We start from the raw sequence: 72,089 nt of genomic DNA on the forward strand, positions 1-72,089 counted from the left end.
ATTTAATTAGATAAAATATATTATGAATATAATTAAATTTTGATTACGATTATTGATTAATAGAAAGGAATTTCAAATTATCCTTTTATTTACTTTTCATAAATACACATATATAAAGATAGTAAGTACTACAAAATTCTATCTCAGGATTTAGTGTGATCGAACTCAATTGTTAAGTTGTTGATGTTTTGTGAGATATCGTAATGATTTTCTTTTGTAAGAATATGTATTATAGTATAAAGTACTTGATGGTTAGAGAAAAAAATTAAAAAATAATTAATATTAATTAATAATTTAAATTTTATTATATTGATTGCTAATAGTGTTTGAAAAAATATATTCTTATAATTGGATTTGTAAGCGATCCATAAAAAAAAAAAAAAAAAAAAAAGATGATGCATATTTGAGTTCAGTAACTTTGGCTACTTAAAGTTATTACGTTGCAGTGATGAATTGTCATGTCGATGGCCCAACTTCCACCGAAACAATGAGACCAGCAGTTCTCTCGGCCTGAGACCGAAGAGCTCGGGGACGATGGACACAGCAATGGTGTGGCTTGTGATAGTCGATGAGCAGAGAAGGACAGTTTTGAGGAACGGGGAGTTGAAAAGAATCGAGAGGTGAAGTCACACGGAGGAGGAAATAAGGCACAGAAGTGCAAATCTGCAATCTAGAGTCTCATTTTTACGAACCATCATATTGTATGGACACATTCAATATGAAATGTTTCTTCCATGCATCGGAGAACACAAAAATACACCACGAATTTGAGAATCATTACCAGTTTTTGGTTGTTCAGATATTTACAGTCTTATCTGATTCTTCTGGTTACCAAGGAGCTTTGTGATGTTACAAGATTCAGCATGCACAGAACATATACTTACAGAGCTTGAACCGTAGCTTCATTTCTTGAAGAAATAAACTCCAGCATGGAAGAAATAAACCATGTCAGATGTCTCCCCTTTTTGTACCACAAGGAGAAACGCTGGCTGCTGATGGAGTTCCAAAGGTCAAGGAAGCCTGTCATGACATGACGGAGTGAAAGATCGAGTTTGGCTTGCCATACTATTAAGCGCTTCAAACAGAATCCACATTTTGATTAGCACTATTTGGACATTGAAGAATAAATTTCTACAGAACCCAGATCTGATAAATTGAGAACTAGAATTATGTATTCAAAAGCTGAGTTAACAAATAAGATGATGCAGCTCCCAAATTGAAGATTGGAGATCAAAATTACAAAACCAAGATGTGGTTTCATGTTTCCTCTTAAGGCCAAGGAGCAGAAGACGCAAAGAGTCACCTGCTGGAAAAGAGGATGATGTTGGCATTCAAGTTGAGTAATGGATCAAAATGACAGCATATAATTGAGAGACATCATTATATGATAAAACAAAAACAATAGCGACTAAAAGCATGAAAATATCTTACAGCAGTTAATGTACCTCATGCATGGATCACTTCCATATACATTGTTGAGAACGTAGCTTTCCATCCGACAGAAGATCTGCAATAATCTTTGCAAGCCGTGCTGCCCCAGGTCCAGGAATCAGAACATCAGGATTACCCCAAACAGCACATGGGTCCCCACGGCTTCCACCTAAACACCAGCCTCCAGGGACTATCCTACCAGGACCCCGGCTCAAAGTTTCCTTATCAATGTGGTCAAGAACAGGATCGTTCTTAGAGAACCTTGTCCCAAATGCTGCTCCAGTTATAGTCATGTTTTTAAGGTCATCCATAGTCAGCAGACGGGGTTCCTTCTTTGGAGATGCATCCCAGATCATATAGTGTAGGTGATGGTTGACAATAGTCCTATTGAATCCAGGAGAGTTACAAAGGACAGTTTGGAAATAGTTTGTGTGTGATGACAGCGTATTTGCATAGTACATCATAAGAGTTCTTGGCAAATTGTCAGTACCCAATATGCAGTACTCTATAAACTTCCGACTGAGGATAACAGAAGCAGAACCTGCACCAGAATGCATAGTAACTTTTCTTGCATCTCCTTCTCTCTTAAATTAATTGGAAGAGAAAAGCAATAAAATTGCATAATACAAACTGCATGATGAACATGTCATGACCTTGTTTATCTCAAACAAAATTCTCTTCAGAACATTATTCAGATATTTTCTGAAATTGTCTGAAAAAAGCAAACTTTAGCAAATGAAAGTGGATTATGGAAACAAAATATCCAGACTTCGGAGATGACAGTAGTCAGAGGACCATTACCACAAAGAACCAGTGCCTATAAAGTGATTTTACATACAAAGTAATCCAAATATAAGAAGAAACATAACAACAGAATAAGCAATTTACTTGTTGCACATCAGTCCTTAATGTATCAAGAATTTCCGCTTGATTGTGATTCACAAGAATCTTGTGTCAGATTGCTAGGTTTACTGAAAGGTAGACTAGACCTCTGGAAAGACTCAAAAACCTGGATAAACAGTCACCAGCTGCATTGACTTCCTTATATATTTGGACTCAAATATAGAGTCAAGAGATCTATCTAATCAATATATATTTTATGAAAGATTCACATGTATCTAACATACACATGGATCCTAAGTACTATAGTCCAAATCATGATAAAAAAATTGTATTGCCATACCCTAACAACCTAATCAACCTAAAATGCTATTAGAGTCTTTTCTATGAAGCTCTACAGCAACCAAATCAACCCATTAGCACAAAATCCCATGCAAAATCATCCTTGCAGTGTGACCAAGAAGCTTAAAGCCAAATTATTGACAATTCACCTTTCAAGTTTTGTATACAAATACATTATTTCTTTCCCAGTGCAAGACAACTCATTTTTACATGACGAAGTCATGCACAGAACCATTCCAACAAAATGCAACCAATATTCCATGTATTCCTACAACTCTCATCAATTCAAGTGCAAGCACTTGGATGGCCAATTTATGAAGCATGGACCGGAATACGACTAGATAAGGATACATTGACAGGTCAAAATTTAGAAAAGTTGGAAACGACATGGTATTGACATAAGTCACATGACAGTTAATAAATGTATATTACTGTCATTTTATACATTCAACTTAGGATCTAAGATAATCATGTGTTTGGTAAAAAGTATAACAATCATTTATATTAGTAGCAAAGACTACCCCAAACATCAGGATTAGATTATTATCATGGAATTGACATGAGTCACGTGACAGTTAATAATTCTATGATTAGATCACTATCACGATTAGGTTACATTGTACAACTTAGAAATAAGATCATCATTCATGTATTTTGTAAAAAGTATAACAATCATTTATAAGAGTAGCAAAGATTCACCAAAATACTCCAAATACATATATAAGAAGTCAAATGTAAAAAAAAACATAAAGTTGTCGATATTAAACACATTATGAGAGTCATATAAAATATATGTCCTATATGTACAATATATTAACATAAATAAGTGTAAACAGTCTGAAAAGCGTAATATGCTCTGTACCAAGACGTGGGTAGTTTTTTAACAGTGTCGGTGTTTGACACCAACAAAAAATGAAGACATCAATGTTTTCAGTGTCAATATCCGTATAGGTCAACCTGGCCATGAATGTTGACCTCACTCAAAAGAATTGATAGAGTAATTTCTTACCATTTGTAATAATCAAAATAACCTACAAGTTATATGATTTACATGGAGCGGGGCTTGTGACATGGTACAAAATAAATCTGAGGGCTAGTGGCTTTAAGTTTCATATACAGCATCATCCTTTCTGTTTTTTCAGATATGAGACTGCTGGGAGATCACAAGCTCAATGCTTGTGGAGTATATTTGTACAGAAGAATAGTTGGGGTGCAGTTTCTATATAATCATGACAAAGGAAATAATGTTCCTAGCATTGTCAGCTTCATTAACAGGAAAAAGTTTTGACCCACCAATTACATTGTTCTTCTTCAGTATTTTCAGATTCATCCTACAAGTTGGAAGGCATGCACTACATACACGAAGTCTATGTACAAACACTAGAGCCCATGTGCAGATTAAGCTTTGATTTAAATAAGTCACACTGTGAAGTTGATTTGAGTAATTTGACATAAGAAGAGGGGTTCTCATTTGAACAGTTATACTTCCTCTTTCAAAGAGTTGACTAGATATGATTGTGTAGGATTCCATACTTGTTGAGTTATTTCCTCATTTGAAGCAAGTCATTTCAAGCCAGTGCCCTTGAAATAGAATGTTAGGTTAATCCATATCTTAGACTATATGCTAATTGAGTTACTTTTGGGCACTTCTCTTTCCTCGATATCCCTCTCCCTTTTGCTTGCCTTATCTATAGTCTTTCATCTTAAATGCTATTCAAACCCAGATGCAGGAGCAATTTAGTTCATATGTTATTTGAATACTTTTTATTAGTTTAGAGATATTTTGTAAAAAAATAAATATAAAAAAGAAGAAATCAGATTAATTCTTAATTGAAGATTGAAAATGTTGACCGAAGATTCATCTCTTCGTGGATGGAAATTTATAAATCACGAATATCATTAGAGGAAGATTGTTCCTCAAATCAAGTCAAAATTATTACCTTCTTCAAAGAGAACATATTATATATTTGATTTAATACGATTGTAGTCTTTTTTTTCTGTATTTTTCTTTTTATTCTTATACTTGAGCCTAAAAAAAAGGAATATAACATTGTAATATATAAAAATCGAAAGATAATCAATGAATTGAGTAGGTTCTCACCTTGTGTGTGAGTGGTGTGAGGTCACAAATATATTTCCAATGATATGATTCCATCGTTTGAGACGTGCCGTGGTATGAGACCTTCATCCTGAGAACATTCTCCTTGAGCCGGAGCGAGTCTGGTAGTTATCTTTTATTTTCTTATCATCTCTTTATTATTTTCTTTCTTTTCTCTTTTTCTATTCCTCTATTACTAGGAAAAAATTTTGTCACTACTCATTCTACATCAACTACTCTAGTTAAACCATGGCAATTACTCTCTGCAGTTACTTCCTTTTCCTCTTGTTCCACATCTGTTTTTTTGTCATTGCCTCATTAAACAACTTTTACTAGTCTACGAATTTATTATCATAGAAATAGGAATATGTTTTCCACTAAAGCTGAGAAGCTATTGGCGATAGGTTTGCTAATTCTCTGGTTTATTCTCAGTAAAGCAGGTGTTTTCTTTGTCTCTGCTATTTATTGCACATGTGAAGATCTTGCTGCATCTAACCTTTAGTAGTCTTCTTGCTAATTCCATTGACAATAAAAGTGAAAATCTGATTTTCAGGGAATAGTAATCTTTTCTGCAATTTGGACAACAAATAAATTCTAAATTTTAATTGCGTTAGTTGTGGTCCATTCATGCATCAGAAGTTAGCATATAACTTGTCTTGCAACAATTTTCTTTCATGATTGACCCAAAGTTTTGTTGAGTTTTTAGAGGTTATTCTCCTCTTTTTCTCTCTGCTTTACTACTTTCTCCTCCCGCATCCCGCATCTTTCAGTCTCTCATGATTTAGAAAGAACATCGTCTTTCTGAAGAGGAGATTTTTACATAGCTAGCTAGGAAAATATCCTTCTATTTAGCAGCCTAAGTAATAACTCATTGTGCTGCTTTCTAATTCTCGTCAACAGATTTTTACATCAAAATCTGCAAGATCATAGGATGGGCTCCATACAACAAAATCTGGGTTAACTATAATGAGGATGGGAATTTTAGGAAGATGCTTAATTATCATCATCAGGGATTGGATTGAAGATTTAAGATTATGGATGTAGTCTTATCAGTTGACTAATAAATGAAATGAAATTACTGAAATCTTATAGTACCTCTTACTCATGAATTTAGGTGTCGAAGAAAGACAATTAGACACCAAACAATGAACAGAAAAGGTGGGTACAATGACATGCTCAAAACATGTAAAGGTGGGATCGGATTTGATCCGATCAAGCCGAGTTTGAGTCAAACTCCAATTCAGTTCAATCAGAGTTCGAGTTGAACTCCAAGTTGATCCCAATCCAACTGAACAAAGCTTGAATCTGAGCTCAAGGAATAGATCCAACACAGCTCAAGTCTCACTCAAGTTCAGCTCAACTCAAGTTCGAGTCGAACTTCAATTCAACTCAACCAGACTTCGACTCGAACTCCGATTCAATCCAAATCTGGTTGAACCCAACTTGAGCTCAATCCCAAACCCAAAAGTCAGATTCAACCAGCTCCAACATCAGCTCCAACCTGCAGACGACTCAATCCAAACGTCACTTGGATTGGGAGAAGGGCATGAGGTTAGCCTAAAGAATCAGCTCCTTCAATCCGAGCCCTACTCAGACTGGAGGGGACTTGCTCACCAACCAGACGGCACTAAGGGGCTGGCCCTAGCCAAAGAAGGGAGTCCTAACGTGGTTAGAGCTCTACCCTCAATCTATATATTGAAGAGTCATCAGCCTCCTAATGCATAAAGTCACAACCACAAAGTTCTAGCCTTCGGCAGCCCCTTGTAGAAACTCTTCATCGAAAGCAGCAGCCCTTCTCAGCCTGCCCTAGCAAAAGCCCTTCAGCCAAGTGTAGGAAAGGGAGAGATCAGAAGAAGGTGATCTGCCTCAAGTCCTCCTCGGCAGCAGGACTTGTGAGAGAACAGCCACCGGTCTTGTTGCTGCTGCGCCTTCCTCGACTTCCAGCAGCAACCCAGTGGCATCGAGTCTTTCTTCCGTTTCAAGCAGATATCTTCTGCAAGCTCCAACCGGTTTAGAATCAGGTTCTGGACGAAAGAGAGAGAGGGAGAAGAAACAAAGATAACCGAAATTAACAGCAAGCTTTCTGCCATGAGCAACCTGCACGTTGAGTGCAAGAAGTCCGAGCACCTGTGTTCCCGAAGTCTTTGCTTAGTTCCTTGTTTAAGGTACTTTGATCCCAAGCAATAAGGGTTGTTTTCTTTTTGGTTTTATAACTTTCTATAGTAAAAGACACAACTCCTATGTGAAGTCATAAATCTACTCGGAGTAAGGTTCAATGTCGTCGAGTCCTTCCCCCATACAGATCAGGACTTGTCAGGCTGCCCTATATCTTAATGAATCAACGTAACACTATCAGAGGAGGATGAGGATGATGGAGAACATGATGACAATATCAAATAGGAGAAAGGAGAACAGAAATGTTAATTTGGAAAGGGAGGAAATGGAGAATTTTTTCAATCTCTAGAGGTGGAAGTAGCTGGAGGTTGACAAGGAAAGGTATTACACTAACCAAATCACAAGGCACAAACATGGTTGTTGAGTTGTGTTATTTCTTGTCCAAAAATGAAAATTATATTACATGACACGTGTGAACATGCAAGCACCGAAGAACAGTACACATCAATTTTACAAAAGCACTGCATGGTATTTTTGAGATAAACATACTACTCCAAGTTACATACTTTGATGGAACTTGATCGATACCAACCTGTGAACAACTTATATGCATTTGGCAACTCACGCTTCTGAGTAGCATAAAAAATATCTGTCCTGGAAGAGAGGTAAAGTCCAGGGTCAACAATAATGGGTCTCAGTTGCCGCGACCTGACACAATAATCTCATTTAGAATTTATATCATGAGAAAAAAAAAAAAAACTTAACACATCAGACAAATACAGAAGGGGAAAATTAAATATAATAAATAGGAGGTGAAGCTTCCGTACTCTCTCCATCCAATATAACTGGAATGCTGAACAAAGTTGAGATCCCTCGGTAGGAAAGAGAATACATGAAGAAGATCTGAGAAATAACAAAAGCAAAGTCAAATAGCAAGTATTGCACCTAAAAATATGCTTAGGGCAAACTTTACCCATTGCGAATCTTTATGTCAATAAATGGAAGAGCTTCTAAGAGAAAAAGAGAGTGACGAAATGTCAGATTATTTATGGTTTGGAGTTGCAACTCCAATTACATAGAAGCACATTCTAGCAGATTGCAGCACCTCCGCTTAAATTTGCCTAGAAAGGCACCATTTCTTGCTTGCTATAAGACTAACAGCCAGTTTTTAACACAGATCTAATAAAAAGAAATGCGATTTACAATTCTATTATGTTTATTTCCTGGTAAAAGTGGATACAGTTGCATGGTGAAATATCAAGATTTTCAAGCCAAACGAAATGTTAGTCAGACCTCATGTCATAAAAGAGGAAATTTATCATCAACTACAACCTTCGAAGTCATGTTGTGTTGAAAGATTACTGACGCAAGCAAGGTTTGGTTCTTGAATGTCCTGAGCAGTAGTAGTAGTAGGAAGAAAAGATAAGGACACGGACGCACCCCCACACAGAGAAAACCCAGAAAGGAGAGAGTGTTAAACATGGCATCAGGTGCAAAAATCCAAAATTTTCACGAGAAAACTGAATCTTTGAGGCAGGAATAGGAGCTATTCATACCATCTTGGGTCACTATAGGGTATTCGGACGCATCAAGGTTGACGAACCAATCCCAATTCGCTCCAATCCGGAGCAAGATCGCGGCGCCGTGGAGGGTGGCGGAAAGCGCAGAGGAGCCGCGAGGGTTAGCGAAATCCGGCTTCCCCACGACGTGCACGTTCCGGGCGGATCGGAAGGCCGGGACGTTCCAGGCGGCGAGGGCGAGGCGCTCGCGCTCGTCCTTCGGGGCAGCGCCGTCGAGGTGGAGGAGGTAGAGGTTCCTGGGGTGGTAGACGGCGTGGAGGAGGCGGAGGAGCCGGTCGCCGTCGCCGGCAGAGCCGGTGAGGAGGTAAGCGAGCGAGGGGGGCGGCGGGGAGGAGGATAGGAGGGCGGTGGCGGTAGCGGAGGCAGATCGGACGTGGGAGGCGGCAGAGGAGGAGGGCGAGGAGGCGGAGGGGGAGGAGAAGGAGAGGATCAAGAAGAGGGAGACGAGGGAGGTGACCAGAACGCAGTAGAGGTTACGGGATTCCTTGGGGAAGCTGGGGAATGACGGAGGAGGAGGAGGAGGAGGAGAAGCAGCAGCAGGAGATGCTGAAGAAGAAGAAGAAGACTGCATTCTTTCCTTTGAATTCCTTCTCTCTGTCTTGTTGGTTTATTCCCCTTCTTGTAACTCTTTCTTTCTACCTATTTTGAAGCCCGTGGCTGTCAATTTGACATCATCGTGGCCTCTCCTCTCTCTTTCTCTCTCCCATCTCCCTGGGAATTTAGTAGGTGATGCGAGGTAGGAAGTAGCAATTCCAAAAGGCAGTTAATTTCTTATATCATTATAAGAATAAGTCTTTATCATCATAAATTAATCTACTTTGTCAAGTAACATTACAAAACAGAGAGAGATAATTGGATGCATGTTATGGGCAAACGCCAAGGGTTTCGATTGAATGCTTAAGGTATGCAATCAAATTTATGCTTGTGTGGGTTTGTTTCTATTAATCCAGACAAAAAGAAAATAAAAGTAATGACCAACTCTTTCAATTCCCACCTTTCCTTAGAACTTGTCCTATGGGTGCAAAGAGATGTACCAAAAGAATCAATGAACCCTGAATAGTATGGACATATAATATTATACTACTATGAATTAAACTCCTATATAACAAAAGAAAACCTCTCTTAGGGTTTATAAAAAATCATGTGGCCGGTGGGACCCATTAAGCTTGACAGCTCTTAAATATCAATCAAGTTTAAAATAATAACTGTAGTTAGTATTACTAATGATTGATTTTTTAGATGAAATCAAGAAAACTAATTAATAACTATAGTTAGGATTGCTGATGATTGATTTAGATGATATATTTGTATTGCCGACGGATTGACAGTGATTTAAGTTTAAATTAGTAATAATACACCGATCAGACCTAAATCAATCTATATATTTTTGTCTTCTTCCGATGAAACGAGGTGTCGCATGAGATCCCTGCGTAGCGTTGGTTCCGAAGGGAGGGAGAGGCAGGCTTTTGGGCTTCAACCAGACGGTCTGGAACTCAACTTGGGCTCACTCACCGGCACCTCGTCCATCTCCGGCACCGTTCTCAAGAACAGTGTGACAGCTTTTACCATCACTGTTCTTCTCAGGGCGGTGCCATGCCGACCCTCCGTGGGAGGACGAGACGACCCTACCAAAGGTTAAACAGTCCTCCGGTCGAACCATATGATTGATGCGGGTCCCCATATCTGGCCACTTCATGTTTTGGCGTGTCCATCGGTGCTCTCTGAACAGGAAAAGGGAGAAAGGAAGTCAGGTTTCTTCTTCCTCGATACCCAGTTTTACCGTCTCTCTCTTTCTCTTGCTTTGGTTGGTCCCATCACAGTTTATTGATCCTACCAGTTATTAGCTGCAGCATAATCTCTTGTACGGGGGCCAAAGGGGGAAAGAGAGGTGGAGGAGAGCATAACTTTTATCTACAGGAGCTTTGAACTTTCCACTCTCTTTCTTTTTCTTTCCGTCTCTCCTTTGGATCGCTTTTGTTCTCTTCTTGAGGTCATCCCTTCCTTCGATTCCCCTCTCCTTTTCTCTCCCTCTCTCTATTTATATCTCTGGTTCCATGTACAAATGCACATACAAGATGGATATTTTCTTGGAATGAGAAGGCCCAATAGCATGCACTTGTCTGCTCTGTATTGCTGGGATCAGATCGCTTTGCTGTTCCATCTGTCGATGTTGTTGCGTCTCTCCAAATTTGAGCTGAAAAAAATCCAATTTTTTTTAAAGATCGATTTCTCGTATCTGCTTTCTTGATAGTTGAACAGTTTGAGGTGAAACCCTGAAGGAGAAAGAGGAGGAATTCGAATGGCAGGGATGGATCCGTCCAAGTACGCGCACAGCCCAGCCCACAAGGCTGTGCTCGCGCGCGATTACGCCGGCCTCAAGCGCGTGCTCGCGGCGCTGCCCCGCCTCGCCGACCCCTCCTCCATCCGCACCGAGGCGGCGTCGTTCGCGGAGGAGGAGAAGGCCGAGGCTATCTCCGCCGTTGTCGACCGCCGCGATGTCCCCAACCGGGAGACGCCGCTCCACCTCGCCGTCCGCCTCGGCGACGCTGCCGCCGTCGAGATGCTAATGGCCGCTGGCGCGGACTATAGCCTCCAGAACGAGCAGGGGTGGAGCGCGCTCCAGGAGGCCATCTGTGCCCGCGAGGAGAACCTCGCCAAGATCATCATCCGCCATTACCAACTGCTCGCCTGGGCCAAGTGGTGCCGCCGGCTGCCGCGAGTGGTCGCCACCATGCGCCGGATGCGGGACTTCTACATGGAGATCACCTTCCACTTCGAGAGCTCCGTGATCCCCTTCATCTCCAGGATCGCCCCCTCCGACACCTACAAGATATGGAAGCGGGGCTCGAACCTGCGGGCCGACATGACGCTGGCCGGATTTGACGGCTTCCGGATTCAGCGCTCCGACCAGAGCATCCTCTTCCTCGGGGACGGATCGGAGGACGGGAAGGTGCCGCCGGGGTCCCTGTGCGTGATCTCTCACAAGGACAAGGTGGTGATGAGCGCTTTGAACGGAGCGGGCACGCCCCCCACGGAGGCGGAGGTCCAGCAAGAAGTCGCTGCGATGTCCCAGACGAACATTTTCCGGCCGGGGATCGACGTGACGCAGGCCGTGCTACTTCCGCAGCTGACGTGGAGGAGGCAGGAGAGGTCGGAAATGGTCGGGCCGTGGAAAGCGAAGGTGTACGAAATGCATCACGTGATGGTGAGCATGAAGTCCCGGCAGGTGCCGGGAGCCATGACGGACGAGGAGTTCTTCTCGGCATGTGATGACAACGATACCGAGAGCGAAGAGTTCGAGGACGTCTTGACGGAGGAGGAGCGGAAGCAGCTGGAGAGTGCGCTCAAAGTAAAATCCCCGGACATGCTCGACCAAGTCCACTCAGATGCCTATGTTGCTCGCCGTCATAGTTGCAACGAGCCGAGGGAGATGGCCGTCGAGGATGCTTGTAGTAGTAGCAGCAGTAGAAATAGTGAGAATAGACAAGACAGGAGAAGCTGGTTTGGTAACTGGGGAAAGAGGGGCAGCAATCACAACCAAGATGGGCAGAGGAAGGCTGTGCCTCCAAGCGTTATCCTCGTCGATTCTCCACCTGGGCATCAGAGTAGGCCCGAAAGGCGTTCGATAGAAGTCGTGAAAAGGCCTGCAACGAGCAAAGAGAGCGAGTACAGAAAAGGCTTGAGGCCTATTCTGTGGCTTTCTCCTGATTTCCCACTGCAGACGGAAGAGCTATTGCCTCTTCTCGACATTCTAGCGAACAAGGTCAAGGCGATTCGTCGACTGAGGGATCTTCTTACGACGAAGCTCCCTCCTGGAACATTTCCGGTGAAGGTATGGGTTTCTCCTACCATACATTCTTCTCATTCCATGAGTCGCTTGTGCATTATGTGAGGGTAGTCTATGAATGCATGCAGGTTGCAATTCCAGTTGTGCCTACCATCCGTGTCCTGGTTACCTTCAGCAAGTTTGAGGAGCTACAGCCATTGGAAGAGTTCTGGACACCTCCCTCAAGCCCTGAGAGCAAGACCCCAGAAACACAGGCATCAAGCTCCTGGATTCAATGGATAAAGGCGCCCTATCGTCAAGCTTATGCCAATTCACCAGGGCCAGGTAGCCGTGTGGAGGACGTACAAGATCCGTTTGGGATTCCACCTGATTACACTTGGACTACTGCTGAAGCCAGAAGGAAGAAGACGCAGGAGGGTACGAGCAAATCGAAGCAGGTGAAGGGCCGGAATCGGTGAATGGTCGACGATCCATTCCACAAGGTGGCCTGTCCATGCGCTAAGATTTGTTGGAATATTCTTTTGCAAGTCGAACTCTATTTCTTGGGCAGGCAGTGATCTAAAGATGTTGAAAATTTTTAGGTTCATAGTCATGTCATGCTAATGAGGAATTCTCCTCTGTTACTTCTTACTTGTTGCCTCAACTCTGAAGAAGCTGGCTTAATCTCCACCATTGTCACAGAGGCACTGCAAGAATGTCATTCCTTGAAAGTAAACCCACAGGTGGGGCTCTTATATTTCTCATGGTCGTAGGGTTGGTTATCTTTTACTTTCCATGAAGTTACTAAGATCCAACAACCTAATGTCCAAAAGATTTTTCTCCACTCATCTTCCATATTGAAAGTGAGTACTGACATCAACTGCTTCACAGCTCAAATCTTGATGACCCATTAAAGCTAAAGACAGCAAGATGGAACAGCTAATGTGATCTATCGATCCGAACAATGATACAAGATACCCATGAACCAGGATCTTCAAAATTACTTTGCTCCTTCCTAAACAAAACAGAGAGCTCGTATGTTTGTGCCATTGGACAAATCATTAGTATGCTTATAGAACAGAAACATGATGGTCCAAAGAGTTCCAATGGATACCTGCAGTTCATCACCTTGTAGGAATGTTGAACACGATCGTACAATGCCCAAATCTAAATCTTGTGGCTGCCTCATTGATGTGCATCTTCTCAAGCGTTACAAAATGATTGCAGACTTTTGTTGTAATCCAAGCCATCGTGGAAAGACCTACCAGAGTGGAAATGACAGAGCAACATCACCTGCTCGTTTTATGAGAACAATAGATCTCTTGGAGGCTTTTTGACATCATACATAATAATAACAATAATAATAATTTGAGATCAACTTTTGTAGTTATTAAGATATATAAAAAAGTATATATTTAATTAAGTTTAAAATACTTAAGTATTTATTTATGATTCCTATTAATATATTTTTAGATTTTTTTTATTTCTTTTCATCCTAATAATATTAATTATCTCATTTTTTTTCTATCGGAGATCTCGTAAGTATATACTTATTTCATTTAAATAATTTTCTCTCATCTTATCCTCTATCAAAATGATATCTAACTGTTCATGAATAAAAATATATTTTTTTATTTTTCCTAGTAACTCCACACATTCGTCTCATCTTAACAACATAAATCTTTTATATATATTATTTTTTAATTATTCAACAAACTTTTTGACATTATATGTTGCATAGCAAAAATTTGTTTTTCTTGTAAGAATTACACCATATATTTACTAGGAAAGAGACACTAACAAAGAATCATAAACTTGAACTTTCAATGACAAATTCTAACTTTTAATTGTAAATCTTGGTATCTTCGATCACAACAAACAATATATTCCATCTCATGTACGGAGTATCAATTTATATTAGAGTGTATTAGTTAGTGCTTATAGCAAACAATAATATATGATGATTAGTCAGAAAGAATAATACCCTTTGCAGCATACCTCTGTCGTAGACAGGATAAATGCACCTAGAACATGATCCATTTTGCTAGATTTCCTGCAGAGAATTACTGAAAGAAGGTTTGTGGCAAGGATTTATTAATGTCTCATAGCAATTCAGTAACAAAATACCTTGCCTATAACAATTCATATAAAATATTCTTTCAAAAAGGGTGGGCAAACATATTAACATCCATGACAAGAAAGGTAAGATTTTGGCAGTTTTTGGTGTATCTCTATAGAGAGATTGCATCTCCTCATGCATAAATATTGCAGCACTTGGCAATGAACATTGTCAGAATCTTGTAAGTCTTCCATCTTTACTTCTATGAGTATGATAGCTATATATCATCATGCTTAAAAAACGTTTTGAACAGTTACCACAGTTAATAAGCAAGCCCAACGCTTAATAGTCCAAATCATATTGAGTTGAGTTTTGCCATTAAAATACATTGACAAAATAAAATCTTTAAACCTTGTGCAAGACCAGATATGCTTGTAAGTTCAAGAAATGAAGAAAAGCAGAGAGGCATAAAGAATGCCAATACCCTACTTCTTGATCTGCTTAAAACAAACAAAGAACATGACAGACAGAAAGTGTAAGAAACCAAGAGAACTGAAGGTTTCCTGGTTAGCTTTGGTTGATAAAGATATCTTTCTCTTGCATTCAAATCTCAACATCAATTACCTAGAACGAAACAGAAAAATAAGTAGTTTATATATTACCAAGTCCTTAGTCTCCTTTTCAAAGATCCTTGTTCAAATTGTACCTCCACCCGAGGACCATATCACCATTTCGAAGCTATAGAAGGTATAAGAAACTAGGAAGAATTAGATGACAAGCAAGTGATTAAACAAAGAGCTTCTTACATAATGCCCATAAGGAAAATATGTTTTTGAAAATTGAGCCAACTAAAGTTTTAAATACTGATCTAATACCAATTTTGATAATTAGTCAGAGCAATGTGAAATAAAACCAAGCAATATACCCACCTGGAACATCCAGTATCGCTGAAAATATAATAAAAATGTAGTATGCCAAGTGGTACCACGTTCTATGGCCCATTACTCGTACCTTGTCAGACCATTAAATCATGATCCATATGTACCAGTCCAATCATATTTAAATTCACAGATTCAGCTTTAGCCCAGTATACCTAAATAATATTTATTTAGATCATTTAAAATTCAATGTAAATGAATAATGCATCCCCAAGGCATATTCGTCATGTCAGCAGCTGTAAGTGTATATGTATGTCAAATGATGTCATAGATTAGCCCCTTACACTGGTAGATTAGTCCCAATGAAAAATCTAGAGAAGGTGAATGATCAGAGTTCCACTGGTAGGTTATAATTTATTGTAGAGCATGATAAAGTAAAGAGTTATTGGAGAATTAACAAGATGAGAATTCAAGACCTGAACATTTCATTATGTACTTTTCTCTTTACAAAAAAAATAATGTAATAATTAAAAAATGCACTAGAAAGAGCTTCCTACTATGTTAACATGTGGAATTAAATAAACATATATTAGCATGGTTGAAAAGATCCATGCAGGCAACCTCGTATAATTGGGGTTTACATGTCCAATAAAACAATATAGAGAAGGTGAATGATCAGAATTCCACTGGTAAGTCATAATTCATTGTGAAGCATGATAAAGTAAATTAAAAAGCTGAGAATTCAAGACCTGAACTTTTCATTATGCACTTTTCTCTTTACAAAGAAAAGTCATTTAACCAATTCAAATAAGTTTCTATCTAAGAGGAAAAATGCACTCGAAAGAGTTTCCTACTTTGTTAACATGTTGAAATTGAAAAAAAATATATTAGCATAGTTGAAAAGATCCATGCAGGCAACCTCATAAAAATGGGGCATCATGGCTTCTTCTTATTGATGTTGTTGGGGATAAAAAAAAGTTCAATTCTATACACACATGAAGAACATGATAAGTCAAAACTTTTTGTCAGCTAATATCCAAAGAGCATCATAGGTTTGCCATCTGCATGTTTTAATTATGAATTCTAGATATGCATGAGAAAGAAACAGCTATATAAGCATACCAATTGAAGAACTTCTAAAATTAAGGGATAGGCTTACATCACCACAACAATTAATATAGACACTAGAGTAGATAATTCCGTGCATATCCTCAAACTTGATAATTAACTAGTCAATTTGCCAGGAAATTAATAAGGTAAGAGAAAAGATTCTCCAATATGTAACACAAGATTGAGAAAAATTACCAGCGAACAATTTGGTCATTCCTTGGAAATTGGTGACACGCTCTCAGAAAGAGCATTTGTGACTTCAAAAATTTATCACCTTCTAAACAATAATTGGCTACATTGTTAACTTCCCCATAGGTTCATCTCCAATCCCATAATCAACACTCAGTTCCCTTAATGGAGGTATGTTCTCCATGGCGAAGATCATAACATGCGGATATAATACATTATTGTGATCAAATAGCACATATTGCACAAACACATTTGGGCTACAACTATGGCTCAGATAACAAGCTACATTCCTTGATCGTGAAACATCTATTGAGAAGTTCAGGCCTGGCAAGCATGGAAAGTTTGGTGACACATAATTGGGTAAGACATCAGAGATGTCTCCCCATTCCACCCATCTTCCTGGAAACTGGGCAGGATGCACCAAACAGTGGCCTTTTGTGGATAGGATTTCAGTTTGCTGCCTAGTTAGCACAATGCCACTAAATTCACAAACAAATTCCCCAGCCTGAATCAAATCCAATGATCTCACTCCCCACCCTGTCTCTTTTGATCGGAACACCTCCAACTGATGCCTCACACCTTTCTGGCTCACCCGGTTGGGACAATTCGGTGGGCACTGGCACAAGGTGCCACACTCATAAATTAATGGCTTCCCCCTCGATAGAATCCCATGTCCACCATATGCAAATTCTCCACCATTTTTCTGGGCACAGTAGCAGTTGGCTGAGCAATTGGAGATGCATTCACACCCATTTCCTGCATCAGCATTTGCCTTCCCTTGAAAAGCTTCGACAGGAAACACTGGACTAGTGAGATACTCAAAGAGCAATGGTTCTCGGTCATCATCAATATCATTAAACAAAGAAACAGGAAATTTCTCCTTCCCCATCGAGATATCGAGACTCAAGTAACCAGCTGGCCTCATACTCAATGGATTCACTTTTAAATCCTCAGCAAGCTTGAGAATCCCACTGCCCATCTCTTCCTGGCCTTCAATTCTCAAAAGCTTGTACTTGTATATGCCGAACCCTGATTTGCCTACATCCATCCAGCAATTGACAATCTTGTAAAGCCCATCGTAGACATAAATCTTTCCGATGGGGCTGCGATTGGACTTTATACCACGAATGACTCGAATTTCAATACCATACTTCATGCTCCGTTCCAGTGCAAGATTTCCCCCTTCCAGCTTCTGGTCAGTGCAATGCTTAAACATGCTGGGACCGCGGCCTGTTAGCATAAAATCTGTAATCATGCTATCTATAATGCGGAAAAACTTTTATACCAAGATTGAAATCAAATAAATTGAATCTAACAATAATACGATGCATACCTTTGTTGTTGTTCAGAAGAAATAAACCTTATCTGATCTACAAGTGCTCCATCGTCGGATCTGAAATATCAATCTGCAAGGATCTGCAAAAAAGAACTAGATCCTTCTCCTCTCTTCCTATCTTTTCACAGGACCACCTAGATTGATGGATTAGGGGATTAAGGGAGAGGAAGATTGAGAGAAAAACTTAATCTCTCACTTGACTCAAATTGAGAGAAAAACCTTAATCTCTCAATTGACTCAAATACTACTCAGATGCGCACTTGACCCCTAGAGGTCCGATAGATACGCACAGATGATCTCTGATGATATATTTAGCCCCTAGAGGTCCTGTCTATTTATAGGCGAGAGCAGAGGGTCTAGGATAAGTTATTAGGAGAGTTCCTTCCATCAAGGTTATCTCCTAAAGAATCCTACTTTAATATGGACTTCTTTTCTATTGGCCAATAACTATAATCAGAATCCAATAATATCTATAATATATCTTACCTAATTAAATAGGGCCACATAATCTAACATTCTCCCACTTGGCCCAATAATTGGTAAGATACAAAAAGACTTAAAAATTAAAAATAAATAAACAAAATTTATTTAAAAACAATTTGACTCAATTAGATTCTGAAATTTTTGAAAAACTATATACACGCGCGTGAATTTTAGAAAATAGGCCAATAAGTCCAATAATAATAATAATACTACATTAAGTTTGACTAACAATATGAGTCATAGCGGTTGTATGCCATCAGTGTCACACTTCCTTCTATGTACCACAATACTATTAGTCTTTCCTAATGCAGTCCAAAATGACCCCTATAATTTGTCTTGTCAAGACAATCCTGTCATCACATTCAACCATAATATGTACATACATAATTGTGAACAGGATAGCAGAAACAAATAACTTTAAGTACGTAAGTAAGAATGTCAATTATAGTGTCCACTCAAACATGCATCACCATATCCTTTATGGGTTGCTCACAAACCCAATCATAAGAACATGTTCTTTCAAAATACGTTAGACTGTAAGTCCTAAGTGAATGGATCAGCAATCAATACAGTGGAACTCAAGTAATTAATTGACATTAGATGTTTCTGGACTCATCTTCTCTAACCATCAAGTACTTTATACCATAATGCATATAGATGCAATAGTACTTGTCATTCTTAGAGAAGAAAACTACTGCAATGTCATAAAATATCTTCAACGACTTGGTAATTGAGTCTGACTACACCAAGCCCTGAGATAAAAATTTTGCAGTCACAAATTTGATTAGTGGCCTCAAAGCATGCCACAAAATCAACTTTTATTATTAATAATAATAAATTACCTCTCTAATTACATAGATATTAACCGTAAGGTGGACTTCCTATTATCGAGGTAATTTATACAATCAGCATCTGAAAAATACCATTATTTCAAGCTGATATAATTTCATACATGTGAGCATATAATCATTTGTCCCTTCCTGATATCTTATTACTTTCTCTGTAGTCCTTTAATGTTTTTACTTCTGGGTAACTCCAATATATACCCAACATTTTAACTGTAAAAACTGATATCTTTTCTAACAGAGACTTGAGCATAGACTTCCAACTGCGCATATACAAAGAATATCTTATTTATCTGATTCTTTTCAAGTCATTTTCAAGCATTTACTATTGACTAAAATTTTGCTTTTATGATTTACTGAACAAAGCTGTATATTAAAATCATTTCAAGACTCGGTTGATATATCCTTTCTAAGACAATCTTCATAATCATTGAGGTCTATCATTGAATTACTCAATGTTAATAATATAAGATGTCTCATTTATATCAACCATATTAAAACTCTCAGTGACAAATTCTTGATTTAGTATAATAAATCAAGATCACTATTGATAAGGCAAAATATTATCCATATATAAGACCAATATAATAAACTTGCTCCCACTGATATAAATACTAATTAATAGTATTTACCTTAAATCTGAAATAATGATATCAAGAACCTTTATATATCATTACCTTGAAGCTTGTTTAAGGTCATAAATGGATTCCTGAATTTGCATACCAAACTTTATATTTCTTTCATTTTCTTTTAGAGTAAATCATGTAGAGTAACCCATATAAAGCTAGATCTTTTAAAAAAATATTTTCATATCATTATGATATAACTTAAGCTCATAATGAATCATTAATGTCATGATGATTCTTAACGAGTTCATTAAAAAATCTCGTTATGGTCGATACATTCGTTACGAGTAAAACTTTTAACCACAAGTCTGACCATTATATCGATATTGTCCTTTGAGCCACATTTATATAATAGACTCTTTTACAATTATTGGACAATTCGATAAATTTATCAGACACCATTCTGGTTATTAATTTTAACTCTTCTTTTATTGCATCATATTACTTTTCAGAATCATTACTTTTCATGACCCATGACAACAATAAAAGATCCATTCTGATTCCTATATCATAATATAATTCTTGTAGATATGCAACATAATAACCATAAATGACATGATTCCTTCCCCTTTGAGATATTCTCAAAGTTATCAATTATGGTTGTTCTACAAGACCATTAATAATAAAATCAATATAATGTGAGAGTTTAGTAATGTTATTTTGTTGTTTACTTTTATCAAATCATTTAATGATTTGAGTAACAACAATCTCTCGAATAATAAAGGAGTATTAACTTGCATCTCCTTTATATCAAAATTAAATTTCGAGATTTTCACTCCCACTGATTTGCTATTTTATAGGAATCTTATGTTACCAGATTTAATTGTCCTCGTACTATGATTAGAGCAATAAAATATGTACCCCTTTCAAACTTTTCTGAATAGATAATAAAATATTTAGAAATAATTATTAAATCTAATTTTCTTTTATGTGAGTTGAGGATCCTTTATCTCCATAAGACAATCTCAAATATGTAAATATCTTAAATCAGGTTTCCTATCATTTCATAACTTAAAAAGTCATGTAATTTACTTACTAGGAACACCATTCAAGATATACATAGTTGTCCTTGGAGCTTCTTCTCACATTGATTTGGGTACAAAAGAATAATCTATCATGCTCCTAACCATATCTATAAGGTACGATGATATCTTTCAGCAATCATATTATGTTGTAACACATCTGGTAAATCATATACCTTATTTTTTTTCAAGAATCTAGCAAAAGAATTATAACTGGGTTCATCATAAATACCATAAAATTTATCATCCTTTTCAGATATGATGATATTGACCTTTCTATCTAATTGTCTATCAACTTCATTTATATACACTTCAAGAGTGTAAATGGTCATAGACTTTACATGAATTAGATATATATAATCATATCTCAACAGATTATTTATATGGTGATAAAATGTCTCTCTTTAATGAGACAAAAGCATATAGTGATAAACATAACCTCAAGGAGTTTATAAAACTAAAATTTACTTCAATATTTAATTATATGATCATTGTAAACTTATGATTCATATTAATTCTGCATAGACTATTATACAGAATTCAAAGGATAATTTTATTGAATCACAGTAAGTTTACAACCACCAAAAGAGAAATAATATTATAACAATTCTAGGTAAAGAACTTAAATTCCCAGAATTATAAGAACATAATATGGATTCTTCAAGATTTATCAAATTGAATCATCTTTGGATATAAGCGATAAATACAAACTAATATCGCTTTCACTTTAAGATGATTCCCTACATTGATAAATATCTCATTCTCTTTTGGTTTTATCCCAATATCTATTATTGGTAACATATGATGAAGCATCAAATTAATCCATCAATAATATCCGTAATATTTGATTTGAACCATACAAAGGTTATAATTATACCTTTTTTTTTATTTCAAATCAAATCATATAGTATATTTCTTCTTCACATAATTTTATTTGCTACAAAAGTAACACTTTATTGTGAAGATATTCTTTTATGAGTTTATATAATAATTATAAACTCAGATGGAATTACGCTTCATCCTTATTTTAGTGTTACCTACTCCTTGAATAGTACTCAAAATATTATGAGTCTTGAACTTACAGCTTTATCATTTATTTTGAGGATATAATCTTAAATTCCTCAAATATTATCATTTTAAGATTTCAACTAATGACTTATCAGATAATTTAAATTGATCCTTAGATATTCTTATGCGCAAGTTGTAAACTGTACTGAAGTCTAAATATCATAAAATTGAGTATTTCATGCCTTTCTTGATCAGTCACCTCAATTATTTATTTCACAGAACATTCAGTAATTATGTTCTATTCAATTAATCTGAGATCTCACTTACTCAATACAACTTGTATATGCTCAAGTCATTTGTTTCAGAAAGTATAGGGACACAATAAAGAAAGTGCCACAATAATAATATAACATTAATGCTTTGAGTTTTTCAAAATATGATGAACTATTGATATCATCTATATTTCACCTTTGGGTGAAATATTGACATATCTAGTGTTCACTCAAAATCACTTATGGAGGACTGATACCATTCTTGTGGAATAGTGTTGTTACCTTTGGGTATACAACCCTAAACTGCAAGAATATCCAAAACAGTATCATCCTACCCCATCACATAATTATTTGAAATAGATTCTCCTTTGGGATTATCTAAATCTCATAATTATATGTGCCATCGTGAATATTATTTTATGTCATTTTAGGATGAATTCCATAATGTATTTTATAGATTATTAGTCCAAGTCACTTTGGTGGCTACAGGACCAATACAAAAATATAAAATACAATCTAAAATATCCCATGAATGACATGAACTTTATTGTAATTCATATCCCATAAGCCTATCATCCCAGGCTACTTTGGTAACTACCGGTCAGATAAAACTTAGGAAGATAAATTACAAATAATATTCACTAAATTCCTTTATCCTGAATCATGCTGTCATTATGAATATTATTTTATTTAATATCATTTAAGACTAAATTCATAATGTATTTTATAAATTATTAGTCCAGGTCACTTTGGTGACTACAGGACCAATACAAAAATATAAAATACAATCCAAAATGTCCTATAAATGATAAAACCTTTATTGTAATTCATATCACAAAAGTTTATCATCCAAGGCCACTTTGGCAGCTACAAGTCAGATAAAACTTAAGGAGATGAATTACAGATAATATTCATTAAATTTCTTTAATTTATGCTAAGCAGTTCAATAATAAAATTACCATAATAATTATTGAACATTAATACTAAGCAGTTCAATAATAGAATAACCATAATAATTATTGAACATTAATGCCAAGTAGTTCAATAATAGAATAACCATAATCATTATTAAACATTAATGCTAAGCAGTTCAATAATAAAATAATCATAATAATTATTGAACTTTAATTAACAAAAGAAAACTCATATGATAATCATGATAATATATAAATCATGTGTTAATTGCCTTCATGTGAAAGATAAATATTATTTCACAATTTCAAATATATACATGTGAATAACTAAATAAATATCCAAGAACAATAATTGGACTTTATTTACCACATGTATAATCAATAATTCATATGAGAAAACTATAAAGTAACCATAATTTATAGTTTTTTTTTTTTTTTTTTTAATCAAAAATTAAATCCAATCAAATAACCAAAATATAATCATGATTAAATTCAATCATAATTATAATAAATCATATTTATCAATTTTATAATTGAGAATATAACTTAAAATTCTCAATTTGAATAAAATTGTAAATATATGATAGGATATAAACTGAAATTAAGAAATTCACGAAAGGCAGAACTGTAATTTGGCAAAATTAGACCCGAGGGTAAAACTGTAAATATGTTGACAGAACATATACTGGAATTACGAAATTTGCAAAGGGCAGAATTGTAATTTTGCAAAACCCTAACCTCGAGGTCAAAACCGTAATTATGCCAAACCCTAATCTGCCATGCTGCCGCCTGGGCGTGCCGCGCGGCCGTTGCGACGTGGGGCGCTGACGCCGCTTGCGCGCGGCCGTTTCGACGTGCGGCGCTGACGCCGCTTGCGCGCGGCCGTTGCGACGTGCGGCGCTGCCGTCGCTTGCGCGCGGCCGTTGCGACGTGCGACGCTGCCGCCGCTCGCGCACGGCCGTTGCGACGCTGCCGCTGCTCGCTGCTCGCGCACGGCCGCTGCGACCTTTCCTGCCTGCGGACGGCGCGCACGGCTGGCCGCGGCTGTTGCCAGCGCGCGGCCGCTGCCGCCGCGGGGGGCTGCCTCTGCCCACGAACGGCCGCTGCGGCGGTTCCTGCCCGCGCGTGGCCGCCGCCTGTGCACGGCCTACCCACGCGCGGCCGCCGCCGGTGCGCGGTAGCCATGCCGCGGCGCTGCCTGTGCCCACGCGCGATCGCTGCCACTACCTGCGCGCGGCTGCCGCGGTTCCTGCCCACGCTTGGCCGCCGCCTTGGCGTGGCCGCTGCCGCTGCCGCTGCCCGCTTTCCACGGGGGCAGCGTTTGCCGCCATCTGCGGCCACCGCCCTTCCGGCATCTTCTGCGGGCGCCACCATTATGCGTGAGGGCAGCCGCCGCCTTCCGCAATCACCGCGTTCACATGCGGTGCGGGATGTCCGTGATGCCGCCACTGTTCGCAAGCGAACCTCTGCCTGCGCACGACCGTGATGCGCGACTGCGGGGTAGTACACGGTCCTTTCTCGACAACGATCAACAGAGATGATCATCTCAATAACATCGATGATAATAAACAGTATATTCATCGATCAAACATAAAATTATACATTGCTCATAATCAATAATAGAGCAAATCATATAGAAAGAAAACAGATCAATAATATCCGACGAATCATTCAAGCATCGTAAAGAACAATAATAGATCTAATATATTTGATCTCAAGAACCTGGCTCTGATACCAATTGTTAGCATAAAATCTGTAATCATGCTATCTATAATGCGGAAAAACTTTTATACCAAGATTGAAATCAAATAAATTGAATCTAACAATAATACGATGCATACCTTTGTTGTTGTTCAGAAGAAATAAACCTTATCTGATCTACAAGTGCTCCATCGTCGGATCTGAAATATCAATCTGCAAGGATCTGCAAAAAAGAACTAGATCCTTCTCCTCTCTTCCTATCTTTTCACAGGACCACCTAGATTGATGGATTAGGGGATTAAGGGAGAGGAAGATTGAGAGAAAAACTTAATCTCTCACTTGACTCAAATTGAGAGAAAAACCTTAATCTCTCAATTGACTCAAATACTACTCAGATGCGCACTTGACCCCTAGAGGTCCGATAGATACGCACAGATGATCTCTGATGATATATTTAGCCCCTAGAGGTCCTGTCTATTTATAGGCGAGAGCAGAGGGTCTAGGATAAGTTATTAGGAGAGTTCCTTCCATCAAGGTTATCTCCTAAAGAATCCTACTTTAATATGGACTTCTTTTCTATTGGCCAATAACTATAATCAGAATCCAATAATATCTATAATATATCTTACCTAATTAAATAGGGCCACATAATCTAACACGGCCACCATGGCCAGTGTAGACCAGCACAAGCCCACTGTCCTCGTCATCCTCGTAGCCACCAGATACAATAATGCTGGTGGCTATCGGCTCGCCGGTAGAGCTCCGGCTAGCTGGAACATAGTCAATCCCAGCCTGGCTCTGGCCATGCAAGCCGAGCACGCATAGCTCCATGCGAAAGAAGAAGACATCGCCGATGGTGATCCCGGGGATCGCGCCGATGATCCTCCTGTCTCGGTTAAGCCAGAGGTCGCGGTCGCCCATCAGGGTGGCGGCCTTGAGGTCGGCGCGGCTCCTCTTGCCCCAGATCACCTCGAAGGCGTCGCCTTTGTTCTCGTCCCGGAGGAGGAGGGAGCGGAGAGAGTCGAACGTGGTGCGGGTCCGGCGGACAACGTCGCGGAAGTAGAGCCGGTCGCGGAGGCCGAGGGTGGAGGCGCGGACCATATCCGCCGACCGGATCTTCCGCTTCTTGCGGGCGACGACGGCGGAAGAGTTGGCGGCCCGCGTCGGCGCGAGCGTGGGGGCGGTGACGAGGGAGAGGTGGTGGTGGTCATCGCCGGAGGCAGCGGCGGCGGCAAAGAGGCGGGCGAGGCGGAGGTACTCGGCGAAGAGGGCCGCTCTCTCATCGTCGACGGCGTCGTGGTTGGGGCTAGGGCTCGGACCGGATGTGGGGTGAAGGGGGTCGAGTAGACCGATCGGGCCGGGCAAAGCCGGGTGGTGATCGGGCGGCTCGGGTTTGGGCTCGACCTTGGGGAACGGCGCGAGGTTGAGGTTGAGGTCCGGGAACGGGGCGGGAGGCGGCGGCGAGGGGGTCATCGCAGGAATGCAGCAAATCTCAGGGACCTCAACTTAATTTCGTCGAACAGGAGTGGGGAGGAGGAGAAGGAGCAGACAAGTGGACGGCCATGGCGAGGGGCAAAACGGGAAGAAAGTGCAGGGCGAAGGACAAATGGCGAAGGGAAGGTTTTTACGTAATTTCGGTCATGATCGACGTCCGACGAGTGTGGGACGGCACTAGTGCGGCCGTCGAATATCTGTCTCGGACCAATCAGCGAACACAATAACTCGAAACGTGTCTTACGCCATCGGCTTATCCTTGTGGATCCCGCAGCTTTCTCGTCGAGTGGGACTCGCCACAGCTTTCTTGTGAAACGTGGGATCCTCAGGCTCATACATGCTCACTGCTGCTGATGGGGTCACCGCTTAAGTTACAACGATTTACGACTGCCGGACCCCACGCGAAATGCGGGAGAGCCGCCCTTCCATTGGTTCGGACATGTAGGCCACGTGCTTCTCCGAACAACGACTTCAGTCATGACATGGAACATGAGCATATAAATCAGCTGATGAAATGGATAGGTTATATCTCGATGCTCAAGTCAAATCACGTATTTGTTTCTGTAGAATGCAGCAAAATACTATGTTGTATCACATAACAAACTTGATTGTGTGACAATATGCAGAAGCGGATGCAGACATTGTCACCTTATCCATTCACATACTACGGGATATGCCAATGCATTATCCATCTATATTTGATCCAAATTAGTCAGCTAACATTTATTAGCACGCTTCACTTCCTAATGCATGCATTAACTAATCCACTACAGCAATCAATGTTGTTCGTTTTATCATACATTCACTTAATTAACTTTATGTTAATCGGTGTCATAACCTCTTCGTCTTTTCGTCTTTCTTGTAAATTAAACAAAACCTTCTTGACATTTAATCTAATATCATAAGTGAAAGAAATATTTTCTAGTGAAGATGTAAGGCAATTTAACTTGTAAACACTTTGATTGTTGAATTAAGATTTTGATATTAAATCTTATCTTTATCATTTTGAAAATAAAAATCTTCCATATTACCTACCCTTCACTTTTAAGCCTAATAGTAAAAAGGATTGGTTAGATCAAAATCCTCTGCTCGATTGGATTAGGTGCTGATTTCATATGCGAGTCTACAAATGGTGCAGTCTATGGTCGTCAGCCATAAAACTGGCTGACCGTTTATCTTAATGGCCAAAGGCATTGATGCAACTTGGGCTTAAAATTACAATTTAGATTTTGGTTCGAGATTATGATCATTTCCGTTTAATGAGTGAATTAAACAATCAATCGATTTGAGTGAATTAAACACAATGGGTCATCTTAAATGGGCCGGATTTTGGTTAGATCGGACCGGTTCTGTGAGTTTGGATCAAGACGGAGGAAGCTCAATCAAGCAACATTATGAACGACATAAATAACTACCTCACGGGCAGCAAAATCATGGCAAGAAAGATAAAACGTAGAAGTCCTAGGAGGTAAAGAACTATTTATATATATATATATATATATATATGAGTATTTGATTTTAAATATTTTTTTTATGAGTTTGTATAGTCTTTATAAACTCAACTAATTTATTTGGTAAATTATATTTTAACTTTCTTTTATTATTATCTACTCCTCTAGTATCTTAATTGTTTGTAAGTACACAAACTAGTAAACTTATTTTATTTTTACTTATCTTTTATTTGTATTGTAATATAGTTTAAAAGAGTTAAGAAGAAAGAGAATTAAGAATGAATTGTATGGGAAGAGCTCACTATGTTTAATATTTTTTAATATTTGTAACCTTATCAATCATAATAAGGATATATTTTAGAATTTCTCGAATAATGTAATATCAAGTTATAGTCAATTCTTTCATTAAGGTGTCAACCAATGACTTGTTAATAAAATTTAATATAAATATTATATTTTATAATAAAATCTAAATATTATTAGTAATTATCAAAAAAACCAAACCTATCTTTTTTAATTATTTGTTCCATAAAATTTTTAGTAGTTAAGTTTGTGATCCTTCCAACAAATCTGGATAAGGTCTAACATACTTAATGTAAATTACATATGTTGAAGTCATTTATAATAATTTAATTAAAAATATATATAGATACTAGAAGCATAATAATATAATAAAAATTACCATAATAATAATAAAAATAAATATAATATTAAATATTTAATTTTTTTTAATAAATGTTGAACTACTAATATTTTCTCCATTTCACCTTTGGGTGAAATATTGATATATATATATTATTCATACAAGATTCTACAATTATAAAAGACTAATATCATTCTTGTGAAATAGTATTGCTATATTTAGGTATACAACCCTAAATTATAAGGATATCCAAAATAGTATCGTACTATTATATCATATAATTATTTGAAGTATATATTTTTTTTAGAATTATCTAAATCTCTTAATTATGTGTGTCATTATGAATATTATTTTTATTAATATCATTTAAGATTAATTCTATAATATAATTTTATAAATTTATTAGTCCAAGCTACTTTGGTGGTTATAAGACTAATATAATAATATAAAATATATTTTAAATATCCTATAAATAGTAAAATATATATTATAATTTACACCCAATAAGCCTATTATCTTAGACCACTTTGGCATCTACAAATCAAATAAAACTTATGAATATAAATTATAAATAATATTTATTTTTTTAAATATAATTTATAAAAATAGTTCAATAATAATAAGATAATAATCATAATAATTATTAAGCATTAATCACCGTAAAAGAAAACTTATATGATGACTATAATCATGATAAAATAAAAATCATACCTTTATGTGAAAATAAAATATTATTTTATATTTTTAATATGCATATAAATAACTACAAAATAGCCAAAAGTAATAATTGAAATTTAAGTACCACAAGCAAATAAAAAAATTATCAATATTTCATGTGAGAAAAATATAAAAGTAATTCATAATTTATATTTTTTTAAAATTCTATATAGGACCCCAAATTAGACCAATTAACTCTATTTAATTGGGCTATTCAAATTAGGTTTATAAATTTGGGATAAACATCAATTCAATTAGGTCAATTAAAATTAGAGTTGACTAAGATCAAAATTAAGGTTCAATCAAATGAATATTGACTGAGGTCAAAATCAATAAAAAAACTTAAATTCTGATTAAATTAGGTTTAAATTAGGCTATGGTCAAAATCAAATCAAACTATTATCGAAATCAAATTCAATCAACAATTGAGAATTGACCAAAATTGATGCTAAAATTGAGGCTTTATCAAAATTAAAATTTTGATAAAGTATTTGATTTTAAAATAGGTTTTGATGTCAACTATAAGCATAAAAAAATAGTTATGCAATTATACAAAATATATTTAATGTTAGAATTTGAAATTAAATAACAATAGGTTAAATCTATGATATATATTGTCATTCAGAATACCTTGCTTGTAATATGCTAATGCAATGTCATTCGATCCAAATTAAGCAACGATATCGATATGTAAGGAGAACTAGACTCGACTTCTCATCTCTTCCTATTCGTCTTAGGACTATTATAAGCGATAGAATAAAAACTAAGGAGAAATGAGAGTTGATTTGTGATCTCTCTTCTATATATAGTTGCTAAGAAGTCTTATCTATTTATAAGCGAGAATAGAGAGTCGATAAATAATTAGGATAGTTCTTTCTATTAAGATCATCCCAATAAAGAATCCTATCAAAATTAAAAAAAAAAAAATCTACCGATCGATAACCCAAATTAAAATCTAATCAAAATTATAATGTATCTTATATAATTAAATAAGATGATATAATCTGACGTCAAGATGAGTTTAGGTTTTAGAGGGTGGACTTAGCAGGAGTGCTCTTGCTTAGGGATCCTAGTGAAAGTGTTGCTAAGACATGATGATGTGATAGTAGTAGGGTGGTGGAGAGAAGTCTTTAGTGAAGATAGGGTGTCATAATCGCAATCTAGCTTATTGAGATAGGAGTTTAAATCTTTAATTTGTTGTGGAAAGAGGGAGGGTTCTCTTATAAAGTAAGGTGATAGTGATCTACCATTATTGGATGAGTATCATGCCAATCATATAAGCTTTAATTAATCCCTTTTTTTAGTATCAATTATTCTCTACTTTTGATCTCCGATCATATAAAAGAAGAAAAGATTAGGCTTATTTGATGGTACTTGTCCTTCGTGATGTTACATGCATACTTCTTTTCCTTTTCTGATAAGGACAAAAGTGCTCATTATTCATCCACGACTTACACGTGAATGCCGACATATCACATAATATCAAAGGGAATGAGTGGAACTCTCGCAAACATCCAAAGAAAATAATTGAATGTGATCTACCATATTAGCCTCAGGTGAAACTCTTGCTCTCATTCACCTTATCCCCTTCATCTCAAGACTATTTAGATATCAAAGGGACCGAGCTGTCTTTCTTACAAGGAGGTTCATGCAAGTTCAACTCCTCTTCTAAGTCCCATTTGCACTTGTCTCCCGAATCCACATCGAGGGCGAGTTTGACTCTGCATTCATCTTGACCCAATATTAAGTCGGATCATCTTTATAGTTTAGTAAGAGATCAACATTATGGAAAGAAAAAAAATAAATTTTTATGCATAAAAAAATAATACAATCTCAGAAACCATCCGTAGTGTCGTCTTCTTTCTTGAACGGGCCATTTCAAAGGAGGAAAGAAAAAGCTTTTGTGACTGTACATTATAAATAAAGTCGACCTTATCAGCTTCAATAATTAATGGCTTCTTTAAAGAATCCGAGTCACATGAAAAGAAGAGAGAGACCTGCGTGATGGTACTCCTCCAATGATATTGTAACGCTTTTTTGTTTCCAAAGAAAGTGGGAAGAATTTGTGTAACTTGAGGAGTACTTGAACGTCAAACGGTGCTGATAGTTAAGTCTCTAGATTTCTTAGTAGAATGTGATAATGATACAGCTCATTGCATGCACACTCTTTTGGTCCTCCAATGGTTCCATGTGTTGTCGCTTTCAGCATGAAAACCATCTGCGTGACCCTTTGTTCGTAAGAATGATATTTTCTGTGGTGTTAAAGATCTTCGCATAAGCTAAGTTAAGATTTGCGTCTCTTTTATGATCGTTCAAGCCTTGGATAAATCACCCTCTTCTCCGGTATATTTTTCAATCCTTCGATAAGTCACTTTCGTTACGACATCTGTTTTTTCAATGTGATATTCAATTATTATATGATTGGATATATTAATTTTTGATCAAGTATTTTTTGTATTATTTATCTTAATAATATATTAATTTTTCAAATTTATTATTAAATTTTATTATCAAAATATGTGATTCAATATATATTATTTATGCTTTTTTAGTTATAGATACTTTTTTCACGAGATGACTACTCTTATGAAGTTGTAGGCATCCTCGAAGGACTACGCTTTGCTACAACTCAAATCAAAACAGACCCTAAATTGTTGGTGGATCCTCTTTGCATGCATACAACTCCACCATGAAGAATCCTTTCACTCATTCAAGACATTCATACTCTTATGCTTTAATTTTCTAACCATAAGGTCTCTGATGTATTTGGTGAAGGGAATGTAGTTGTGAACTGACGAATCACTTACATAGGGCTAATTTGATGTTTTGGTTTGCTCTAACACAAACGGTTGCACTTGCTTTTGATTTCCTTAGTTAAGTCTTTTATTGTCATGAAAATAAAAAAACTACATGTAAAGAAGAAGAAAAATAGAGGACAAGACAGAAGGAAGAGAGAGAAGAGAGAAGTTGTCGTACTGAGGCTAACGAGTAATGAGTTAGTTCGATTTGATCATACTTCGAAAGTACAAATCCTTCTCGTGAAATTAACACAGAGGACTATTGTGAAGAGTTAGCCTGAGACAAAGGCGTAGAGAGCTTCCCGTCTATAATGAGGAATGAATTGATCGTGGGAAAGATGACGATCCGTCTTGTCCATGAGAGTCGTATGATAGACAATTACCTATCTATTTGCTCATATGATTATCTCTTAATTTTCAGATGTGTAATAAAAGCATGATGAATATATTATTAATGTAATTAATATATTGAACAAATTATGAATATCTTAGGGGTGAATTAATTATTGATTGACTTGTATGATAAATATTCTATAAAAGTTATTTATTCTACTATTGACCTTGCATTCTTGTATGAAAATATATATGATTATAGAGCATTGTACCATCCTTTACTTTCCGTAAGACAAAAGTTATTCCACTAGCTCTAATATTTTTAAGAAGTATATTATTGATGAGTTTAAATAAAATTGATCAAAATTAATATACATCAATTAAGCATCAATTAACCTAAAAAATTAAACTTTTAAATTATATATCAAACCAATCATTTTTTCAATTATGTGATGTGATATTATCCTTTTAGTTCATCTCCTTTCTTCTCCTACCTATAAAGGAGGCCTACAGGTTGTCGACACTTGACTTGTGTGATATATAATTCCTCCCTAGTAAGTCATGTCATATCATATCATGTCATGTGAATCATATCTTTAATCAACAGACCAATAATGGGTGTCACGATACTTATCAATCCGAGTTTCTTAGATTTAGTAAACTCTTCTTTTGAACCGCTTTATATTCAACGAAGAAAAAGGTGCGTTACACACATACTTGTTTCTTTGCTTCATTCAAAGAAGAAAAGGACGTGTATGACTGGAAGAGTAATCGAATAACACGGGACATCTGCATGTCACTATATTTGTTATAGAGTAAACCTTTATGATGGGACCTCTGAGAGTGAAGTCAATTCAAGTCAACCAAACTACCTTTAGGAAGCTCTTTATGCCACAGCAGAATGGGCAGGTCTTTACCACTTGCCTCCACTACAGCATCAGCTTCATACTACGAAAAATGCATGGTCATATGATGTGAACAACAACCCCTAATTTAGCCGACGTGATGACTTGATGGCACGGCCGGAGAACGGAGTCCATATAGTCGATCATATTTTAGCATTCATCAAGTCAGAAAGCTTGAGCACATCGAGAGAAGGGAGACTTGGTGGTGTGTCGAGAGTCGATAGGGTTCCAAAGACCTGCTTCATTGTTGGGCGTGACTCTGGGTCATGTTCCACGCAGCAAAGTGCCAACATGAAGACTGCAGCTACCTCGTCTGCAACCTCCGTCGTAGGAAGTGATGGACGCTGGTCTAACACATCTTTCACAAGCGTGTTTTTCGGCGACGAAGGCGATGACAGAACGGAAACGAGTTCTTCCCCATGTCCTCCTATTAGCAACTCAAGCGTGACCACTCCGAAACTGTACACATCGCATTTGGTGGTCACTCTCATCGCATAAGCAAGCTCTGCAAACAATAACCGATAACTGAGGAAACCTTACATCGTAGAAGGATCTCCAAAAGACAGCTATGTTAGGCTACTTTGCGCCTTGATTGATGAATAACTACGTGCACAGTAAATCGACTGCTGTTTTCCTTTTCTAGATTGATGAATAATTCATGTAAATGAGCTACAAGCTGATGGACTTAACTTGCAAAAGCTGTAATACTATATGACGTCGGGGGAGAAACTTACCCGGTGCCAAGTAACCATATGTGCCGGCAAGCATGCTCCAATTTGATGAATCTGGCTTCAGGAGTCGAGCAATACCGAAGTCAGAAACACAAGCCTTGAGTTCTGAATCGAGCAGAATATTGTTGGTGGTTATATCTCGATGAACAATGGGCTGATCGCAGTCATGATGCATGTAGGACAGAGCACGAGCCACATCTTTGACGATGTTCACCCTCTTCACCCAGTCCAGTTCGGCAGCTGCTGCTTCGCTTCTGAGGAGGGATCCCAAACTTCCTCTCTCCATGTACTCGTACACCAGAAACTTGTGTCGAGCAGAGGAGCAGAATCCGTAGAGCTTGACGATATTTCGATGTCGAATTTGAGAAAGAGTATGTATCTCGTTTTGAAAGGATTGCTCATTCGATGTAGTTTCGTCTTCCTGCAGGTGAATTTTCTTCACTGCTAGCATCTGCCCGCTTGCTAATTCTGCTCTGTAAACGCTGCCATATGCACCACTTCCGATACAGTATTTTTCATTGAAATCCTCTGTGGCTGCAACGATATCCTTGTATGCATATCTTCCATCAAAGTTAAATACACAGAATGCAATGCCTTCTTTGGTGCCATTTTCTTCGTAAGGCATGGAATGTTTCTTGGTCTTCTGGAACAGTAAAAACGCTCCAAGAAAAACTAGGATGAATAAGACGAACACGGAAGCAATGATAGCTGAGATAATTGCTCTGTGGTGCTTGCTTCCATCATCTTTCCTTGCAGTATAAGAAACACACGGAGGCAGGCCTTTGACGACCCCACACAAACCTTTGTTGTGGACAAACCACTTCGCCGGAGCTTTCCGGAAGACTGGGCTCTCAGGCACAGCCCCCTCCAATTCATTATATGATACATCAATGATTAATAAGCTGATCAAAGCACTTAAGGAAGATGGAAGACCGCCGGACAAATTATTATGTGAAAGATTCAGAATTTGCAGCATCGTAAATTTGCTGAACTGTGAGGGTATCTCACCCGTTAGTGAGTTGTGGCTGATGTCCAATGCGTCTTGAAGGTACTCCAGGCTGCTGATCTCCGGAGGAATTCCTCCGCCGAACTTGTTGCCATTAAGCTTCAGCGAGCGGAGCTTGAGACAATTGCCTATTTGAGACGGTATTCTTCCTGTCAAGCTGTTAACTGATAGATCAAGGATTTCAAGGTCGGGCATCCTTCCAAACTCTATTCGTACCTCTCCGCCGAGTCGATTGCAGCTCAGGTTCAGCTTGTAGAGATGAGGTAGCCTGTCCAAGCTCTTTGGAATCTCCCCCTGTATGTAGTTGGAAGAAAGGTCCAGTCCTCGTAGTCCTTTTAGCTTGCCGAATTCTGGTGGAATGGTTCCGGTGATGTTGTTATTTGAGATTGCCAGGAAGGTGAGATTGTCCCATCTTCCCCATTCCGGTGAGAGTGCACCTGATAGCCGATTGAAGCTTAAATCCATATAAGAAAGATGTGGATACACTCCAAGATGTTGTGATACATCCCCCGTGAGTTGGTTATGCTCGAGACGGACTCTGAGCAATCCCGTACAGTTCTTTAAGGTCTCGGGAAGTTGACCTCTTAATCTGTTGTTGCTCAGTGCGAGATACTGTAGGATTCTTCCTCTGCATATGTTTGGAAGCAAGTCACCGGAGAAGAAGTTGTCTGACATAAGAATCGCTGTCAAACCTGTGATGTTGCTCAACTCGGGAGGCAATCGACCAGACAACCGATTTATATAGAGAGACAAGTGGTATAGATTCGTTAAGTTCCCAAAACTGGGAGGGATGAAGCCAGAGAGTTGGTTCTTCCCAAGTGTGAGATACTCCAACTTCTGAAGTCTTCCAAGCTCCTCAGGTATGAAACCTGTAAACTTATTATCTCGTAGATGCAAGTGCAGAAGCCCGGTAAGATTGCTCAAGGATGGAGGGACAGAACCACTTAACTGATTCTTATTGAGATATAGGAACTGGAGCGCCTTCATGGAGCCGATCTCGACCGGGAGTTTGCCCGTGAACCGGTTGCCTATGAGATCAAGATATACAAGGTTGGAGAGAACCGAGATGGTTGGAGGAATGATGCCATCGAGCTGATTGTAAGGGAGGTCGAGACTGACGAGTGATCTCAGCGTTGAGAAGTTGAGAGCATCGAGTGTCCCTTGCAAGCTCATACTCTGCAGGGATATGTCGGTGATGACGGGGCGGCCTCTGTGCGTAAGGTTGCACGTAACTCCAGTCCAATTGCACGGATTAGAGCTGAGATTCCAGGATTCAAGGAATTGCCGGCCGTCAAGGGTGGACTTCCAGTGGAGTAGGGTTCTCGCTTGTGATCCGAGTGAAGCTGCCACTGAGACAAGATGAAGAGAGAGAAGCAGTAGGAGGAGAGTGGTGGAGAGGAGCCGCCAGTTGTGCAGCTGGGATGCCATAACTGCGGTCTAGCTAATTTGGAGAAGGATGTTGTACTGCGAGCAAACAAAGGGCCCCCTTATATAAAATGTATGAGATGGATGTGAACTATCGGGAACCGAGTGGGACACATTTGAGTCTCGAGCATCCTCACCAGCGGGGCTAAAGCTGGATGGTATCACCCGTTCTCATACTGTCCCCTCCGCAAAGTTTGGTGGAAGGTTAAGAACCATTCCTTTCGATCATCACCACTGATCACTTTTCATTTGTTAAAGCATAAAGTGGACTCATATTATAACTTGGAGAAATCAATCTCATATAAGAAGAAGCACAAGAAAAACTTTGTAGCAGTAGATTTCTGAGTCAAGTCAGCTGATCTTATCAAGTTCAGCATATTCCTTCTGCCAACTGGGAGTCATTTTATAATGTTAAAGAAGAATAGCTTTTGTGACATTAAAATAAGAAGAGTTTTGCTGATGATTAATTTTCTGCAGGTGCGGCCAAATGATCAAGATTCGGAATCCCATTTGAGACGTCGACTTTCTATAAATCAAATGTGCAGTTAAAACTATTGTCATTTATTAATGCATAAAGAGATATATGATTTCATGGCTATCGAGATCAGGTTGGGTAGAGATGACAATGGTTCATTTTAAATGAGTTGGATCCTGATTCGATTTGGTTGATCCACAGTGGATACGGAACTTGATAGTGAAACCATCAGAGCCAGGAGATTTATCGAGGCAAATGGAGGAAAGAGTATTCCAGATTTGAACGATGGGCATTATCAAGAATACCTCAGCCAATGAGACTAGGCCATATGTTAGGCTTCAAAGGATAAGGATCCTACTTCCCAAAGTCAATAATAGAATGAGACAAAGGCAAGGGACATGCATGATGTGTTGGTCCGGGACAATTTGGTTTTGGACATTAAAGGTGGTTAATGTGGTTTTGATGGCTGCGAATGGCAACCCGGGCATGGTAGTATTTAGTGTTGAGGTCCCCATCATTAATCCATTTAACCTTGGTGTGAGACCACCATTAAAGATTAACTTGGTGAAGGAGGACATTATATTTGTTATGAAGACTAATAAGCTTACCAATCAAAAGCTTAACATTCATTAATTGCTTACCAATCAAAAGCTTAACATTCATTAATATGAATATTCTTCCTTAAATATATCTATTGAGTTACTAAAAGGGTAATTTGCAACCAGTTTTAAATCCAAGAAATAATTTTTTCTTCAAATACCTTGGAATTCTGATTGCTTCTCATCATATTCCAATTTTAGCTATGGATAATGTCCTTCAGCTTACCACAAATTGTGCCAATGGTAGGGCTCCTTACTTCCTCAAGTTGATGGTGTCATATTGATTAATTATATACTTAACTCTATTCCCAAACACTATAAGAGTGTTTTCTAGTTTTATTATATTATTATTAATAAAGTATCTTCATTCATTTAGAAATTATTTTTCTTTAACAATGGGAATTCCTAGGGCCTTCACTTACTTTCCTAGAACATCACCCTGCCTAAGTCTCTTGATAGGCTAGGCCTTACTATATTTACTTTATAAGATAAAAGAATCTCCTAGCACTTGAACAATACTGATACCATCTAGGTCATAGTTGCCTACACAAGGTATGACATTGTCCAACGTTGGAACATCACTTCTTATATCTTTAGCTTGTGCTAGAAATTATTTGTGCAAGTTATTGATCTCTTGAAATTTGGGTTTTGCAAATTTATGAGAGATGGTTCTTCTACCAGTAAGTTTCATGCTTGCTAATTTTTTTATACTACTCTTGCTTTCAAACTAATTTTTTTTAATATATATGCCATGGTTTGTGATGTAAAAGTTTTTGATTTTTTGGTCCATAGATTTTTTTTTTGTTTAGTACCCCTCTTGTAAAGAAAATCTCCCTTGTTGAGTTTTTCTTGTCATGTAATTATGATTTTTTATTTTAAAATCCTGATAATAAAGGTTTATCATCCTTTAGACTTGTTTATTACTTCTCGACTTTGGCTAATCTCCTTGTTGTGGGGATTATGTTAGGATCAAGAGCGAGGTTGGCACTAAGAGGGGGGGGGGGGGGGGGGGTGAATTGGTACAGCGGTAAAATCGTCTTCAAAAACTTTGTTACGATAAAAACCATTTACGTTGAAAACCGATCTCGGAAATATCTTAATTTGAAGTACGTTCGTAAATAAATTGAAGGTAGTAAGCACTTAAAGAGGTTTGCAGTAAGGTAATAGCAAGAATAAAATGCAAGCCAAAGAACACGACAGTTTTAGAGTGATTTGGTCAACGTGACCTATATCCACTTTCGGCTTTCTTCTCCGACGAGGTCACTAGCGTCCACTAAAGGCCTTCCTTCAATAGACGAAGGCCAATCACCTTTTACACCCTTCTTCTCCTTTTCACGGGTTTAGGAGATAACCCTTACGAGCACTCACTCTCTTCTCTAAATAGAATTCTAATACTTAGACTAGGGGAGGATTCTCACAAGAGATTTTTACAACGATTCTTTATTTTTAAACTCTCTGTGTTTTGTGTGTTTTAACTAGAGATGAGAGGGGTATTTAAAGGCTTCAAGTTGATTCAAACTTGGAGCCTAAAACTTTTCCATCCCAGGTTCCTCGGGCATGGGCGGTACCATCGCCTGCGTTGGGCGGTACCACCAACTAGTGTCAATCTAACACTGACACTGCCCTAGGCGGTACCACTACCTAGGGGGCAGTGCTGGGCGGTACCACCTCCTGGCACCCTGCTAAGGGCGGTACAACCGCCTAAACTAATGGTACCACCGTTTGACATAGTCTCAAAGACTGTGCCATGATGGTGAGACTTCTTGGGGCATTATTTGCACCTCTTATTGGGCCCAACATAGTCCTTACATGGGCCTAGCTGGCCCTTAATTAGGTTAGCCCAAATCCAAACCTAATTATGTACTAACTATGATTCCTAAGACATTTGCTAAGCTAAATAAGTCCCTATGTCTTGGTTTCTTCCGGCGATCTTCCGGTAAACTTCCGATGATCTCTCGACAATAATCCGACGGACTCCCGGCAAGCTCCTGGACTTCACGACGATCTTCTTGGTGAGTTCTGATGAGCTTCTCTGGTAAGCTCCGAGACTTCTCGGTTGGTTCCGCCAGAACTTTCGACGAACGTCCGGACTTTCGACGAACTCTCGAACTCCCAAGGAAGTCACGTCATTGACTCCGGGACTTCATTTTGCTTTATGCCTTGCTATCATAGTTAATCCTGTACATATAAAACATACTTCGATCTAGACAATTAATACTAAGCATTAATCAAGTTGTCTGGCATATCATTGGTCTCTCGATGCTTTGTTCGATTCTTCGGCGCATCGTCCTCTCTTGCAGCCTATTGCCCAATCGGCCAGTTGACTCCGCAACTTCGATATCCTTGGCACAATATCCGCTTTTCTTAGCCCCATGCCCGAATCCACAGCCCGAAGCCTTCTGTCGATACGTCGACTATTTCTCCGGCCTGACGTCCAATCTGCTGACATGTTTTCCTCCGGCACAACATGATTTTTCCTGCTTTAATTGTCTCATCTCAATCGAAGCATCCTACGTCACTCAAAATGTAGATTAAAATATAAATACATATCGATTGATTTCATCATTAAACTCTAAGATTCAACAGATTAGTGGTGTCGATTACGGTAGCTTCTAATTTACTAGATCAATTTTTTTGCTTATAAGTTGTTACACCACTACCTCCCCACTTTGAATATATTTGTTATATTTGGTTTTTCTACCTCTAATTCATATCATTTCTCAATACCAATAGGAATTTCAATATCACCTCTTCTTTTTCTACCTTACAATAGCTTTACTATGTAAATCCTTTGAAACCCAACTTTGGATCTTTTCTTCCTTTGATACTTGGCACGGTCATACCTGGCTCCATGAAGGGTCAGATGTTGACTCTAAAGTCTTCTCTACTTTGAGAGCCTTGGTTGCATTCTTCGGTGGTTTTGGAAGGCTAAAAATAACTAGATCTTCAAACAATACAAAACTTCTCCCAATAGCATCATATTTAGGATGATTTTCTCTATCTTTAACTACGAGGAGGCCTATACTCCTAAGAGTTTTAGGGGAAGATCTCGATTTCTTGTTCAAGGTTATAATCTTTGGATTGACTTTTTTACCCATTCATTTTGTTAATTAATTTTTTTTAGAAAAAACTTCATGTTTAGAAAAATTATAATTCAGACAACTTTAGAAGAAATAGAAAGAAAATAAGAAGAACAACCATAAAATAGTAGTACATATAAATGAAACCGTTCAAATAAAAAACATGATTTCAAATAAATATTTTTATTAGTTTATGAACAAGAGCAATCAAATATAAAGACTTATATATCAGTTATAGTATTTTTTAATAAACTTTTCAAAACACTTTAGTTTTAACAATACTGTAATTTAGGAATTCAATCATTTACCTATGGATCGATTCATATGATATAATTAGGTATTGCTCTAATTATCTTGTCAGAAAAATATTTCAAGAATTATGATAAATAGGATAATCTTTGTAAATTATAAAAAAGTAATAGCTATTGAGAAAATCCAAAAAAAATAAAAAAATTCAAGAATTCATCGTACTATTTTCTCTAATTGATGTTATTTTGCATTATTTTTAACCTTCACATACAAACTATCTTTCGAGTAAGTCAAGTCAAGTCAACCATTCAAGTTAACTATTTAATAAAACTTTTATAATAGGCCATCCCAAGTCAAGTCATGTCAACCCAACCATATAATAAAACTTTTATAATACGACAACTCAAAGTCAAGTCAATCATATTAATTCATGTAACATTTAGAGAAAGAAAAACTTATATAAGGGCACATTTCAAGTCAAGTCAAATTTATCTTGTTAAGTTCAACAAATTCTTCCGCTATATATATATATATATATATATATATATATATATATATATATATATATATATATAATTCAAATTTCATAATAATAACATACAATTAGATACGATAGGAACACACATATACATTATAGTAAACATCATGATCTTAGGCATATCATTACTCAGATCACAACAACATGTATAGTGATACAAATATGCATACACATTAGTACACATCATAGGAACACACCAAAGAAATCATCCAACTTTCACAACAACTATACATGATATGAACAATATTCTCAACACACAATCACATCACAATAAACATATATAAGTATTCCTGATAGTAAACATAACAATATTCACAACAGTAATGCATAATAGTTCACAACAATAAATATATACACATCATAGTATTCACAACAAAGATATGAACATACATTAATATCACAATAAACATATATATACCAAATTTCATTACAGCAAATAACATATATAACGCTCAAAGAACTTTACCAGACAAGGAAACCATGTAGTACACACAGATCAAACCTTTCAATGGCCAACAAAAGATGCAACGGATGGAAGCGAAGTCCACTTGGTTGATCATATTTCTCGAGTCATCAAATCAGAAAACTTCAATGCATGGAGAGATGCCGGGCTCGGCTGCGCCGATGACTTTTCAAAGATCTGCTTCATCGTCGGGCGAGTTTCTGGGTTGATGTCAACGCAATGGATCGCCAATGTTAAAGCTGCAGCCACTTCATCTGCAACTTGGTCAACCGGAAGTGATACACGCTGGTCTAATATATCTTTCACAAACAGGCTTTGGCCGGAGGAAGATGATAGGGTAGAAATGATATCTCCTGGGTAAGTTCCCACTAGCAACTCGAGTGTGATGACCCCAAAACTATACACATCGCATTTGGTGGTCAGTCTCATTGTATAAGCGAGCTCTACAGAAAAGAAGATCGATGATCAAACTTACTTGATACAGAAGTATGTCCTCTAGTTAGAAAGTTAAGAGTCAAGGCAATAGGCACATTTGCACTTTTACTGAAACAACAATCTACGATTCTAAAATACCATAACATGTAAAGAAATCTTCGTATGGTGTTACAAAATATTAATCAAAATGTTACCTGGTGCCAAGTAACCATGCGTGCCGGCAAGCATGCTCCAGTTTGAGGAATCTGGATTCAGGAGTCGAGCAATGCCGAAGTCAGAAACACAAGCCTTGAATTCTGAATCCAGTAGAATATTGTTGCTGGTTACATCTCGATGAACGATAGGTGGAACACAATCATGATGTAGGAGAGAGCACGAGCCACATCTTTGACAATATTCACCCTCTTCACCCAGTCCAATTCTGCTGCTGCTGCTTCGATTCTGAGGACGGATCCCAAACTTCCTCTCTCCACGTACTCGTACACGAGAAACTTGTGGTGAGGAGAGGAGCAGAATCCGTAAAGCTTGACAATATTGCGATGTCGGATTCGAGTAAGAGTTTCTATCTCATTCTGAAAGGGTTGCTCGTCCACCGTGTTCTCGTGTTCGGACAGGAGAATTTTCTTCACTGCTAGCACCTCTCCACTTGATAATTCTGCTCTATAAACACTGCCATATGCACCGGTTCCGATCAAGTACTTCTCATCGAAATCTTCTGTTGCTTCGATGATATCCTTGTATGCAACTTTTCCATCAAAATTCAAAACAGAGAATGTACCCTGTTTGATGGGATTATTGACAGCTTGCACTGTGTGTTTCTTCGTCTTCTGGAATGGCAAAGCAATTCCGACGAACGCAAGCAAGAGAAGTAAGACGACCATAGATGCAACAATAGATAAGAAATAACTGTGTGATGCTTCCTTCCGTGGTGTTCATTTGCAGTAGATGAAGCACATGGAGGCAAACCTTTGACAACCCCACACAAACCTTTGTTGTGGACAAACCACTCTACTGGAGCTTCCTGGAAATGCTTGTTATCGGGAACTGGACCCTCCAATTCATTGTATGAGACATCGATGATGAACATGCTACGCATATCCCTAAAAGTTGATGGAAGATTACCCGTCAAGCCATTGTGTGATAGATTCAAATTTTGCAACATCAACAATTTACCGAATTGCGTTGGTATGCCCCCTGTCAATGAGTTATGGCTGATGTCGAGTGCGTATTGAAGGCACACCAGATTGCCTATCTCAAAAGGAATGCTTCCGCTGAGGTTGTTGTTGTTAAGCTTCAGCAATTGGAGGTTCATGCAATTTCCTATCTGATATGGTATCGTTCCTGTCAAGCCGTTTCTCGACAGATCAAGAAGTTCAAGGTTGGACATCCATCCCAGCTCTGCTGGTATCTCTCCAATAAGTTGATTGTTGCTCAGGTTGAAGTTATAAAGATGAGCCAGGTTGCCCAAGCTCCTCGGGATCTCTCCTTGGAAGTAGTTTGAAGAAAGGTCCAGTTCTTCCAACTTTGATAGCTGTCCAAGTTCTGATGGTACAACTCCGGTGATATTGTTATTTGAGATTCTTAATGACTCCAGATTGTGCCATCTTCCCCAGTCTGATGAGATTGCACCCGACAATCTATTGAAGCTTAAATCCAAATACCAAAGATTGGGATATGCCCCAAGGTGTTCAGATACATCCCCTGTCAGTTGATTATGATGCAGACGAACAGTATTTAGGCTCGTACAATTCTTCAATGTTGCGGGAATGGGACCTTGGAAGCTGTTGTTGCTCAGCATTAGGATCCGTAGGGCTCCTCCTTTGCATATCTCTGGAGGCAAATAACCAGAAAAGTCATTATCTTTCAATAGAAGAGTAGCCAGACCTGTAATGTTGTTCATCTCCGGAGGCAAAGGACCAGACAAATGGTTATAAGATAAGCGTAGATCGATGAGGTTCCTTAAGATACCAAGTGATGGTGGGATTTGCCCCGAGAGCTGGTTAAATTGGAGAGCCAAGGTAGTGAGTTGGTGCAGCTTTCCAATTTCTGGAGGCATAGAACCTGACAATTCATTCATCCAAAGGTAAAGTATCTCCAACTTGCTCTGATTTCCCACCGATGAAGGGATGCGACCTGTTAGGCTATTATTAGAGAGCGACAAGTGCGCCAGGTTTATTAGGTTTCCTAGTTCTCTAGGAATGAATCCCGTTAGCTGATTTCCATAGAGAGCCAAGTGATAGAGCTTTGTCATGTTTCCTAAACTGGGAGGAATAGAACCTGTAAGTTGGTTTGCCCCGAGTTCAAGGTAGATCAACTTTGCAAGTCTCCCCAACTCCTCAGGGATGACACCCGTAATCTTATTATCTTCTAGTTGCATTTCTGTAAGCCTACTAAGGTTGCTCAGAGACGGAGGTATAGGACCACTTATCTGATTCTGGCTAATATTTAGGAACTGAAGCGCCTTCATAGAACCAATATCGACAGGAATTCTTCCAGTGAACCTGTTGGCAGTCAGATCAAGAGATACGAGTTTGGAGAGCGCCGAAATGGTAGGGGGAATGTTCCCGTTCAGCTGGTTGTAGCTGAGGTTGAGATTGGCAAGCGATCGGAACGCCGAGAAATTAAGAGCATCAAGTGGCCCCGCTAAGCTCATATTTGGCAGCTGTATCTCGGAGATGACCAAGCGCCCATTGCGTGCGATGTTGCATGCAACCCCCGTCCAATTGCATGGACTGGAGTCGACGTTCCAGGACGCGAGCAACTGCGGACTTCGGAGGGTGGCCTTCCAATGGAGTAGAGCTCTCCCTTGGGACCCCAGCACGGAAGCTGCTCTTACAAGAACAACAAAAGGAGAGAGAAATACTAGTAGGAGTAGTGTGGTGGAGAGAGAACTTCTGCGTAGTTGACATGCCATGATCGTAATATAGCTTAAGAAAGGATTGCAGAACTTTTTGTCGTGGGTTTGGGCAAAGAGATGAGGGAACTTTTATAGGCGATACTCCCCTGTGAAAATAATGTCTTTACATTTACATCCAACAATGTCGTGTTATGCACGTTGCCTAGTAGGCTTTTACTGTCCTCATCCAATGTTCTTAGAGTGAGACTTAGTTTACAGAGTCTAAGAGAAAAGGGAAAAAAAAAATGAAGCACCAATTGGATAATTGTGGTTGTATAGACTTAGTTTATAGATTCAATAGAAAATAAAATAAAGGAAAATAAATGTGGTTGTATAATGTGGAAATATTTGTGTATTTCGAAGGAAAAAAAGACGAGTGATCGGAAATAGCCATTTCTTTGGTGAATCCAGTCTCTTGTTAGTGCCTATGATCATCGGTTGAAGTCTTCGTTTTGCTGTCGACATTTAATGTTGTGCCACCTCACTGTTGGATGATTGATTTGTGCGCCTGTCGAGAAGAGAAATATTCCAAGAACATTTAATGGTTGATGATTCTATTTCTCTTGAGGTTTGACACCATTGACTTGACCACATCCTATAGGTATACAAATCTTTCAACGAAAAGAATTAGTTTTGTCGCCGTACGAATTAAGATGGCTGTTACTTAATTATATTTTTTTTATTTGTATTTGTGTGTATATATTATGATTAAATATAATGATAGAACTATCTTAGATAAATTATAAAGATCATTTTAAATTATATTAAAAAAATTAATATTATTATGATACGAAGCATAATATTGATAATGTATAATCGTTATGATTCATATTGCTAATCATACTTAATATATTATTATTATATTTATTGACTTTTTTAATTCGTATGTGTATAAAGAATGTTAGATTATATTATCCTATCTAATTTGATAAGATATATTATGGATATAATTAGATTCTAATTATGATTATTAACTAATAGAAAGGAAATCTAATTACGATAAAATTCCTTATGAGATGATCTTGAAAGGATATACTCTCCTAATTACTTATCATAACTTTCTCTACTCTCACCTATAAATAGATAAGACATTATAGGAACTATATACATAATATATAGATGATACATAAATGTGTAGATACATAAAATTATTAAAAAATTATAAATATTTTCTCATTTCCCTATAATCACGTGAACTGAGAAATTACAGATATTTTCTCATATTCCTTTGTCCCTAAATCTATTAATTATAGTGGTCATGTGAAGGATAGAAAGAGAAGAGAAAACACATCTAGTTTTCCTTGCAAATTGATATTGTTATAATTTTCAAATCCGAGGATGGTACAATTAAAATCAGATAAAGATTTTCTGAATAATATTCAAAGGTACACATTATAAATTTAGAAATCTATTATTATTTAATTTTAGATTTTGGGATTAAATTTTTTTGTATAATAATAATATTTTATACTTATAAGATCGACATGGCCAAACTTGGTAGAGATTGATGAAGAATGCATTGAGTTAACATAATCAGGTATGATGAATATTGACAAAGAATAATGGAAAACATACTAAACCGACAAGACCAAGCGTGGTGGAAACCAATAGAAAATGGTGGAGAATACACTAGGCTAATATGATCAAGCGTAACGTAGACCGACGAAGAACGATAGAGAATACACCAGGTCAATACGAACAAGCGGAGATTGATGGAGACCATGGTAGGCGATACTCGCCCATGAAAAAGTCTTTATATTGGATTTAATGAGCATTACTCGCCGTTCACTTTCTTTCCATCTAACAGTTGGCGATGTTAGCAATGGGGCGGAGTGGGTGAGTGATTACTTCTATACCGTGTTATGCACGTTGCCAGCTAGCAATCTTCCACACTCCTTGTCCAATATTCTTAGACTAAGACATAGTTTCGGAGTAAAAAAAAAAAAAGCAAAGAAAAGATGGAGCACCAATTGGATAGTTGTGGTTGTTTGTACGTTGCTGTATTAAAAATTAATGTGGATATATTAGTGTTTATCGACAGAACAAAAAAAGAAAAAGAAAAATCCGAGAGGGCCATTTCTTTGGTGAATTCTCGACAGAAAAAAAAAGAAAAAGAAAAATCCGAGAGAGCCATTTCTTTGATGTGGACATTTAATGTTGTGTCACCTCATCGTTGCCAGAAGACGATGACTCCTACATTTAACGGTTGATGGTTCTATTTCTCTTTAGTCTTCACACCATTCACGTCTATGTGAGAATTAAGAAATGTATATTTTATTATATATTTTCTGTTCACAACTCTATTTATAGGAGGGAATGAAGGGAATCTATGATGGAATATAAAAAACCTTTTGATAGTTTTTATACAAGTCTTTCAAGAGAAAGACGAAGAAAGCGGTAAAAGTCATGACGAAATGAACTAGCTGTTTCAAATTAATTAAAAGTGGGTTGGAATAGAGCCATCTAATTAACTCTTTCATTTAATTATTTAGGAATAGAATGAAACGAAACCCCCCCTAAAAAAAAAAGTCATTCATTTTAGTTTGGTTAAGAAATAACTTGGAACTAATTGTCATAAAAATTCTCTCTTTAAAAAGAGATGTGCCCTATTCATATTTTCCAGAAAAATACTCGAGTACATTGTATGCACCGATTTATAGGATGAATTGGTCCGATCCTCGATATATAAGACTGATACTATCGTTGGAGTAATTTTTATTATTTTTATATCTTTACTTAAGTACTATAAGTTTATTTAATAATAATATAACTGATGCTATGAAACTCAAAATCTAATAGTAATCAGTTTATTTATAAAAAATAAAATTTTAATTAGACATTCATATTGATTTAGAAATAAAAATGACTAAGAAGACTTCTATATTAGTTTTTTTGGCAGGGTTGTACTAAGTTCGGATCGGACACTAATGACTTGGCAAAACAATGCCATTAGAGCTTAGATTTAACCTAAGACTTGACTCTGGCATTATAACAAAGTGAACCCAATTGACGTCAGCTTTAATTTATCAAGTGAATATGAATTCGTCTTGGCAATTAATTGGCTTTGGCATGCATCTTGACGTTGGGATAAGAGAAGATTGAAGGATGTGATGATCCATGTGTGTCGACTCCCCTCCCTTGAAATCAACATAGTCAATTGCGACGACGACGACTACGTCGACGACGACGACGACGACGACGACGACTACGTCGACGACGACGACGTCGACGTCGACGACAACGAACCAATAAATAAATAATAATTATTATTATTTGAATCTGGAATCCTGTATAACTAAACTCAATGAGTCAAGGGACTTACCAACGTATGAATTTTACCGTTGAACTAGTTACTTGTGAGACCAAGCGACACGAGATGGTAAGGTAACAGTCCCATTAAGCCTGAAGTCCCTTACTTGTGATGATGCATGCGACCCCCGACCAACGAACGCCAGCAATTGCCCAACTTGGAGGGTAGATCTCTCTCTCTCTCTCTCTCTCTCTCTCTCTCTCTCTCTCTGAGTGGAGCTGTTGTTAAAAGAACAAGAAAAGGAGAGAGTTGTCGTAGCGACAGTAAGGTGGTAGAGACACAACATCTGTATCGTTGAGATGCCATTTTTATTGTGGTGATCACAGAGATAAGGAAATTGATAAGTGCTCGATAAAATGTACTCACCTTTCATGCAAATAGTTCCTAACTCGTAGTACTCATCTGCACCCACCTAACAATCTGGCAGATATTACTAATTACATCCATCTTGTGGTGGCAATGCACATAATTGTTTTGTTATTTATACATACAACTTCATCTCGATGAAGATTTCTTAGGTTGATTCGAACCAACCTAAAGGATCGGGTCCGGATTTGATTACACGAAACTGACCTAATGAGTTGCTTCAAGATTGACAAACCCAAATCTGCAACAACAGCAACATAGATAGAATTTATGGTTCAAGATTATAATTCAAAAGAACTCTACAAGTAGCAGAAACTCAACAAGAAAACACACAGATCAAACCTTTCTGTAAGGCTTTCAGCCTAGCGAAAAGTTGCGGAGCGGTATAACCTCGCAATCTCCGCACGCTTCCCTAAGAGAAAAGCAATGCCAAAACTATACAATTCATTTATCATCCCAAATTTACACAATTGAATAAAAGTCTAACATTCATCTTACATTATTCATAATATGCATATCAATATAATAATAAAAAATTAAATTCCTTAATAGGTTTTTCCAAGCATATCCACTAATGACTTGCTCCTCGATTTCTAAAATATTCAAGCACAAGGGTACAATAGCTTAGTAAGCACCCATAACTCACGTACCAACAAAACAAATATAAAAGAATAAATCTTTTTATCAAAACTTATAAGTCACTTTTCAATTAGTGCTTGTTTCCAATAAATAACTGCATAGAAAAAAAATTTATATAAAGAAATCATAACATAAGCTAATCAAAACTGAGATTTATATATCGTGCAAATGATATGCTTATAATAGAATAACTTTCAAATAATTTTTTTTTCAAAGTAATATATAAATAGCTAAGGTCATATAATATATATATATATATATATATATATATATATATATATATATATCATTTTAGTAACGACAGCTATGGCTATACTATATCCGCTGACAATGTCTAGAATCATATTTAACCCCATGATATAGATAACACATGTTTCCCTACGTCAGGACTTAGAAGAATCTGGTTTCTAACAAATACTAATATTTTACCCCCATTAGTGTGGTTCAGATCATAACCACACCAAACAATCTGAAACGTTACAAATCATATGTCAAACTTTTGAATGAATTTTTATAAAACATTTGACAGAAACATATAACATTTTTCAAAATAATTCCATAATATTTTTTACCATAAAATAATTTGTAGGCCAATACTTATTTCAAATAATATTTGTAAAACAAACATATACATTTTTAATGATTGCAAACATGTATAATATATATTTTAATATTTTTGAATAATAAAGTATTTCAGAAATCAATAAAAATCACATAATTCGATAATATATATATATATATATATATATATATATATATATATTTTTTTTTTCATTACTTCGAAAATAGATTAGACGGAGTTGTTCGAATACTTATCTAGATCTTGGCCTATAAATCCGACCTCAGAGAATCCTTCCTCGTTTCCTATATCATATGAGATATATAAATTAAAATCTTATATGAAATCTTACAATAAATGCATTATTTAATTTATTTTTTCCTTATAATTTTCTCTTATCTTTCTCCCTTTATTTATTTATTAATTTTAATCTCTCGATCTTGTTCTTCTTCCTATTTGACTTTTCTCTCCTTTGCTTTAACTTTTTTTTTTTTTTCTATAATTTCTTCTTCCCTTCGTCGCCCACAATCTGTGGTTGAGTGACAGCAACGAAAATTTTTTTTTTTTTTTTTCTCCAACCTACTGATCCCATCATACTCGGAACATGATTGGCACTTTCCGTATGTCACCATGTGGCCTACACCACCACCTACGCTGCAAGGTTGCAACATCATAATCTCCTCTCCGCCTCTTTGCTATTTCGTCATCTGCCAACAGAAGCCTTAGAGTCGCCAAGGCGATCAAGCTTTTTATATATAAATATATGATTTTCCTTTTCTACTGTTCACTTCATTTTATTCTTGCATTATAGACTTTTTTTTTTTTTTTCTCCTAACTTTCTTGTCTCTTTCTCTTGATCGGTACTCTACCGATCCCCGTTAATTTCTCTTTCTGTCTTCTTCTTAGACTCTTTTATTTTTTATTTTTACTTCTCTTTAAGAATTGATTCGTAGTAGTTATCTAGTTATCATGTTCTAGGTAGTTTTAGGTATGTTTCAAGAAGTGGCCCATGATTTAGAAGTTATAAGGTGGTTTCTATAACTACCTCAACCATGGGTGACATAGTGGAGTGAGGTAGTTACCACTAGGTTCTATAAATAGGACCATAGTTCGTGAAGTAAGATAGAAGGAGAATATCTTGTAAGTGTTCTATGTCAATCATCTTGTTTTAAATATTACATTGATTTTCTTGATCGAAAAGATTCTTTTTACTAATATCGTACTATTATGTTTTTATTATTTCCTTACTCCTTAATCCCCAATATTTATGGTATCAGAGCTAAGTTTCAATTTAAACAGGGTATTATGACTTTCAATGGTAATTCTATGTCTCAACCCCTTATTCATATCTTCTCGGGCAAATGCTATGAATTTTGGAGTATCAAGATGAAGACTCTATTCGAGTCTCAAGATCTTTGAAACTTAATAGAGAAAGGATATGCGGATCCAGATGAAGAAATCACGCTGAGGGAGAATAGAAAGAAGGACTCAAAAACATTGTTCTTCATTCAATAAGCTGTACATGAGACAATCTTCTCAAGAATTGCAGCAGCGACAACCTCAAAGCAAGCTTTGTTAATACTTCAAAATGAATTTCAAGGTTTATCAAGGGTGATTATGGTAAAACTTCAAACCTTTCGTCGTGAGTTTGAAATTTTATTCTTGAAAAATAATGAATCGATGCAAGATTTTCTTTCTTGAGTGATTGAAATTGTTAGCCAAATGAAATCTTATGGTGAACATCTTCCTGATCATATAATTATTGCAAAAGTTTTGAGAAGTTTAACTTCGAAATTTAATCATATTGTTGCTGCAATTGATGAGTCAAAAGATTTATCTACATTTTCATTTGATGAACTAATGAGTTTTTTGCAAGCACATGAAGCAAGGTTGAACATGTCACTTGAAAAAAGTGAAAAGAAAGCATTTTAGGTTAAGGGAGAGTCTTCTACTTCAAAAGAAGACAAAAAATCAATAAGAAGAGGACGTGACAAAGGAGGATTTCATGGTAGAGAAAATGTAAGAGGAAAAAGAAGAGGACACTTTGATGGGCATGATGAACATGAAATTCAATATCACTATTGTAAAAAGTTTGGTCACATGAAGGTAGATTGTTGGAAAAGAGAAAAGCAAGCAAGCTATGTGGAGGAAAATGAAGAAAATAGTAAGTTGTTTAGGACTCATTCACAAGTTAATGATATCTCAAATGATATTTGGTTTCTAAATAGTGGGTGTTCTAATCATGTGTCAAGCATAAAATCAATGTTTAGAAATATTGTAGAAACTCATAAGTTGAAAGTTAGACTTGGAGATAACAAGCAAATCTAAGTGAAAGGAAAATGAACAATTGAGGTGAAGACAAATCAATGGAAGGTAAAATACCTTGATAATATTTTCTTTGTTCCTACTTTATCACATAACTTGTTGAGTGTTGGTCAATTGATAGATGATGGATATTCAATTATATGTGATGATGGTTCATGCACTATTAAAAATAAAATATCTGGTTTGATTACGGTAAATGTTTGCATGATGCAAAACAAGATGTTTCCACTTGATGATTCAAATATTGAAAAGTATGCTCTTATCACAACTCAAAAAAATGAGTTTAATTTATGACATTTAAGATATGGACACCTTAACATTAAGGGTTTAAGGTTGTTAAATAAAAAAAGAATGGTTTTCGGATTGTCCAAGATTAATACACTTGATGTATGTGAATGTTTCATTTATGACAAACAAAGTAAAAAATAATTTCCTGTTGGAAAAGCATGGAGAGCATCTAATTGTCTTAAATTAATTCATGCTGACTTATGTGGACCTATGAATACAAAATCATTTAGTAGAAGTCAATATTTTCTATTGTTTACTAATGATTATAGTCGCATGAGTTGGATATATTTTCTGAAACTGAAATCTGAAACATTTGATAATTTTTAAAAATTCAAGACACTTGTAGAAAAGCAAAGTGGTAGATACATAAAGATACTTCGGACAGATAGAGATTGAATTTTTATCTAATGAGTTTAATTCTTTTTGTGAAGAAAATGATATTTGCAAAGAATTGACAACATCATACACACCGAAATAAAATAGTGTAGCTGAACATAAGAATCAAACTATCGTTGAAATGACAAGAAGTTTGCTTAAAGGAAAACACCTTCCAAATCAGTTTTGGACAAAAGCAATAGCAACAACCATTTATAATTTACTGTTCACTTCCTTTTATTCTTGCAAGATAGATTTTTTTTTTTCTAACTTCCTTATCTCTTTCTCTTTCTCTATCGATCCTCATTAATTTATCTTTCTGTCTTCTTCCTGACTCTTTCGTTTTTTTTTTCACTTCTCTCAGGAACCCTTTTTTTTTTCCCTTCATTTCCTCTTCTTTCTCTCTCCTGTTCACATACTTTTCTCTTACATATCTTCTTCTCTTCCTCTCACGGGTTGCACATCTCTCTCTCTCTTTTATATTTTTCTTCCAACATCCTTTCTCTCTTTTCCTCCTCGAGCATGGTTGCTTGACCGTGACCTTGCCGTCATGGTACCACCACACACCGACGACCAAATGGATGAGTATCCGATCATCATCCTATAAAGATATATCCTTACAACAACATTCAAAATCCATATCAAACAATCAATAAATTTCTTATAGGACTTTAAATTATGACTTATGAAAATCTTTAGATCTAGATATTCATTATATTATATATTGTTAAAAATATTTATAGATCAACTCACATATTTAACTCTATAACATAGATTTGATAGTTGATTTATGATATACATGATGAGTACTTGGATATTATATGATAGTTTCATAAAATAAAATATTTGGTAGCTCATTCACCCAAATACCTCTGGCTTCATAAATATTTTTTAATAAGCCTTCAAGGATTGCTCGGTTGGTGACTTCGATTTGACAATTGGTTTAAGAATAAGCCATCGAATTGAATTTTAGTTGGATCCCCAAAGATGTCATAAAATTCTTTGAACCTGACATTACTGAACTATATCCTATTATCAATAATCAGTGCTTTAGGAACTCTAAATCGAGAGATGACACATAAATCCCTCCACCTATCTTTCTATGATCGATGTCATAGGTTTAGCCTCTGCCCATTTGATGAAGTAGTCAGCTCCAACCAGACATTTCCTTTAGCCTGAAGTAGATGGAAAATATCCTAAAATATCTAGCCCCCATTATGCAAAGGGCTAAGATGAATCTATCAAGGTTCATTCCATTATTGGGAGTCTTTAAACTTGAGCATTACGTTAACATCTATCACAACATTAGATGTATCTTACTACATCGTACTTGGGAGTTGGCTAGTAATACCCTGTGAAGAACTTTGAAGGCCAAGGATCTTCCCCCAATGTGCTATTCGCAAGTTGCCTCCTAAATTTTAGATAGTAGGAGAGATGCTTGGTAGGGTGTAGACATCATAGTAGTGGTCGCGACATTGATCAACTATAAAATACACCGTCAAGGATGCAATATCATGCTTGCTATCTTCATACTTTTCTTTTCTTAGTTGGATTATATGGGAGAGTTTCAATCATAAGATATTTTAAGATGTCTACAATACAAGTAGTCATTATTTGACTTTTGTTTATGCTCCCTAGAACTTTTAAGATCACCTCTTTTGATGGGCATACATGGTTTCTAGAGAATATCTTAGATAATGCATTTACTGTTATGTTGTCTCTTTAGGGGACTTGTTCAATACTGAATGATGGGATGTTAGTTATCATTTGCTTTGCATCCATAAGATATAAGGATATGATAGAATCACGGGCCTCATATATACCATTGACTTGGTTGATAATCAATAAGGATATACTATAAATTTTCAGGCTTTAGATCCTCATTCCTTTATTGAGTTTTAGACTAGATAGTAGAGCCTCATACTTTGCCTCATTGTTAGTCACTTTGAAATTAAAACAGAGTGCATGCTCATAACTCCCCCCCCCGATTGCTGACGTTGTAGAGCTATTCACATAGAAGGTCTAGCATTGGAGCTCTTGCGAAGCCTCTTCAACAAAAGTCATTTTTACCATGATCGGCCAAGGCTTGAGCCTTGATGGCGATCTATGGTTTGTAAGAGATATCAAACTCGCTAAGCTCCACTACCTATTTAAGGAGTCTCCAAGTTGCATCAGGCTTTGAGAGGATCTGATGCATTGGTTTGTTTGTCATGATAATAACATGATGAGCTTAAAAGTATACGCAGAGATTCCTTGCTACTAGCACTAATATGTAAGCTAGCTTTTCGAAGTTATGATATCGAGTTTATATTTTATGAAGTACATGATTGTATAGTATATTATGTTAGATTTTCATGAAGCCAACTTGTGTTTCTAAATCATTGTAATAGAAACACAATAAAACTAATGCGGAAACGAAATAGCGTACCTCCAGCCATTGTCGCCAAGAATTTCTACAGAGGTTTCTTCTTGAACTTTGGTTCTTCTCGGCTCAGAACTCTCGCTTTAGATGGTGTAGGAAAGCCTTTCGCTTCAAAGAGATGATTAAGCCAAGGGACCAAAATCCTCATGTATATATAGATGTTCTCCCATCAAGAACATTTATCATCACCAACTCATAACGTTCAAGAATTAATTCAAATTTGTAACGTTTGGACCATAATGAAGAACTTAATGATATTAAATATTTAATTTAATAATAACGGTTTCATGCATAAAGAATAAGAAACTGAAATCATTTAAACCATAATAAATGAAGAAATTTATGATAATGAATTATGAATCTTAATGAGAACGGTTACGTTATTATTAAATAAGATATTTAATAATAACCGTTACATATTAGTCTTGGACTCGATCTTTTTCCTATATTAATACTAAGCTTACAACCATCGAAGTTATTGCCAAGTATAGGCATAATTCCTCTCCAAGGAAAGGACTAGAGAGTTAAGGTGGAGTTGTCAAATAGGCTTTGAGCTGGTCGAATGCCATTGGCACTATTCGATTCATTAAAAATCCTTCAATCACTTTAAAGTCTTAAAGAATAATAAACATTGATTGCTTATCGTAAATAAGAAGTGGCTCGGTGTGGTGATCTAGCCCGTTAGCTACTAAACCTCTCTTATTGAGGCTGAGAGCCTCATGTTAATGATGGTCTAGCCTTACTTAGGGTTTGCATATGTTCTCCATTAACGGATCATGAAACCTAAAAATCTTTTAAAACTCACATCGAAGGCACACTTCATAGGATTCAATGATATTTAGAATTTTTTAATAGTCACAAATGTTTTCCCTAAGTTAGAGAGATAGGTGCTTGCAACACGGCTCTTCATTAGCATGTCATCAATATATACCTTTATTTTCCATCTAATTTGGTGTTAGAATATCTTGTTGATTGTTCTTTGGTAAGTTGCTCTAATATTTTTTAGCTCAAATAGTGTTACTTTGTAGTAGTACAAACCTTTGTTAATAATGAAGGCAGTGTACTCTTTATCTTCTCGCACCATCTTTATCTAATCATATCTAGAAAAAGCATCTATGAAAGTTAATAATTCATAACTAGAGGTCGAGTCGACCAATTGGTCTATTGGAAGGAGAGGAAAGTTATCCTTTAGAAAAAATCAGTATAATCAATACACATTCTTCATTTTTCATTATTTATTTTAACAAGGACTAGATTTGCAAACCACTTATGATAGTAGATGTCATGAATAAAATCAGCATTTAACAACTTGCTAACTTCTTCTTCGACTACTACTTGTTGATTTAGGGTAAATCTTCAAGGCTTATGACAAGTTGCTTAATATACTGAATCGATAGTGGTTGTCTTGACGGTATGTTTTGGCCACTCAAGGTCTAAGAAAATTTCTTCCTATGGCTCCTTCTTGGAGATGAGAGGATGTTGGGGATGGATCTCTAGAGTCCATTTGTTGTATAGGGTGACCTATTCTCTTAGACAAGTTGATCCACATCAAATAGCATTGCCTTGACTCTTTGGGATCACTTCTTAGCTCTGTCACTCCTGAGCTAGTGAAATTTTTTGATGTCATGTAGTAGGTTGATACTACCACTCATATATGATTAAGCGAGGGACACCCTATGATGGCATTATATGCAGACGGAAGGTCAACCACCAAAAACTTGGTCTTCATAGTTTTTGAGCAATTGTCAGACTTGAAGATGACGTAAAGATCTATGGTCCCTAGCGAAGTGATGGAGTCCCTTAAGAACCCAGTAAAGGTTGAGGAGATCAGTTATAGATCCTTGGTAGATAGACTAATTTTTTGAAAAGGATCATAGTAGAATATATTTATTGAGCTTCTAGTGTCGATCATGATCATTTTCATTAATGCATTAGTGATCCCGATGGAGATTACCAATGCATCATCATGTTTTGGGTCTGGGTGCTTATCCTATTCCTTGAACATAATTGATTGGTCTCAATTATGATAGAATCTCTTGCATAGGATTTTTGGGTAGATGAACTACTAGCACTCGCGATTGGCTCTCAACGATCATATTGATTTGTCGCTCAATGGGGCCTTTGGGCCTCGATAATGTTTTATGAATCTTAGGTAGAAACTTATGAAGATGACTCCTTTTGATTAACTCTTCAATTTGCTCCTTTTGGGCATAGCAATCTTCAGTATTAAGTCCATGGTCTTGATGGAAGTGACAGTATTTTATCTTTTTTCTTTGTCAATGGGGCTTTCATGGGGCATGGTGCCGTAAGATCCTTTCTTCTGGGATTTGCATGAATACCTCTATATGGGAGGTGTTAAGTGAGGTGAAATCTTATTGTGGTAATCAGTCACTTTCTGTTTATCATTTCATGGCCTTTCCATAGGGTTTTGTCACTAAGATCTTTCCTCCTTTGTCGTCTTTTTCAGCTCAACCTTTCTGTTTCCAGTGATTATAGACTCAACTACTATATGATGGTTTGCCTCTTATAAAAGCTCTAGGAATATGGTCGGAGACTTAGTGATGACTTAGTGATAGTTGGAGTTCGCTAATGTATGCATTGATGAGGACAAATGGAGTTGGATTAGCAATTAAGTTAACCTCATCATTAAATTTTCTATATAACTCTCCAAGAATTCCTTCTCTTCCTATCTGATGGCTAGGAGAAAGGTGGTGGGCTTCTTTAAAAGTTGATAACTAATAAAGTTAAGCTTAAACTCTTTAGTCAATTGCCCAAATAAGAAGATTGACTCTCAGAGAGCTTAACAAATTATTCACGTGCAACTCCCCCTTAAGGTTGTTAGGAAAGTTCAACATATTAGCGAGTTGATGGTTTCAAATAACATCATTTGAGACATAAAAGTTATGATGTATTCCGAAGGGTCATATTTTCTCTTGTATACATTTGAGTGATGGGAATTGGATGCCTAAGTGGATCAGCTCCTCATTGTTACTTTTTGTGAAAGGAGACCACAGGTATGATTCTATTTCTAGCCAATTTTCCTATTTTATCTTATTTTCCAATTACTAATCCATTTTATTTAGTTGGTCCGAACCTCAACTAAAAGTTTGGTTGATTTAGTAATCGACTCGTTGGGAAGATCTGGAATTGGTGTTGGAATAGGGATTTCAATTAAAGGGGGAGACTACACTTCTTGTTGGGAAAAACCTATTATAGCAGAATAATTCTTTTTCCCTCTTTGTGTATCAAAATGGGTTTCTCATCAAAATATCAACTTGATATCAAAAGCATATATCAACCAAAGTAGCATAAACAGTAGAGCAATAAATTAATCACAAAGTGAGACCAAATTTTAATGTAGAAAACCCAATGCAGAAAAAATCACGGGACTGTAGTCCACTTCAAACTTCCACTATCACTAATAATGATAACATGTTTATAATAAGTCTTCTCTAAAATATCAAGAGGATCAAAATAACCTCAAGATCATATATCTTAGCTCAAGAATAACATATCATCATCATAAAGAGAATTTTATGTCTCACAAAGTGGGTATAGTAGGAAAGTACCTTAGAGATGGTAAATTACAAATCAGCACCGTTAGGATTGTAAAGATTACTGTAAGGATTTTTCACATATAATTTGGGTTAAAACTGATAAAGTTTGGCCACTGATCGTCAAGTAGAAATACTCAAAATCCTAATAGTCTATTTTCTCTTTCTCTCTTTGCTCTTTTCTCTCCATGTGCATTGTCACCGTTCGTTGCATGCACCGTTCGTTCGCTGGCCTCACTGTGCACGTCTGATTCTTTTTCTTTTCATTTTTTTAATAAATCAGATTTGGGCTGACTGCCCAAATCATCTGGTCAAAGCCCATATATGGGTTGAACCCAACAATTCTCCCCCTCCAACTCATATGGTGGGCTATACTAAGCCCGCTCTTCGCCTACATACTTCAAGCTTCTCCTTAAGCAAAAACTTTGTCAACATATTTGATTAATTCTCATTGGTATACACATTTTCCAAGTGTAATTCTTTCATCTCAAGCACATCACGAATCTAGTGATATCTCACATCAATATGCTTGGATCTAGAATGATACGTTGAATTCTTGGAGAGGTGAATGACACTTTGACTGTCACAGTTAATAGTATATCCTTCTTATTTCAAGCCCAATCCCTATAGAAACTTTTTCATTCATAAAGCTTCTTTGTAGGCTTTAATAATTGCTATGTATTCTACTTCTGTGGTTGATAGAGCAACATAATTCTATAACTTAGACTGCCAAGAGATTGCTCCCCTTGCAAATGTCATCAAGAATCTCGAAGTTGACATTTTGGAATCAATATCACCTGTCATGTTTGCATTTGTGCACTCTTCTAGTACAAGTTTATCACTGCCAAAACATAAACACAACTTGGAAGTACCTCTTAGATATCTTAATATCTATTTCACTACTGCCCAATGTTCCTTATCAGGATTAGAGAGAAATTGGCTGATAACTCCAACTACATAAGCTATATCTGGCCTAGTATAAACCATATCATATATCAAACTATCTACTGCAGATGAGTAAGATACTTTGGAAATTTCTTCTTTTTCTTTCTCACTTGTAGGATATTATTTTGAACCAAGCTTGAAATGACCTACAAGTGGAGAACAAACTACTTTGGCTTTACTCATATTGAATCTTTCAAGAACCTTTTCAATGTAAGTCTCCTAAGATAGCCAAATCTTTCTTTTCTTCTTATCACGAAGAATCTTAATGCCAAGTATTTGTTTCATTGATCCTAAGCCTTTCATGGCAAAAGACTTACTTAGCTCTCTTTTAAACTTTTCAATTTTACCAGCATCATGGCCAACAATCAGTAAATCATCAACATATAGTAGGAGAATAATAAAATCATCATTTGAAATATTTTTCATAAACACACAATGATCAGATGTAGTTCTATTATACCCTTGGCTCATCATAAAGAAATCAAACTTCTTGTACCACTGTCTAGGTGCCTGTTTGAGTCCATATAAGCTTTTTTTAAGCTTACACACCAGATTTTCTTTTCTCTTGACTTTGAAACCTTCTGGTTACTCCATATAAATTTCTTCTTCTAAGTCACCATGAAGAAACGCTGATTTCACATCAAGTTGCTCAACTTCTAAATTCAACCGGATAGCTAAACCAAGAACAACTCGGATAGAGAAAATTTTCACAATTGGAGAAAATATTTCTTCAAAATCAACACCTTTCTTTTGATTGAATCTTTTCACAACTAGTCGCGTCTTGTATCTTTGTTGTGAGCTATTATTTTCGGTCTTCAATTTGTAAACATATTTATTCTTGAGAGCTTTCTTCTCTTTAGGCAACTTTACCAAGTCAGAGCTGTGGTTCACAAGCCAGGATCTCATATCTTCTTGCATGGCTTTAACCCACTCATTCTTATGCTCATGTAGAATAGCTTCTTGGTAAGTTTCTAGCTCTTTCTCGTTATTAAGTATAACATACTCATATGGAGGATATATGGTAGATTATTGTCGCTCTCTTGTGGATCTTCTCAATGGAATCTCAACTGGTGGTGGAGGTGCTTGTTCAGTTGGTTCAACATCATCAACTATATGAGTATCATCACTAGCATTCTCACCATAATCTTCTTGTTCATCTCCCTCATGATCATCATAAACTACAAGTGAAGGAATTGGACCCAAACTCCAAGGAATATAAACACAAGTTTTTGGCTTCTCAATATTATCACAATCATCAAATAATTGGTCTTCAAGAAATACAACATCTCTACTTCTAATAATCTTCTTATTCACTAGATCTCATAATATGTACTCAAACTCTTCGTGATCATATCCTAAGAAGATACATGCTTTTGCCTTATTATTAAGCTTGGACCTCTCATCTTTAGGAATATAAACAAATACTTTATACCCAAAGACTCTCAAATGATTACAAGATATATCTTTTCCTTTTCAAACTCTTTCTTTAACATCACCTTTCAAATAAACTGATGGAGAAAATTTTATAAGGTTAACTATAGTTCTCACAGCCTCCCTCCAAAATGACTTAGGTAACTTAGCATAGGAAAGAATACACCTAATCATTTTTTCAATTATTTTGTTTATCCATTCTACAACACCGTTCTGCTAAGGAGTTTTAGAAATTGTTTTCTCAAGCCTGATACCATAAACCCTGTAGTAATTCTCAAAAGGACCCCTATACTCGCCACCATTATATGCTCGAACACACTTTAGATTTTTGCTAGTTTCTCTTTCAACACTAATATGAAATTCTTTGAAAACATCGAGTACATGATTTTTAGATTTCAAAGCAAAAGCCCACACTTTTCTAGAATGGTCATCAATAAAAGTAACAAAATAAAGAGCACCTCCAAGAGTTCTAATTTACATAGTATAGATATCATTATGAATGAAATCAATAACATCTGATCTTCTATATGATGGATATGTATGAAAGACAACTCTATGTTTTTTTTCAACTAAGCAACGATCACAAGATTTAAGAGATATACCTTGCAACTTTGGTAAGAATTGCTTTCTAGCAAGAGTTTGAAGTCCCTTCTCGGTGATATGACCAAGCCTATTATGCCGAAGATCTATGCTTTCACCCTTCTGAATTGCATTAATCTCTCATTTGTGTAGCTTAGCTTCCATGACATAAAAAGAGTTACTTCTTTCCTCTCGCCACAATTAGAGAACCTTTAGTGAGTTTCCATTTACTTTCACCAAAATAGTGTGTAAATCTCTCATCATCAAGTCTACCTGTAGATATCAAGTTAAGATGAATATCTAAAACATGTCTAACATCTTTGAGTATCAATTTGCTCTCAATACTAGTCTCCAAGCAAATATCTTCAATACCCACAATCTTAGATGTAACACTATTTTCTATTCTGACACTACCAAAATCACCAGTAGTGTAAGATCTGAAGAGATTACCATGAGAAGTAACATGAAATGAAGCACCAGAGTCAATTACCCAATTACTGTCCTGAGCTACAAGATTGACACAACCGTCATCATAAACAATAATGATATCACTTTCAACAACAACTATATTGGTCTCTTTCTCATTTTTCTTCATTTTATTCTGTTCTCGCTTCCAAAACATATACTCTTTCTTCTTGTGACCTAGCCTGTTATAGTGGAAATATTTGATATCCCTTCTAGACTTGGATCTTCCTCTATAACCATGTGGATTTCTACTATGACTTCTTCCACATTTTTCTTGTTTTTCAGAAACAAATGCACCAGAAGAAGATTCACCTTGTTCTTTCTTTCTAGCATATTCATTTAGCAAATTGTCTTTAACCATATATATAGTTAGAGTTCCCTCTAGCATGAAGTTATAAATTGTCACAACATACGTTTCCCAACCTTTTGGTAAAGAGCTGAAAAGTAATAATCCTTGTATCTCATCATCTATATTTATTTTCATAGCAACTAACTTGTTTGCAAGACCCTAAAATAGACTTATGTGCTCAATAATATTACCACCATCTTTATACTTCAAATTTATAAGTCTTCTAAGGAGAAATTCTGTTTCCCACCGTCTTTTTCGCAAAGTGATTTTCTAACTTTTGCCAAACAACATCAGCTCTAGTTTCATCAGAAATATGCTCATGCAAATTTATATACATCCATCTTCTAATATAAGCAATAGTTTTTCTATGTTGAACCTCTCATTCCTTATCTTCTATAGTAGAAGGTTTATCTTTAACCTTGATGGGCTTATACAAATCTTTGCGATAGAGCAAATCTTCCATCATACACCTCTAAGTGAAATAATTTGATAAGTTCAATTTAATCATACTATCTGACTGTTCCATTTCAATCACACAAGAAAAAAAAACTAGCACCAAACGACATGTTAAAGCGAAATAATTATTTTCTCTCTTTGTGTGTCAAAATAAGTTCCTCATCAAAATACCAACTTGATATCAAAAACACATATCCACCAGAGCAGCATAAACAGTAGGATAATAAATCAATCACAAAGTGAGACCAATTTTTAACGTGAAAAATTCAATGCGGGAAAAACCACGAGACCGTAGTCCACTTCAAACTTCCACTATCACTAATAATATAACATGTTTACAATAAATCTTCTCTAAAATAACAAGAGGATCATAATAACATTAAGACCATATATCTTGGCTCAATAATAGCATATAATCATCACATGGATGAATTTCATCAAAAAGAGAATTTTAGATCTCATAAAATGGGTATAACAGGGAAATACCTCAGAGAGAATAAATTGTAGATTAACACCGTTAGGATTGTAAAGCTTACTACAGGGATTCTTCACATATAATTTGGATCAAAACAAAAAAACTCAAAATCCTAATTATCTCTCTTCTCTTTCTCTCTCTGTTATTTTCTCTCATTGTGCACCGCAATCGTTAGTTGCACGCCAAAATCGTTCGCTGCCCTCAATTGTGCACGTCTCTTTCTTTTTCTTTTTATCTTTTTTAATAATTCAGATTTGGGTTGACTACCTAATCATATGGTCCAAGCCCACATATGGGCTGAACCCAACACTCGTGAAGTTGACAGAGGACTATTATGGAGAGTTGGTCTAAGGCAAGGGTTTAGGGAGCTTCCTGTCTATGGTGAGAGGTAAGTTGATTTTGGGAAGACGATTTATCTTATTCATGATAATCGTATCGTAGAGAGCTTCCTGTCTATTTGCTCGTATGATTATCTTTTAATTATCAGATGTATAATAGAAGCGTGACAAATCCATTCTTAATGTAATTAATATATTAAACAGATTATGAATATCATAGGAGTGAATTGATTATTGATTGATTTGTATGATAAATATTCTATATGATTGTAACATTGTACCATCCTTGATTTTTCAGAAGTTGTTACACTAGTTCTAATATCATTAAAAAGTCTATTATTGATGAGTTTCAGTTAAACTAATCAAAATTAATATACATCAATTTAACCTAAAAAAATTAAACTTTTAAATTATAGATCAAACCAATCTGATTTTTTCAATTCTGTGATGTGAGATTATCCTTTTGATTCATCTCCTTTCTCCTACCTGTAAAGGAGGTTTGTCTACACTTGACTTGTGTGATATGTAGTTCCTCTCTAGTAAGTCGTGTCATATCATATAATTTGAATCATATCTTTAATCAATAGACCAACAACGGGTGTCACGATACTTATCAATTCGAGTTTCTTGGATTTAGTAAACTCTTCTGTTGAACCCGCTTCGTATTCAACGAAAAAAAGGTACGTTACACACATACTCGTTTCTTTATTGAAAGAAGAAAAGGACGTGTATGACTGCATGTCACTAGATTTGTTGGAGTGATTTCACAACCAGACAATTCATCTCACATTTCTTTCCCTCCTCTGTTGACTCCTTGCCATGTAAGCAGTCATTGTCTGCTTTACAGCTTTACAAAAGGTAAGATGGGACCTCTGAGAGTGAAGTCAATTCAAGTCGAGCAAATTATCTTTAGGAAGCTCTTTATGCCACACAGCATCATGTTGGTCGTCGCATGCGTTTACCCATTAAACACCTTAAGTACTTTCTCAATCTGTCAGCCTGTTTCTGCGAATTGAAATTAATCACTACAGAATGGGCAGGTCTTTACCACATGCCCTCCACTACAGCATCAGCTTCATACTACAAAAAATGCATGGTCATATGATGTGAACAACAACCCCTACTTTAGCCGACTTGTTGACTTGGTGGCACAGCCGGAGAACGGGAGTCCATATAGTCGATCATATTTTAGCATTCATCAAGTCAGAAAGCTTGAGCACATCGAGAGAAGGGAGACTCGGCAGTGTGTTGACAGTCGATAGGGTTCCAAAGACCTGCTTCATTGTTGGGCGTGACTCTGGGTCATGTTCCACGCAGCAAAGTGCCAATCTCAAAACTGCAGCTACCTCGTCTGCAACCTCCGTCGTAGGGAGTGATGGACGCTGGTCTAATACATATTTCACAAGCGTGTTTTTCGGCGACGAAGGCAATGACAGAACGGAAACGAGTCCTTCCCCATGTCCTCCTATTAGCAACTCAAGCGTGACCACTCCAAAACTGTAAACATCGCATTTGGTGGTCACTCTCATCTCATAAGCAAGCTCTGCAAACAATAACCGATAACTGAGGAAACCTCATATTGTAGAAGGATCTCCAAAAGACAGCTCTGTTAGGCTACTTTGCGCCTTGATTGATGAATAACTACGTGTACAGTAAATCGACTGCTGTTTTCTTTTTCTAGATTGATGAACAATTCATGTAAATGAGCTACAAGCTGATGGACTTAACTTGCAAAAGCTGTAATACTATATGACGTCGGGGGAGAAACTTACCCGGTGCCAAGTAACCATATGTGCCGGCAAGCATGCTCCAATTTGATGAATCTGGCTTCAGGAGTCGAGCAATACCGAAGTCAGAAACACAAGCCTTGAGTTCTGAATCGAGCAGAATATTGTTGGTGGTTATATCTCGATGAACAATGGGCTGATCGCAATCATGATGCATGTAGGACAGAGCACGAGCCACATCTTTGACAATGTTCACCCTCTTCACCCAGTCCAGTTCAGCAGCTGCTGCTTCGCTTCTGAGGAGGGATCCCAAACTTCCTCTCTCCATGTACTCGTACACCAGAAACTTGTGTCGAGCAGAGGAGCAGAATCCGTAGAGCTTGACGATATTTCGATGTCGAATTTGAGTAAGAGTATTTATCTCGTTTTGAAAGGATTGCTCATTCGATGTAGTTTCGTCTTCCTGCAGATGAATTTTCTTCACTGCTAGCATCTGCCCGCTTGCTAATTCTGCTCTGTAAACGCTGCCATATGCACCACTTCCGATACAGTATTTTTCATTAAAATCCTCCGTGGCTGCAACGATATCCTTGTATGCATATCTTCCATCAAAGTTAAATACACAGAATGCCATGCCTTCTTTGTTGCCATTATTTTCGGAAGGCATGGAATGTTTCTTGGTCTTCTGGAACAGTGAAAACGCTCCGAGAAAAACAAGTAAGATGAATAAGACGACCACGGAAGCAATGATAGCTGAGATAATTGCTCTGTGGTGCTTGCTTCCATCATCTTTCCTTGCAGTATAAGAAAGACATGGAGGCAGGCCTTTGACGACCCCACACAAACCTTTGTTGTGGACAAACCACTTCGCCGGAGCTTTCCGGAAGACTGGGCTCTCAGGCACAGCCCCCTCCAATTCATTATATGATACGTCAATGATTAATAAGCTGATCATAGCACTTAGTGAAGATGGAAGACCACCGGACAAATTATTATGTGAAAGATTCAGAATTTGCAGCATCGTAAATTTGCTGAACTGCGAGGGTATCTCACCCGTTAGTGAGTTGTGGCTGATGTCCAATGCGTCTTGAAGGTACTCCAGGCTGCTGATCTCTGCAGGAATTCCTCCGCCGAATTTGTTGCCATTAAGCTTCAGGGAGCGGAGCTTGAGACAAATGCCTATTTGAGACGGTATTCTTCCTGTCAAGCTGTTAACTGATAGATCAAGGATTTCAAGGTCGGGCATCCTTCCAAACTCTATTCGTACCTCTCCGCCGAGTCGATTGCAGCTCAGGTTCAGCTTGTAGAGATGAGGTAACCTGCCCAAGCTTTTTGGAATCTCCCCCTGTATGTAGTTGGAAGAAAGGTCCAGTTCTCGTAGTTCTTTTAGCTTGCCGAATTCTGGTGGAATGGCTCCGGTGATGTTGTTATTTGAGATTGCCAGGAATGTGAGATTGTCCCATCTTCCCCAGTCCGGTGGGAGTGCACCTGACAGCCTATTGAAGCTTAAATCCATATAAGAAAGATGTGGATACACTCCAAGAAGTTGTGATATATCCCCGGTGAGTTGGTTTTGCTCGAGACGGACTCTGATCAATCCCGTACAGTTCTTTAAGGTCCCGGGAAGTTGACCTCTGAAGCTGTTGTTGCTCAGTGAGAGATACTGTAGGGTTCTTCCTTTGCATATGTTTGAAGGCAAGTCACCGGAGAAGAAGTTGTCTGACAAAAGAAGCGATGTCAAACCTGTGATGTTGTTTAACTCGGCAGGCAATCGACCAGACAACCGATTATTGAACAAGCTTAGGTCAGTGAGGTTCCTTAAGTTACCGAGGGATGGAGGGATTGAACCGAAAAGCTGGTTGTCATGGAGATCCATACCCATGAGCTGGGTCAGGTTTCCGAAAGTGGATGGTATCGGCCCGGAGATTTGGTTGTCGGACAGAAAAAGTTGGGTTAACTCATTTAGATTTCCTATTTCCGGAGGGATAAAGCCTGACAATTCATTAACCCCAAGATAAAGTCTCTCTAATTTAGTTTGATTTCTTCCCATAAAGAAAGGGATATGACCTGTTAGACTATTATTGAAGAGCCCAAGTTGCACAAGGTTTAATAGATTTCCCAATTCTCTGGGGATGAATCCCGAGAGATGATTTTGATAGAGAGACAACTGGTATAGGTTCGTCAAGTTCCCTAAACTGGGAGGGATGAAGCCAGATAGTTGGTTCTTCCCAAGTGTAAGATGCATCAACTTCTGAAGTCTTCCAAGCTCCTGAGGTATGAAACCTGTAAGTTGATTATCTCGCAGGTGCAAGTGCAGAAGCCCGGTAAGATTGCCCAAGGATGGAGGGACAGAACCACTTAACTGATTCTTATTGAGATATAGGAACTGGAGCGCCTTCATGGAGCCTATTTCGACCGGGAGTTTGCCCGTGAACCGGTTGCCTATGAGATCAAGATATACAAGGTTGGAGAGAGCCGAGATGGTCGGAGGAATGACGCCGTCGAGCTGGTTGTAGGAGAGGTTGAGACCGACGAGTGATCTCAGCGTTGAGAAGTTGAGAGCATCGAGTGGCCCTTCTAAGCTCATGTTCGGCAGGGACATGTCGGTGATGACAGGGCGTCCTCTGTGCGTAAGGTTGCACGTAACTCCAGTCCAATTGCACGGATTAGAGCTGAGATTCCAGGATTCAAGGAATTGCCGGCCGTCAAGGGTGGACTTCCAGTGGAGTAGGGTTCTCGCTTGTGATCCGAGTGAAGCTGTCACTGAGACAAGATGAAGAGAGAGCAGCAGTAGGAGGAGGAGAGTGGTGGAGAGGAGCCGCCAGTTGTGCAGCTGGGATGCCATAACTGCGGTCTAGCTAATTTGGAGAAGGATGTTGTACTGCGAGCTAACAAAGGGCCCCCTTATATAAAATGTATGAGATGGATGTGAACTATCGGGAACCGAGTGGGACACATTTGAGTCTCGAGCATCCTCACCAGCGGGGCTAAAGCTGGATGGTATCACCCGTTCTCATACTGTCCCCTCCGCAAAGTTTGGTGGAAGGTTAAGAACCATTCCTTTCGATCATCACCACTGATCACTTTTCATTTGTTAAAGCATAAAGTGGCCTCATATTATTACTCGGAGAAATCAATGTCATATAAGAAGAAGCACAAGAAAAACTTTGTAGCAGTAGATTTCTGAGTCAAGTCAGCTGATCTTATCAAGTTCAGCATATTCCCTTTGCCAACTGGAGTCATTTTATAATGTTAAAGAAGAATAGCTTTTGTGACATTAAAATAAGAAGAGTTTTGCTGATGATTAATTTTCTGCAGGTGCGGCCAAATGATCAAGATTCGGACGAAACAAATATTTTATTTTGTGCAGTTAAAACTATTGTCATTTATTAATGCATAAAGAGATATATGATTTCATGGCTATCCTTGGAATTTTAAGGGTCACACATGTATAATTAAATGTGTTAAGCTATTATTTTGATTAGTAAAAATTAAAGTGATCCAATTAAAGTAAAGTTATTTGGCTAAGGGACATAATTGTTATGAAAATTAATTGTGTGGATACCATCATATTCCTAACTTAATGACGAGATAAGTTAGGAATATGAAACTCTTGAGGCATAATTGCAGATTCATCAATTATGAATACAATCATAATTAGATTCATCAGTTATGACTATAAATAAGGTTATGATCCCTGGTTGCAGTATCAAATGAAGTTTCTCTTCACTCGTCAAGGAGAAATCTAAAGTTCAAAAGGTACTCTGCAATTGGAAGACCAAATCACCGGTCAATTCAAAAAATACTCTAATGGATTCATCAGGTACGCTTCCGTATTAATTTGTTTATCAATTATTGTAGGATTTCATACATATTATAGTGGATTAAATAAGTTTTATGGAAACATTCTTAATCTATTATTTTGGATCTATTCGGTTTTGATTCTATAAAACAATTGTTTGATCCATATTTGATATGTTAAAAAGAACCCCAACAAGTGGTATCAGAGCCATCCTACAATGATTGATGAACATTTAAGCTTGTTTTCTCATGAATTTTAATGATGTTTTCATCAATATTTTAAAGTAATGTGGTTCTATCATCGTTGGGAAAGATGATAGTTTTAGTAATTTGGTTCTATCATCGTTGGGAAAGATGATAGTTTTATGTAATCATGCTATTTTGAAGTGATTTGGTTCTATTATCGTTGGAAAAGATTATAGTTTTATGTAATCATACTACAGCATGCTTCACATTCAATTTAGTGTCTTTTTCTGATGTGATATCAGTTTAATTTTGGATTATCTTTTTCGCTTCGTGTCTTTTCCTATTCATTGCAAAATTCATTTTTGCACTACAAGGCATAAATTTCTCAAATTCTTTTTTGGATTTTATCTAATTAATATGAATTTAATTAATTAGATATTGTTGCAATATTATGTTGGTTTAATAATATTGTTGCAATATTATGTTGGATTAAACATAATATTGGTTCTATAAAGTTGTTTGTTGACATAAATTGAATGATTTATATGCTTTAAATATTTTAGTCAACAAATTAAGATCAAGCCAATTTAACTAATATGGTCCAAATTCAATTAGTGATTGTTTAATATTAGATTGAGTAATTTAATATATGAAGTCGCCAAAGTGACCTCTCATATATAACATTTCTCATGAAAATATTAAATGTAGTGTGTATTTACATCCATGCGGTAATTATCTGGCCCAAAGGAAGGTTAATGACTGGCAGGATTTTATACATACTTGTAATGATAAATACGTGATAATTATAAAGTTATACATGTAAATGATAAATCAATCCAAAGATGGGTTTTTCATTTGACATGCCTTATTATCAGTATTTGATCATTACAACAAGACTACCACTAGCAATTAATATTGAAGTCCAAAGACAAGATATTAATGTTGCACTTGGTATCTTGAGATGTGTTAAATCATTATTTGAATTTACTTAAGTTTATGGCAATAAATATGAGCATAATTTCTGGTTATCTATTGTTCTCTTATTTAGGTTCTCTTGCAACAATATCTGCTAACCTCAGTTCTGTACCAGTTCTAAACGGAACCAACTTTAAAGATTGGAAAGAAAACATTCTGATCGTTTTGGGCTGCATGGATCTAGACCTTGCACTAAGAGAAGACCAACCTGCTTCTCTTACAGAAAATAGTACTCATGATGATAGGAGACTATATGAGAAGTGGGACAGGTCTAATCGCATGAGTCTCATGATCATTAAGCACGGCATTCCAGAAGCCTTTAGGGGTGCGGTGTCCGAAGGGATTACCAAGGCCAAAGATTTTCTTACCGAAATAGAAAAGCGTTTTCTTAAAAATGATAAGGCAGAAACAAGCACTCTACTTCAAAGATTGTTTACCATGAGATACAACGGCAAAGGAAATATAAGGGAATACATCATGGAAATGTCTAATCTTTCTTCTAAGCTTAAAGCATTAAAGCTTAACCTATCACAGGACTTACTTGTCCATTTGCTTCTGATATCTCTCCCTGCACAATTCAATCAGTTTAAGGTCAGTTATAACTGCCAAAGGAACAAATGGTCTCTTAATGAGCTCATTTCATATTGTGTGCAAGAAGAAGAAAGATTAAAGCAAGAGAAGATTGAAAGTGCAAACTTGGTCAACACCTCTAAGGATAAGGGCAAGAAAAGAAAATATAAACCTGAAAAGAATAAGGCTGATAAGGGTCCAGTACAGAAGAAACAAAATAAGGATGATACTTGTTTCTTCTGTAAAAAATCTGGGCATTTAAAGAAGGACTGTGCCAAATATCACGCTTGGCGTGCTAAAAAAGGTACGTTCCTTACTTTGGTTTATTCTGAAGCTAATTTAACTTCAGTACTTAGAAACACTTGGTGGTTAGACTCCGGCACAACTACTAACATTAGTGTTTCAAAGCAGGGTTACCTGAGCTACCGAAGGCCCAATAATGCTGAGAGATGCATTTATGTAGGGGACGAAAAATCGGTAGATGTGGAAGCTATAGGCACATTTAGATTGTTATTGTGTACTGGACATTATTTGAATTTGAAAGATACTTTTATTATACCGTCGTTTAGACGAAACCTAATTTATGTTTCTTATTTGAACAAATTTGGTTATTCTTGTTCATTTGGAAATAATCAGTTTACTTTGTCTTTAAATTCAAATGTGATTGAACTAGTTCACTTATGACTTATGACAATCTATATTTGCTTGATACTATAGCTTCCTATCATGAATCCATGAATGTGGAATTGCGAGGTACCAAACATGGTTGTGAAAGAAAAGGTACAAAGTAAATAAATTTCTATACAACACTTAGGAACAAACTTTATGTTGGCAGATCCTCTCACAAAAGATGTACCACGCAAGGTTTTTCATGAGCATACTGCTCATATGGGTATATCATAATTTAAGGAAACTTCAGTTTAGTGGGAGCCTGTCATATGTTTGTTGTATGTTCTATGTCAGATTCTGTATTTGTACAGACATTTTCTGATCAGAAATAAAGCTTCAGTTTATTATACTTTGTACATTATGGCTATTAAAGTTATTAATGATCTCATAAAGATAAAGTTGGACTAGTTGAAAATTGACATGTACAGATCA

At 37.0% G+C, this 72,089-nt stretch overlaps 5 protein-coding genes and 1 pseudogene across 7 annotated transcripts; 1 reads left to right on the forward strand and 5 right to left on the reverse strand.

Moving 5' to 3' along the window:
- Nucleotides 1-719: 719 nt before the first annotated feature.
- LOC103981187 (beta-glucuronosyltransferase GlcAT14A) lies at nt 720-9,146 on the reverse strand. Of its 3 annotated transcripts, none has more exons than XM_065104602.1 (5): nt 8,383-9,146; nt 7,654-7,729; nt 7,419-7,534; nt 1,446-1,972; nt 720-1,020 (listed from the first exon to the last, which is right to left on the reverse strand). In XM_065104602.1, the coding sequence occupies exons 1-4, from the start codon at nt 8,975-8,977 to the stop codon at nt 1,458-1,460; spliced, it is 1,302 nt and encodes a 433-aa protein (XP_064960674.1). In that variant the 5' UTR covers nt 8,978-9,146; the 3' UTR covers nt 720-1,020; nt 1,446-1,457. The 3 variants fall into 3 exon arrangements, with proteins under 3 accessions (XP_064960674.1, XP_009396214.2, XP_009396136.2); XM_009397939.3 differs by lacking the exon at nt 720-1,020 and adding an exon at nt 1,040-1,303 and having other exon boundaries at nt 8,383-9,145; XM_009397861.3 differs by lacking the exon at nt 720-1,020 and adding an exon at nt 1,040-1,306 and having other exon boundaries at nt 8,383-9,145.
- An 863-nt stretch (nt 9,147-10,009) lies between these two features.
- LOC135610279 (uncharacterized) lies at nt 10,010-12,936 on the forward strand. The gene is made up of 2 exons (XM_065104603.1): nt 10,010-12,238; nt 12,322-12,936. The coding sequence occupies exons 1-2, from the start codon at nt 10,706-10,708 to the stop codon at nt 12,649-12,651; spliced, it is 1,863 nt and encodes a 620-aa protein (XP_064960675.1). The 5' UTR covers nt 10,010-10,705; the 3' UTR covers nt 12,652-12,936.
- A 3,464-nt stretch (nt 12,937-16,400) lies between these two features.
- Nucleotides 16,401-26,275, reverse strand: LOC135610280 (histone-lysine N-methyltransferase family member SUVH2-like). Its single transcript, XM_065104604.1, has 2 exons — nt 25,278-26,275; nt 16,401-17,638 (listed from the first exon to the last, which is right to left on the reverse strand). The coding sequence occupies exons 1-2, from the start codon at nt 26,086-26,088 to the stop codon at nt 16,512-16,514; spliced, it is 1,938 nt and encodes a 645-aa protein (XP_064960676.1). The 5' UTR covers nt 26,089-26,275; the 3' UTR covers nt 16,401-16,511.
- A 6,532-nt stretch (nt 26,276-32,807) lies between these two features.
- Nucleotides 32,808-36,255, reverse strand: LOC135610281 (MDIS1-interacting receptor like kinase 2-like). Its single transcript, XM_065104606.1, has 2 exons — nt 33,691-36,255; nt 32,808-33,461 (listed from the first exon to the last, which is right to left on the reverse strand). The coding sequence occupies exons 1-2, from the start codon at nt 36,119-36,121 to the stop codon at nt 33,100-33,102; spliced, it is 2,793 nt and encodes a 930-aa protein (XP_064960678.1). The 5' UTR covers nt 36,122-36,255; the 3' UTR covers nt 32,808-33,099.
- A 5,259-nt stretch (nt 36,256-41,514) lies between these two features.
- On the reverse strand, nt 41,515-44,888 carry LOC135609105 (MDIS1-interacting receptor like kinase 2-like; annotated as a pseudogene).
- Nucleotides 44,889-64,394: 19,506 nt separating this feature from the next.
- On the reverse strand, nt 64,395-68,436 carry LOC103980937 (MDIS1-interacting receptor like kinase 2-like). The gene is made up of 2 exons (XM_009397512.3): nt 65,502-68,436; nt 64,395-65,272 (listed from the first exon to the last, which is right to left on the reverse strand). Exons 1-2 carry the CDS (start codon nt 68,299-68,301, stop codon nt 64,911-64,913), a joined length of 3,162 nt encoding a protein of 1,053 aa, XP_009395787.3. The 5' UTR covers nt 68,302-68,436; the 3' UTR covers nt 64,395-64,910.
- Nucleotides 68,437-72,089: the final 3,653 nt, after the last annotated feature.

Source organism: Musa acuminata, chromosome BXJ2-4, assembly GCF_036884655.1.
Source record: "Musa acuminata AAA Group cultivar baxijiao chromosome BXJ2-4, Cavendish_Baxijiao_AAA, whole genome shotgun sequence".
In the NCBI taxonomy this organism is placed as follows: domain Eukaryota; kingdom Viridiplantae; phylum Streptophyta; class Magnoliopsida; order Zingiberales; family Musaceae; genus Musa; species Musa acuminata.

Excerpts from the sequence above, each read along its gene's own strand:
- LOC135610280 (XM_065104604.1), bottom strand. The coding sequence starts at position 26,088 with ATGACCCCCTCGCCGCCGCCTCCCGCCCCGTTCCCGGACCTCAACCTC. Across the intron at positions 17,639-25,277 it reads GGTCTACACTGGCCATGGTG|GCCGCGGTCCCAGCATGTTT; the intron begins GCCGTGTTAGAT and ends TTATGCTAACAG.
- LOC135610279 (XM_065104603.1), top strand. The coding sequence starts at position 10,706 with ATGGCAGGGATGGATCCGTCCAAGTACGCGCACAGCCCAGCCCACAAG. Across the intron at positions 12,239-12,321 it reads CTGGAACATTTCCGGTGAAG|GTTGCAATTCCAGTTGTGCC; the intron begins GTATGGGTTTCT and ends GAATGCATGCAG.
- LOC103981187 (XM_065104602.1), bottom strand. The coding sequence starts at position 8,977 with ATGCAGTCTTCTTCTTCTTCTTCAGCATCTCCTGCTGCTGCTTCTCCT. Across the intron at positions 7,535-7,653 it reads AGTTATATTGGATGGAGAGA|GTCGCGGCAACTGAGACCCA; the intron begins GTACGGAAGCTT and ends TTATTGTGTCAG. Across the intron at positions 1,973-7,418 it reads TGCATATAAGTTGTTCACAG|GTTCTGCTTCTGTTATCCTC; the intron begins GTTGGTATCGAT and ends ATTCTGGTGCAG.
- LOC103980937 (XM_009397512.3), bottom strand. The coding sequence starts at position 68,301 with ATGGCATCCCAGCTGCACAACTGGCGGCTCCTCTCCACCACTCTCCTC. Across the intron at positions 65,273-65,501 it reads ATATGGTTACTTGGCACCGG|AGCTTGCTTATGAGATGAGA; the intron begins GTAAGTTTCTCC and ends TATTGTTTGCAG.
- LOC135610281 (XM_065104606.1), bottom strand. The coding sequence starts at position 36,121 with ATGGCATCCCAGCTGCACAACTGGCGGCTCCTCTCCACCACTCTCCTC. Across the intron at positions 33,462-33,690 it reads ATATGGTTACTTGGCACCGG|AGCTTGCTTATGCGATGAGA; the intron begins GTAAGTTTCTCC and ends TATTGTTTGCAG.